This window comes from Colias eurytheme, chromosome 25 (genome assembly GCF_061535395.1).
Source record: "Colias eurytheme isolate Ceu_HAF_F1 chromosome 25, ilColEury1 Martin Lab GWU primary, whole genome shotgun sequence".
NCBI lineage: Eukaryota > Metazoa > Arthropoda > Insecta > Lepidoptera > Pieridae > Colias > Colias eurytheme.
In genome coordinates, this window is record NC_143004.1 from 225,217 (window position 1) to 297,305 (window position 72,089).

The window sequence follows — 72,089 nt, forward strand, 5'->3', positions numbered from 1 at the left end:
TCTTTTCCAACATTAATACACAGTTTTAAACCATTAAGCAATTGAATTTGTGTACTATGTCAATTTTACATTTATTTACAATGCAAAGAGTCTTTTATAATAGTCAGTCTGAAGGTCTGTTGTCACAAGCGCGAGAGAAACAAGGTAAAGGGAAAACAAGAAAGCAAAACAAAAGAAAATCTCTCAATAGAAACAAATAGGATTGTTCTGTAACACCCCTTGGCCCCATCATTAAAATAAGTCACTGACAAAAGAAAGAAAATACTGCAAAATATATTTAAATACTTTAACATGGCAATATAAGAAGCAATAATATTTGCACTAAAGTCTATAATTACATACTTACATAATAATATTATATACGAAGGCTATATGTCAGTATTAATTATAGACTTTAGTGTAAAATATTAAGTATCTATGGAGAAGATCCGGCAAGAAACTCCATAGAGTACTTTCATACGAATGTAGAGGCATTGCCCTTAATCCAGCCCAATACTAAAATCTGTACTTAATCTACATCTAAGTTACGTAGTTTGTAGTTCCTAGTACTATAAATGTAGGACTTTCACATAAATTTGCGAGAGCCCTTAGACTTAATCCGAACCTAATGCTAATCCGTTGTTGGTAGACTTCTACTAACTATAAACTTTATTTTGAGTTTGTAGAACTATAATATATGCAGGATTATTATTATTATAGGAATCTGTGAGAGTCCTCACGCAGGCGTCTACTTACTATAAATTACTAATTTTCTACCAAACTTCTCTTTTATACCTTCAGCAGTTTTTGAAATCTCGTTTTCTGTACATATACAGGGTGTCTCACTGTTGATATACTAAGCTCAAAGGAGGTTATAGTCTTGCATACGCTGAGTACGTAAAAGATACTTATAAAATTCCAGACACATTTTTTTTTCAAATAGATGAATTCTTAAAACTCCATGTGTACACCCATAACAAGCAAAACTTTGCCACCAGCACGTGAGCTATCGTTTAAGATTATGTTTTCATAGACAAAATCCTCACATTAGAGAAGCTGTATATGCCGGCTACACGAAGCTAGAGAAGAAAACATGGATTTTCAGGAAAAATTTAGCAAAAAATTTTTGACGCAATTTTGTTGTTTAAGTATTTTTTACGTGATCAGTGTAAGCAAACCTACAAGTCCCTTCGCGCTTAGTATACCAATAGTGGGACACTCTGTATATTTTATTTCTAAAATTGATTCTTGATTTCAGTTTTTATAATATAGATAAACGTTGCATTTAATATTTAGTAAATAGGCGAAGTTTAAAAGATATCACGATAAGATTGCTTTGAATAAGGCTTTAATAAGAAGGTGACGGGCCACCTAAGCAATGTAGGTCTTAGCGGACGAACCCACGGGCGAAAGCTAGTATAGCAAATATATCAACTAAGTAATAAGGCAGTTATGATAATGTATACTGAATTACCGATACAGGCGCGCCTACGGCCGCTCCCGTTCCATTACTCGCTGATTACAACATCGCGATACCTAACTGTATTATAGCGAGCAATGTATATCGTATATGGGATTCAATTACGAAGTAATTAGATGGAATTTTACTCAGTAAGTGTGTCTAGAGGTAAGGAAAATTGTTGATAATGGCTTATAGATGTATAAGTACATAATGTTATTGATGATATGTTATGGGAAATAGAGTCGTAAGTATAGATATTATACCGAGTATTTTTCTTATGACGCTACAGAGTCACAATTTATTTGAATAATTGTTTAAGTTAAATCTAAAGGATTAATAATTGTTAAAGTTTATTTTAAACCTTTTTTGTCTCAACCTATAAAAAGTACAAAGCTCCTTTAAATTCTTAAATCCCTTGAATAAAGCGTTCTTATTTTCCATAACAAGCGTATAAATTTAGTCCTGTGATTAGAACCTAACAAATTACTGTCTACAAGTCGCTATGTCTCAGGCGGCCATTTTGTGTAACTTTCAATAGACTTGGGATTAACTATTTCGAAAGTTAAGATACGGTTAATTTCTTTTGTAGGTCGATTTATTTTTTCAAATACTTAAAGATATAGTTTTATGTATAGATATTATCGAAACGCATTTATAATAAGAAATGAGATAAACTAAACATAATCTAAACTTTAGTTTTAATATTCAATGTTTTGTTAGTTTTCAATAATTTATTAGTTAAATATTATCTTTTAATATCTATACAATGGTAGAGTATTTAAAAATACATCTGAACAAAAACTCAAAGTCAATGTTATTGCTATAGATCAATAATGTTATTTAACTCATCCTGTAAACTTTTACAAGTGCTTATAAATTTTGTTTTTCACTAACACCTATATTGTTAACTTTTGATCTCCCACTTAAGACCTAAAATACCTTTCTACTTATTAATTAAAATATCGTTTTAAAAATAAGTATTACATAATAAGGATTCCTACTTTTTATATGATTGAATATAACGAAATTAGATATTCCCATACAAAAACAACATTGTCTGTCGTTCTGTTTGTCTAATCGATTGTACGCAGCTGTTCTTCGCTTACATTCGCAGACAATATTTGCGTCTCCCAAATATTATCGTACGTGGGTCGGGCACTATACTTGATGGTAAATATGTCTTAGAGATCTTGATGACATATACAAATCTGTGGATTAAGGATAGCAGTATTAATACATTATATATTTATGTCTATACATTACTTTAATTTAGAGGAGAATCTGTTAGATACACTTCTTATCACTTAAGAAAGGTCGAATTACTGAGAGCAGAGGTGAGCTGACCAATGTCTTAAACAAATAATTCAGTAAGATGTTATTGTGAAGGATTTAATTCTTTTAACAATATTATTTCACATTCAACATATTATTAATCACAACCAAAATAATACCTACTCAGATATAAATTTTCAACGTCTAACACGTATTCTAAGGTAATATTATTATGTATAACTATACTGTATGTAAAGAGATCAGTGTTCATGTCACTAAGCAATGACTTATCAGTATCAAGCATATTGACCACGAGCTAGTACAGATAAACAAGACTATTCACCTGAGTTTAACTTGACCACACTGTAAACACGATATGGGAAAACTGTCCTGGAAAATGTTCAGTGCATGTTTAGAATATTAGTTAGTTTTAGGATACAATTTTAAAGCTTACGACTGTTTCCGCAAATATTCTGTGGGTTCGCGTAAATATTTTGGGTATTCCTTCTAAATAATAATCCAAATATTTGTGTATTACAATATGGATTGTAAAATATGTAATATCTGTTCATTAAGATTACGATGTACGCAGGTGAGAATCATTAAAATTAGAGTGAGTGATTGCTCACAGTCGCCAGACATACCTATAAATTATTTTCTCAAGGACAAAATGTGTGAATGAACGGTGGACAGAATGTATCAGGTGAGAGATAACTAAACATAATCTAATGTTGAATGTTTCGTACTTAAGTAATCTATAAAAAAAAATGCAAAAAAAGACACTCGGGGACTGCGTGAGCGTGAGGTTTTTTCGTTGAGGAATTTCTGGATTCGGGCCCCGCGCTCAAGGCCCGCGATAGAAGCTATCCAATAGCTTAAAAAGTACGAGAATCGTAATTTAGCAATGTTTGAAGTCACATTGAATTCCATAGCTCTATAACGATAAAACATTCTAAAAATATCAACTAAACTCAAAAACTTGTAAACTTTCTGTTAAACACAAAGTTGTACAATTAAAATAAGACGAGTTTTCAGACCGATTCGTTTGTTCCAAAGTATAAAGGCACCTCAAGTGAATGCTCGTAACTTTACAATCTGACAATTGTAATAAAATACAATCGAAAACTTATACAATTACTAAATTGTATTTTATAAGCGTTTGATTTACCTCTTATTAGTATTAGAATTGTTAATAATTGTAGTAACATAGAGCCTGTTACTTTTATGATTATATAAAAGCAAATTCTTTCATAGAGGTTCTAGTTCTTATAAAAAATATGTAACGAGCAGTATATAAGTTAAATAAACAATACTGGCTAAGTCTGGAGCGGAAGGCGTCGATCGTCTCTATCACAGGTATGTTCCTAGTTGAGGCGATCGTCGCGTCTAATTTGTCTATATGTATTGTTTCCAAATAAACTGAACAACCTTAATCGCTTTAGTTAGGATTTAAAAATTGGTAAAAATATGAAATTTATATTTGTAGTTGAGTAAATCATCTGATAATGTGTCACAGTGCATTCCAACACTGAATGCGAGTTTTCGTTTATACAAGAAGATCACGAAATAATGAGCATTAGAGCATTGCTCTAGCGCTAGCTCTATGTTCGTTTGATGTAAATGCACCGTTAGAGTTTACATTACACCTTAGCATTACACATTATTTATTTATTATTTATTTATTTATTTTATTTAAACAATTAGATGACAGGGATCCATTAATGTTAGTACGTGACTTAAAAGCTAATGTTAGTAGGTAAATATTAGAGTACTATCATCAGTTGACGGGGCACCCTATGCGTAAACCTGTCGCTTTGAATGGACAAGTTTACGCACAAAGTGTCCCATGAAAGATGACATATATCTCTCCGAAATTACCATCAAGAGACTGTTGCGACTGCGCCGCACTCTATCAAATGTAGACGCTGTTTTTTTGCGTATTATCGCCCAGAAATCGTCAGTATGCGCATTAGCGAACATTCCAGACGCACTGCAGTAGCGAGGCAGTCCCAACAGCATTCTAAACGCATTATTGTACATGACACGTAAGGCATTAAGCGATCTATCAGTATAGTCAAACCATAGACTACCCGTGTAGAGATTCTGGCAGTAGGCTTTAAAAAGCGTGATTTTCACTGGATTACTACAACGGGCAAATCTACGGGCCAACATATTACTTCGGATCGCCAATGCCCTACGCTCACGTTCGATATCTACATTATCTTTGAGGTCATCAGTAAGCATGTGTCCGAGGTACTTAAACTCTTTAACTCTTTCAACTGTTATCGCGTTAAGAGATATCTCAGACGTACATTTCCTATGCTTACCAACGTCCCCAAAAACAATGCATTTACATTTAGCCACATTATAACGCAAACCGTGAGCAGCTACACTGACAGATGATCCAGGTTTCTAAAACATCTGTTTATTTGCAATCTAAAAATCAACCTTCAATATAATTTCTTCGAAAAACCTTTGCTTGTCTTTTTGTTTGATTAAGGTTTATTTATTTATTAGGTTATAAAAATGATATTCCAAATTTTTTTCAAAATTCATGCAATAAATTAATTTGAATTTAGAAATTTATGTTCGTATATAGATAAAGTCCGAGTGGTTTGAATTATTACAAACACTCTTCATCTATTCTATTGGGAATATATCTAGTTTCAATGTTAATACGACGAAATATTGGAACATTAAATGGTTATAAATCATAATAAAATGTGTGTAAAATATTATTTATTTTCTTAACAACACTTAAGCCTTACTTGCGCGAGGATTTCAGTTACATGAAAATATTTTAAAAGATTATATTATTTTGTATGACTATGGTAGTTTATACGACCCAAATAACGAACGGATAGATTTTTACAATATTTCCATAGACATGAAAATAACTAGAGGTCCGCCACAGCTTCGCTCGTGGTACATATTTGGTCCAGTAGTAATTTAGATAAGCAGGACCAAACTGTCAAACTAAGTCATAAGATGTTAGTGAACTTAGCAGATCATTTGTGCAGATCAAAAAAAAAATGTGAGTTCTTATCGCGTGCAGTTGAGTTCTACAGTTCCTGATACTTTTTAGAAATAGTTCTGGCGTTTTTACCTTAAAAAACGACATTTGAAAAAATGATCTGCCAACTTCCCGTAGCAGATCATTTTTAGCAGATCAAAAAAAAAATGTGAGTTCTTATCGCGTGCAGTTTAGTTCTACAGTTCCTGATACTTTTTAGAAATAGTTCTGGCGTTTTTACCTTAACAAACGACATTTGAAAAAACCCGACCTGGACCCGGCTTAACGTGATGCTAAGACGTAATGCTACGACGTGATGCTACGACGTGATGCTACGGCGTGATGCTACGCTGTGATGCTACGGCGTAATGCTACGGCATGTGTTACGGCGTGATGCTACGGCGTGATGCTACGGTGTGATGCTACGGCGTGATGCTACGGCATGATGCTACGGCATGATGCTACTGCGTGATGCTACGGCATGATGCTACAGCATGATGCTACGGCGTGATGCTACGGCATGATGCTACGACGTGATGCTACGGCGTGATGCTACGGCGTGATGCTACGGCGTAATGCTACGGCGCGATGCTACGGCATGATGCTACGGCATGATGCTATGGCATGATGCTACGGCATGATACTACGGCGTGATGCTACGGCGTGATGCTACGGCATGGTGCTACGGCGTGATGAAATATGACATAAATAAATTTTCTAGTGTTTCATTTTACGCGAGTATTTCTAAAAAGTATCAGGAACTGTAGAACTCAACTGCACGCGATAAGAACTCACATTTTTTTTGATCTGCTAAAAAATTAAGTTGGCAGATTATTTTTTCAAATGTCGTTTTTAGGGTTCCGTACCTCAAAAGGAAAAAACGGAACCCTTATAGGATCACTTTGTTGTCCGTCTGTCCGTCCGTCCGTCCGTCCGTCTGTCAAGACCCTTTTTCTCAGGAACGCGTGGAGGTATAAAGCTGAAATTTATATCAATTACTCAGGTCTACTGTCCCTTAAAGCTGTGAAAAAATCAAACTTCTAAGCCAACGCAATCAAAAGATACAGCCGTTTATGCCGCAAATTTTCGACATTTGCAAGGGAATCAAAACCTACAGGGTGCTTCCCGTGAACTCAGAATCTTGAAATTTGGTACGAAGCAACGTTTTATAGCATAAATAAAGGAAAAATTACGAAAACCATAAATTTTTAGTTACATCACATACGGAACCCTCGGTGCGCGAGTCCGACTCGCACTTGGCCGGTTTTTTTAAGGTAAAAACGCCAGAACTATTTCTAAAAAGTATCAGGAACTGTAGAACTCAACTGCACGCGATAAGAACTCACATTTTTTTTGATCTGCTCAAAATTATCTACTACGGGAAGTTGGCAGATCATTTTTTCAAATGTCTTTTTTTATGGTAAAAACGCCAGAACTATTTCTAAAAAGTATCAGGAACTGTAGAACTCAACTGCACGCGATAAGAACTCACATTTTTTTTTGATCTGCTAAAAATGATCTGCTAAGTTCACTAACATAGTCATAAGCTGTATATTATAAAACCACTAGCTTTCCGCCCGCGGCTTCACCCGCGTTTTCAGATAAAACCCCGCATAGTTCCCTTTCCCGTGGGATTTCCGGGATAAAACCTATCCTATCTCTCAAGTTGGATTGAACTGCACATGGTGTGCGAATTTTATTATAATCGATTAAGTGGTTTAGGAGACCATTGAGGACAAACATTGTGACACGAGATTTATATAATATAATATACTAGTGGGCCGCCCCGGCTTCGCCCGTGGTACCTACATGTTTAAACTATCCTATCTCTCAAGATGGATCGAACTGCACATGGTGTGCGAATTTTATTATAATCGGTTAAGTGGTTTAGGAGTCCATTGAGGACAAACATTGTGACACGAGATTTATATATATTATTAAGATTAAGATAAGATAGATGTTACAGCAATAATAAATACGTATACTAAACGTTCAATCTTGTAATTTTTAATTTATTTTTGTTTTTATTTAAATTGTCACTGATTTCTTCGTGCCGTATATAGTTAACTATAAATGGAAGACACAGGCTTCTGAAAAACAGTTCTTACTATCTAAGGAGCCTGGGTCACTTTAATTAGTAAATTTTTTATGTGAAATAAATGATTTATTTATTTAATCTCTGTGCAAACATACTTTCCTACTGGAATCGCATTCAATTCTGAATGAAATGCAGAATTTAATAACGTTAACAATCCCGAGAAGTTTGTACAGAAAGTTTGCACGACTCAGTACTCAGTATTTGCTGTAATTCAAAACGGAAGTTTGTGTCTCAGTAAATAACTGGATTTAATTGTTTAAAATATGCAATGTCACTTTGGATTTCCGAAATGTTACAATAGAGCAATAGTAATTCCTATGGCCAACTTAAATGAAATAGTCAAAGTTTTTAAGTACACTAGCTGTGCCCCGCGGGTTTACCCATATTGCTCCGCTCCTGTTGGTTTTAGCGTGTAGAAATATAGCCTATAGCCTTCCTCAATAAATGGGCTATCTAACACCGAAAGAATTATTCAAATCGGACCAGTATTTCCTGAGATTGGCGCGTTGAAACAAACAAACTATTCAGCTTTATAATATCAAGTATAGATAAATATACAAGAATATTAAATTAATTTTTCAGTTTGTATGAAACCTTTATTTTCATGTTCATGTTCATTTTAATTTTCATTGTCATATATGAAGATATCATTATGCATTAGTTGTAACTCACAACTAATGAAGGATCATCGGACATCGTTAGGAAATCGACAGTTCCAAATAATAAAAAAAATGCAGATCATATTGAATTTTGTAAGTACTCTATTACTTCTCTACATTTTTTTATTTTATTTGAAGAAAAAAAAACGTGGAATCTTCCCTTCAAATTATATATTCGTTATATATTGTAAAAATACATTGTTTTTCTCTGTTTCTATTTAAAACACCGTGAAATGGGAATGGCGTGCCCTTAATAGAGTACATTATTCTGTTGGCCTATTGTTCTTGGCTTTAAAACATAACAATGTTAGCTTCTAAAGCCTTTTATTTCCATTCTTAGTTGTTTTTCTGTGTTTATAAGTGTATGTAGTCGTATATGATTACTCTGTGTTTTTATGTAGCATGTTTTTTAAATATTACTGTTATAAATACGAATATTTTTGTATATTTATAACATAACACACTCACGCCAAAACCACTCGACGGATTTTTTTAAAAACAACAGAAAAACAATACAATAATCATTATTACAACAACCGAGCAAAGCCGGGCGAGTGGCTAGTTAAGCTTCGTAGTACTTAAATTTAGTCTTTATCTGTAAATAAACTTCGTTCAGTTTTATTTATTGCCCATTAAATTGAATCCATTATGAACACAGTTTGCATAAATAAAACTTTAAAACGATAGCATTAAGGTTAAAAATTGAATGAAAAGAAATATCTTAGGTCGTTGTACGGAAATCTGACCCCTTACAATGATATAGATCTGCCAGGAATATTAGACAAAAGGCTTGTAATTCTCGGTTTTAATAGAATTAATATTTAATATTGTTGATGTAGAGTTACTACTTCTGAGTAGAGCTGACTAGTTAGGACCTCAAAATTCTATTTAAAGTATAGGAGGTTTGGTTAATAAATTTAATTGATTTTTCAATTAATTTGCATCTTATTTTCATTGCTGCTGCGAGAATCAGGAATCGAAAATATCATGATGAAACCGAGGTATTAAGGACTCGGCAAGAAAATATTAAAAAGTGCAAGATATACAGAAGATATTATAATAATATGACAGCATTCTCTCAGTTTAGTTTTGTGTTACATTTGGTTAAATTGATGTTCATTTTTGCACGCCTCATAAGCGAAGCGTTTAGGTGGGTACTACTGTCACTTCGCGCAAAACATCTGATTTTTCAAACTTAAAATGTCTTTATGTATCATACATTGCACTTGTAAGATAATACATACACACACATATTAAGAAAAAACACTATTTTTAACGTTCATGATATTTTTGATGTCATTTTTGTTATTTAAACTAGTTAAAAAACAGTTTAAAAAAGTTCTGTCTTGGACGTCCGTGTGTCTGTATGTACGGATCCTTTTTCTTGTTAACACGATAGCGACCGAAATACTTTACTAATCGAGTCTTTTTTTTTCTCTTACGCTTGAGTATGCTCAGGAATAGAACCCTTTCATTTTTCAGGGTCTGATTCGATGTGGTTTAATTGTTATTAAATAAACAAAAATAATAATTAATAAATATTTATTAAAAAAAAATTATGAGGCGTGCACTTTTGGATTTTCCAAACTATTTCTTAATTATATTACGAAAACAGCTTTGTTTTTACTATAATATTAAATTATTAAACAGAGCGTCGCAAAAAGAACGTCCATTTTGAAATTCCACCACACTATTGTTTCAGCTTTTAACAATATATTCTAATTTCAGGTAAGTAAGCCGCATCAAACATGCAGCAGCACTTAAGGTAACTTAGCTTAACTTGGAGCTTAAAAAATAACTTAGATTTAGCAACTTGTAAGTTTAATTTTAATGTACTGAAGAGTTGAAGAGAACTCAGAAGTTGTGAGATAAGATCTCGCAATTTTAAGGTCAGGAATATAATTATCTGCCCGTTATACCTAGTTAATATTAAGTATTAATCCAAGATTTATTTTAATTAGGTAGTATTTGTGTAAAATTTTGGCTTTTATAAATCTGGAAATGATAATTTTATTTATAGGACACTAAATATTGAAGCCATAGATATATTGAAGTTTTATTTGAAATCTAAAGTAACTATACCTACCTACTAAAAATAATGAAAAAACTTCTAAAGTTGTATACTTTATATATATATATATATATATATTACTAGCGGTCCGCCCCGGCTTCGCCCGTGGTACATATTTCGCAATAAAAGTTAGCCTATGTTCTTTCTCAGGGTCTAAAGATTATCTCTGCCAAATTTCATCAAAATCGGTCCAGTAGTTTATGCGTGAAAACCATACATACATACATACAAACCTTTCCTCTTTATAATATTAGTATAGATGTACTAGATTTCCGCCCGCGGCTTCTCCTGGGTTTTCAAAGAAAAAACCGCATAGTTCCCTTTCCCGTGAGATTTCCGGGAAAAAACCTATCCTATGTGTTAATCCAAGTAACCCTCTATATGTGTGCTAAATTTCATTGTAATCGGTTCAGTAGTATTTGCGTAAAAGAGTAACAAATATACACACCTACACATACACATACATCTATCCTCACAAACATTCGCATTTATATTTTAGTAGGATACTTTATTGTAAAACTTGATATACCCACTACCTAGGAACCCTATTTGTGCTATAAAGTGATAGGAAGCTAATTTCCAACTTATGTCCTCACTTACCAAATACCAATACCAAAATCACTTACCAGCTACTTTGTTTGATATTGAGCTTTAAGCGTAAGTTATAAAGTTGAAATTCAATTAAATCCCATGATCACAGATTAGAGAATAGTTACTTCGTATGATGATAGAATTTACAGATTGCAATATATAGAGATTTTTCGTTTAATTTACACATGTGAATCTACACACATGTGTATACACAGTTAGAAAATTTTAAATTTTCCCATGGTGTAAGTGAACAAACTACTTAGTAATAAAAAAATATTTTAAATTTGAACAATTAAAGACTAATATTAATGCATTTATCTTTGTCACCTAGTTACATTACAGTTTTTACCTACATAATATTATATTATGCCCCATTATGTAGGTAATCCTGTTGACATGTTGAATGTATATTCTCTCTTGCAATGTAAATATGAAGCTAAAATTATACACTAGATAGATAGGTAAATTTAAAATGTGGTGGCACATTTCTTCAGGTAAGTTTTATTAAAAAATAATAATAATTCACCCTTCAGACCTCCGAAATTTAAAATTCGCTACTACTACATCTTATCAACAAAAAGAGACACGTATCCAAGATAATATATTCACTACATTTGTAAGGTCTTTCCCCTTGCAGGTCTCGTCAACACCCCAGAGACCGCTAAAACCTGATTGGGCAAAAAGCGCTGGCGTCAGCGATTTTGTTTTACGATTCCAAATCAAATGACAGGACGTTGACCCGAAGGGATAATTTTAAAGGACGTTTTCGTATAATGTAGTCTAGACTAGGAAGATGGAATTCAATTATTGCTATACAATAAAAGATCTATCAAGAATCTAATATGCCTTTCTAGAGTTCTATACTTAATACTGTATTACACTGTTAAATTTTCATCATTCTTTTCGATCTACAAAACCACTTGGATATCAACCAATCTGCTGATGATATTATAAATACCTATAGGTTTGTATTTTAAGCAATCAACCTGTATTTTAATCAATTCATTACACCATTTATTGCATGTAATAATCTATTAAATCATTGTCTAATTAATTTATTTTAAAACAAGCGGTCTGTTTTAATAACATTGCTTAAAATAACATTGCTTATTGCATAAACTCACCTCAATGTTTTGAGCATTCGCTAAACCCTTTAAAGAAAACAACAATATTATAACAACAGGTATTTCAAAATCATATAAAATAAATAACAAGAAACATGAGTTCATATAAAGGAATAATGCTATGTTTATAGTGACCATACATCCCGATTTATAAGGAAACGTCCCGCTCTCAACATAATATAATATGTACAACGGTTTCTTGACTACAAAAGTTATTCGCCATCAAGTATTCTTATATTATGTTTTAAACAAGTACAAAATATTATCGCACTGTCCCGTTTTGACACAAAATAATGGTCACTTTACAGGTATACTGCACGTAACTGCAGCGAGCTCAGCGGGCTACCATGATAGCAGCATTATTTCAAGTGTGTGAAAGTAATAGCGCTATACGACCTATATAGCGCTGTCACTTTTCCACCCTGGAAAGACATGTACGGGGGCAGGATACCTCGCTGATAATTTTAAAACTACGACGCTCGATTTGTTCTGCGCTTTTCGTTTTATTTTAAGAAACCGTTTATTGTTCGCGATACACATTGTATTCTCTATTAAATTTCTCCTATAGTAGTCTATTGCACGCCTCATAAGCGAAGCGTTGAGGTGGGTACTACTGTCACTTCGCGCAAAACATCTGATTTTTCAAACTTAAAATGTCTTTATGTATCATACATTGCACTTGTAAGATAATACATACACACACATATTAAGAAAAAACACTATTTTTAACGTTCATGATATTTTTGATGTCATTTTTGTTATTTAAACTAGGTAAAAAACAGTTTAAAAAAGTTCTGTCTTGGACGTCCGTGTGTCTGTATGTGCGGATCCTTTTTAGGGTTCCGTAGCCAAAATGGCAAAAACGGAACCCTTATAGTTTCGTCATGTCCGTCTGTCCGTCTGTCCGTCTGTCCGTCTGTCACAGCCGATTTACTCGGAAACTATAAGTACTACAGTGATGAAATTTGATGGGAATATGTGTTGTATGAACCGCTACAAAAATATGACACTAAATAGTAAAAAAAAGAATTGGGGGTGGGGCCCCCCATACATGTAACTGAGGGATGAAATTTTTTTTTTCGATGTACATACCCGTGTGGGGTATCAATGGAAAGGTCTTTTAAAATGATATAAAGTTTTCTAAAAAACATTTTTCTTAAAGTGAACGGTTTTTGAGATATCAGCTCTCAAAGTCGTAAAAAGTATGTCCCCCCCCCTCTATTTTTATAACTACGGGGTATAAAATTCTAAAAAAAATAGAGGTGATGCATGCTAATTAACTCTTTCAACGATTTTTGGTTTGATCAAAGTATCTCTTATAGTTTTTGAGATAGGTTGATTTAACTGTAATTTATTATATTTGCTGCTACGGAACCCTTTGTGCGCGAGCCCGACTCGCACTTGGCCGGTTTTATTCTTGTTAACACGATAGCGACCGAAATACTTTACTAATCGAGTCTTTTTTTTTCTCTTACGCTTGAGTATGCTCAGGAATAGAACCCTTTCATTTTTCAGGGTCTGATTCGATGTGGTTTAATTGTTATTAAATAAACAAAAATAATAATTAATAAATATTTATTTAAAAAAAATTATGAGGCGTGCACTTTTGGATTTTCCAAATTATTTTTAGCTCGGAAAATGTGAATATCGAGTTTGCTTTTACATCTTCCTATACATCTATACCTACTATTTAATTAAAGAGGAAGGATAATACTAAGAAAAAAAAATAGCATTTCTTTTTACATAATATTAGGTATACATTTTTTTGGTTTTGTTGTTTTGTTATTTTTAATATTCTGTTTAATTGTTTGTCTTTAATCTGGAAATATATGTATTTTCTTTGTTTATTCTTTCAATAGTGTATAAGTTTTTGTATAATATGTTATTCTCCTGTTAAAGTAAATATTTAAGTTTCAGCATTTACTTATTGCAATCTTACGGTACACGTACAGCCTGTAACAGTGTAACATGTGGTAAATTTCTTAGGTTTTAAGAACTTTTCCAATATCTTATTTTCATCGAATAAATATTTTTTTTCTTTTGTATCATTGTTTTTATTTAATATCTACCTACCAACCCAACAAGGTCTAGTCAAGGATTATAAATTAGTGAAATATCCAGAAATATTTTTTACTTTCAATTTTACTGTGACGCCTATAATAGCGTGGAAGTAAATTTTATGTAGCAAATTTAGTATATAGTCCAGCCCCATGATCTATTCTTTAATTCTTTCTTATATTTGTTAATCTTTCAATTTCAAGGATTTTTCAATCCTTGGTTAAAAACTTATTCGTCGAATAATGTATAAAACTACCATTTTAAAAACGTATTCTAATTGCTCGTATTTGACAGTTTACGTGACATTTTATTGAAATCGTGTAATACTTTATTGGACGATACAACACAACTATAAGTTATTTTTAAAAGTTCATAAATCCTTTTAGTTCTTGAAGCGTACATAATACACAAAGATTGAAAGATATTTTAGATATATTCCATCATATTTCATTCGCTACACAATACTAGGCGTTAGCTTCTATTAAGAATCCTTATCGATTTTAGAGTGATTTTGACTTGTTTCTGCAATTCTTTAGGAGCACGTTTAACGAAACTAAATTAGTAACAATGTGTTATAATATCTTAAATTAAAGATTCATTCAATATCTAAAATATGTTCCAGACAATTTATTGATATTCATTGTCCAGTTTGTTTAATAGCCAATAACCTGAGAGGTGTTTCAATTTTTTCCATGCGGGACGTTCGTGTCTTTGTAGTTTACACGGAATTTAAAAGAAGAAGTTTTCTTATAAAATATACGACAGTAAAGACACTGAGACATCCTAAAATATGCTCGAGGCAATTTAAGTACTTTTATTCAAAAATTCAAAGAAAATCTAAGTTAAAATAGCCTTACTTTGATGAAATTTTATACAGTGTATTTGGCGTCGAATTTTTATAACATACAACAGAGTAAAAAATAAATAAAAAATACACATTAAATGATAGATTTATGCTTAAAAATTTGCAATAAAAAAAATACATATTATATGATTTATGAAAGTAATGGAATATTTTAAAGTTCTCTAGAATTTTCGATTATATACGGGAGCGCAAACGCTGTTACGGCAGACCGCGCTCCGCGCTTTAGGGAGTAGGACGTGTTGCGCTGCTCCGTCAGACACAAAATTACAAAAGTACGTTTTTCCCGCGCGTAGTAGTCGGGACTCGGGAAGCCCACGATACTAGATTAGAATTGGTGGAGTAGACGATACCGAGATAATAAGGTCCTATAATGTTTCCACTTTGAGCGCTTTCAGCCTTTGCTACTCGACACACGATGATCGCGTTCAAACGTAAAAGAGTATGGCCGCCAAATATTGTACAATAACAGTCGTGAAATCGTAACACACCGTAACATACGTGACTGATAGTAACATACGTGATTTTGTTAAGCCTAGTGTACATTACAACTAATAATGCAGGAGATTTTTTTTACATTTCTGTTTTATATTGTTAATTAAATTATTTGATTAAATTACTTTAAAACTCAATAAAACAAATTTAAATATTAAAGAAAAAGTTTTATTTCTCAAATTTTGTATTTCTATAATACTTACAAATGCAAGAATCATTCACAACTTATGATATTAATTACGAATACGAATTATTATAGTAAAAAAGTTACTAACTTCCGAAACATGATAGTTTTTGAAGTGGGTTCTCTTTATATAAAAAAGTAAATTTTTAACTTTAGATTCTCTAGTGAGTACTACCCCTAAGAGCCGCTCACGGATGTTACGTAACACAATAGTAACACATGGTATCATTCGTGAATAAAAATATGGTTGGACATAACCTAAAAAGCCTTTATTCGCCAAAGTATTGTAGTAATAAGACGCCGCATAGTTTGATTTGTTACTAGAACACTAAAGCTACACACATAATTTAAATAATATAGTAAATTTGTATTCTTACCTTGCATAATTGTCACTCAAAATTATTAAAATGTTCTGGGACAAAAATGCCGACTACCTTTCGATCAACTTTTACAGTAACAAAATGGCGATTTTTTTTTCTAAATGTAGGCCAACATGTAAATCGGTGTTGCCCCTACTTAAAAATATTTTTGTGGCTTGGATATCTAGTTATTTAGGGTGTTATTTTATGGTAACCGTGCGTGAAGTATCATTCGTGAAAAAAAGTGAGACATAGTTTTAAGTGAGTTTTATATTAATTTCTTTTATGTTATTTTTATTAGAACTTGTTAAAACTATCCACAAGTTTACAGAATAATTTAGAAATACCAAAATTTTACAGGTATCAATAGATTTTTGCATAAATTTGTGACTTCAAAGTGTGAGATGACTAAGTGGGACACATGATTTTAGTATGGAAAGGAAAATAAGCATTTCAAAAAAAAAAATATTGAGCTTGTTAAAGGCACTCAAAATTAATTTAAATTATTAATATAATGATAAATATAACATAGTGAAGCTGAAACTATTTAAAAACTACCATAATTACTATATAAAAAAATCTGGTGCTATATAAAATGACAAGGACATTTTTTTTTTCTTGAATGTACAATTTTTGGCGGCCATACTCAAAAATACTAGCTTTTGTCCAGCGCAATTTTGTATTAGGACTCTTAAGTATTCTGTGACAATACTGTCATTCCAGGAATCCAGAGCTTATGGGACAAGTCTAGAATTTTCCAGAATTTTCTACAATCGAGTTCAAAGCCTTCAGTCATAATCCCGTCTTGATGTTTATTTTCTCACTCATTTTATTCGGAAATTGCTTTTCGAAGTAATAAAACTCACGAGAAGTGTTGTATACGCTTTTACCGTTATTTTAGGGAGACAGATATTGTGAATATCGTCGTAAAATTTACATTATTGGTTTCAACACAAATAATAAATAAATAAAACACGCTTTATGAAGTTAAAGTCTTGTTAAAGTCATGAAATTGTTGAATTGTCACGTAGGTATACAAAGTTTCAATGAAATCTGTCCGTTCAAATTGGGTCAATTTCGAGTCGAGATCGTTACATACACACGTACAAATATACAGGTGAAGCTAATATAAGCGTGTTAAACACACATTTTATTGACCGTACAAATAATAAAATGCTAAAGGAACTGGGAAAATTAGGCATTTAATATATAGGTAGTGGGTATATAATATTTGTCTTCTTGTTCTGCCAAAAACCTTATTTAAACAACGATTGCAAGCGTATTGCAATATTACTAGCTGGTTGTTTCTTACACAAAATGTAAACTACAATAAACTAGCTCTGAAGTCCGAGCTGTTACCCTCAATGAAAAAGATTCCAGAAATTCCACGGACGTACTCCTTTTTGTTTTAGGAATATATGTAAAACGTTTTTGTTAATCCATCTTTGTTACAAAGTTAACCTCCTGAGACCCAGGATTTTTTTCTCTTTCTTTTTTAATAAAAATTAGCTGTATCTGTTCTAATGCAATTATAGATATTAACAAAAATGGTAAAAAAAATCTTTCGTGGAAAACTGGGATTTTCTTTATGTCATGTATATATTACAGGGGGTCCCAGTTCCAACTGTAATAAGTTTATGAAAATGAAGAAAAACTACATGTTTTTTTAGTTATTATATATTTTTAAACTTGAATCTAAATATTTATTATTCTATCCATTGTTCTGTGTCTATTTTTTGTACCTTGGTTCAAAGATAGGTATTTATAAGGGTGAGAAATGACCAGTTCAAGTATTTTGCGCCGGCGCGGCGGTGTATTTATATTGTCACGTCCACCCCTAGGTCTTATTTCTTATCCATCCTCTCGGTCAGCCTGCTCTTATGCTTGGTCCACGTCATGTGCGTCCCCGAGATGGTCTGCCAACAACTGAAGATGGCATACATAGTTACGATTCTGTTCTGAAATGACTCATACTCATTGGACGAATGGAAGAAGAATCATTTTCTGGTATTTGGGCGGCTTCATCTCTATCATTTGGGGGATTATCTTCATCTCAAACATTTATTTATTCAATGAGACTTCTTCTAAAAGCAATTTGGAATAGTCACAACAGTGTTAACATTTACCACCGATTCGGAAAGCAGTATCTATGGAGAAGAACCGGCAAGAAACTCCATAGGTCCATCATATATGACTCATCCAGGTGTTGGTAGATCTCAGTATCTTATAATCCTTGAAAATTATAATAAAATCTGTAACATAAACTAAAGAATGTCATATAGGTAATACATGGGGCCCTTGTAACAAATACCAATTTGGCAAGAATTGAGACCAAATGTCTTACCAGTATGACATAGAAGAAAACATTCATATTTTTCACAAGTTTTAGATTTATCTTACAAAATAACTATTGCGGTTGCAGAAATAATATCTATTATCATTAGATATACAAAGATATACTGCAATATACGAATGGTTCCACTAGAAATGTAAGATTACTGACCACGTGTTTGCCGTCGCACAGCCACCGTCAACTTCGAAATGAGAATACTTCAAATCACTGTCACTTAAAAAACCAAAAACCGTTTAGTATAGTTGATGACATACCACTACATCCATTTGAGGTATTATTCCCGCATATACGCAAAAGATGGCGTTGAAATATTTTTTTATTGCTTATGTAATATATACAGGGTGTAATCGTTAAGTGTGCACAGGCGATTATTCCGTAACTATTACAGATATCAAAAAACTTTAAACTGATATCGAAAGTACTTAACCTAATGAGTAAAATGGCCATAATAAATTTTTAAAAATAATACGAGAAATATCTAAAAAATTAACTTTAAACCCTCCCATACATTTAGTATGAGATATGAATATCCCATGTACATGGGTTGATCCAAAAGTAATGATAATCAATATTAAACAAGGTCATTACAGTTAAAATAATTATGTATTTCTCTAGATAGTCTTCTAACTAGATAATATACTTCGATATTTTTTTTCCTTTGAAAAACTTTGACTTCATCTACAAAAACCCCTCAAAATCGGCCATCACTTCGCTGTCGTCTTAAAATTTCTTGTATCGACGGTGTTTCTTGTGCCGAGGTAAGAGATAGAATTAACTAGGAGCTAGATCTTACAAACAGGGTGGGTGTTCAAGCATTTTCAATGCCGATTTTTGATTGGCAGCCATCGCAACTGACGCTTTGTGATCTGGTGCGTTGTCTTGGTGAACCAACATTCAAGACCGAAGTTTGCCATGTCTCTTTTTCTTACTAACCTACCCGCAATCTTTTAATTTGGTCTGTGTAGTAAGAGCCCTGTGTAGTAGTGGCTACCTTCTTAAAATATTCCACATTTCTTCAGCGTCCCAAAAAACTACGGCTTTAATCTATCCCACTAATTTTCACTTTGAAAATCTTCACCGTCACTTTGGAAGCTCGCATGAGTCCAGGCCATTGATTGTTTCTTGGTTTCAGCATAAACATGGTGAACCCAGGTAACGCCCATGGTCACAAATCGTGACAAAAAATTATCCTGATCTCATTAAAAATTTAGAAATTCACCCTCTAAATGTCGAATCGTTGTTTCTTCTTTTCGTCGGGAAACATTCTGGCTCGCACTGTTCACATTAAAATTAATGTTAATACTTGGAAACGTGGCCTGTAGATATAATTTTTTTGTGATAACTTAGTGATTACATGAGCATAAAACATTTATTTTATATTTTTATGTGCACAGGAAATACCCAATTATCATTACTTTTGGATCAACCTATACATTTAATATGAAAGATTTTAGCTTTTTTTTTTTTTGTTTTTTTGGTTTTCTGCTTTAATTACTTCGCAAATTTGGAGGGAAGTTCATTTAGAAACTGTAAATAGACCTCCTCATTGTATTGCACAATAAGGACGTCACTTCGAAAATCTACTATGAATACAAAATGTATGGGAAATAAATTGTATGGGAGCGTTTAATGTAACATTTTTGGTTATTTCTCGTTTTATTTTTAAAAATTTATTATGGCCATTTTACTCATTAGGTTAAGTACTTTTGATATCAGTTTAAAGTTTTTTGATATCTGCAATAGTTACGGAATAATCGCTTGTGCACACTTAACGATTACACCCTGTATATGACCGCAGGCCCCAGGAGGTTAAGGTAAGTCCGTTCAATCCTTTATCCTGGAAAGTTTTACAAACATTTCTCATTCATACGAACTTGATCCATTATAAGTGTAATATTCAAAATGTATTATTTATTAAGTTAGAGTCAATACTAACTAAAAATCTTGGATATAAGAAATGGTGGAAGGCTTACAAGATTGATTGCTTTATTACCCTAAAAGACCTTCACTCTACATGTCTCTGTTAAAATAAATTGCACAGTATAAGAATATAATTATTATAATGTAATATTGTACTAAAAATACTGAGCTTGATTCCTTGGTGTTGACAAAAATATCTCCTATGTTGCAGAGCACAGAACAACTTTTGTGTTACATAATTCAAATTTTAATATACTAGTTTATTTCATTCACAAAATAATAGTTTGTGATTGCAATAGTTAAGAAAACACACTTATGACGAGAGGTTTCGCTTCAGTTATAGCTATTTTTAGCCCTGCCCACATGCAAAATAATTTATTATACCTCTAAATATAATAATTCAAGCGTCAATTCTATTTACTCGATTTCCAATTTAAATAAACAACAAAATATTCCAATCTATTAAATTCCACTTTGACCGTGTTTTCATATCACTGACAATCAAATTCGACCAATCATTCACGAAGTGTCATTTATCAAAAGTACAACAAATTAACGCGGTAAAGTTGAAATTTATAAACAGGTTTTATTCTTTTTATTGTATACCTTGTGTTTAATCATTATTCATCCATACTAATATTATAAATGCGAAAGTAACTCTGTCTGTCTGTCTGTTACTCAATCACGCCATATCTACTGAACCAATTTGCATGAAATTTGGTATAGAGATATTTTGATACCCGAGAAAGGACATAGACCACTTTTTATTGCGAAATATGTACAATAATATTATGTAGTAGTTAATAATATCAAATTTTTTTTATTTCTTACTTTTCCGTTTTTGAAGTCGGTTGTTTGTAACGCAGTTATTTTTATTTAATACTTTTTAGTGTATTTTTCAACACGAATCAAACGAGCCCAAACTCGATAAAGTTGAGTCAATATATTATTATTATTACTGAGTTCCTATGGCCACCTTCCGATTCCATCATCAAATCAGCTTCATGTTATGATAATGTTTCATCGCTATCAAATTTACATACGTATTCAAAATTTCAGCTCAATCGGTTACCGGGAAGTGAATCACAGTTACTTGCTACATATCAACTTAGTCATCGAGTGCAGACAAAAATGCTCATAAAATAAAAACTACTGGGCCTATCCGAAAAAAAAAATTTAGGGGACCAATTCGACACCATCCCGCATCGAAAAAAAAAAGAATCACGTAAATCAGTTCAGAAACCTCGGAGTAATCGGTGTACATACATAAAAAAAAACAATATACCGGCCGAATTGATAACCGCATAAAATCGCATGGAGAGCTTAATTTTCACAAAAAGCTGTATTCGCACGGAAAGCTAAATTTTCACAAAAAAGCTCTAATCGCACGGAGAGCTTAATTTTCACAAAAAAACTCTAATCGCATGGAGAGCTTAATTTTTACAAAAAGCTCTTATCGCACGGAAAGCTTAATTTTCACAAAAAAAGCTCTAATCGCACGGAGAGCTTAATTTTCACAAAAAGCTCTATTCGCACGGAAAGCTACATTTTCACAAAAAGCTCTAATCGCATGGAAAGCTTAATTTTCATAAAAAGCTCTAATCGCACGGAAAGCTTTATATTCACAAAAAGCTCTATTCGCACGGAAAGCTTAATTTTCACAAAAAGCTCTAATCGCATGGAGAGCTTAATTTTCACAAAAAGCTCTAATCACACGGAAAGCTTAATTTTCACAAGAAGCTCTAATCACGCAGAGAGCTAAATTTTCACAAGCTCTAATCACACGGAAAGCTAAATTTTCACAAAAAGCTCTTATCGCACGGAGAGCTTAATTTTCACAAAAAAACTCTAATCGCATGGAGAGCTTAATTTTCACAAAAAGCTCTAATCGCACGGAGGCTTAATTTTCAAAAAAGCTATAATCTCACGGAGAGCTTAATTTTCATTGATGTAATTACACTTATTTCGATGACATTTTAATGATTTTGAAATAAAAAATTGCGTATGGCACCTATTTAACAACGAAAAAAACGTCTTGCCATAACAAATTTATTTCTGATGGATCTATCTAAAGGCAAAAGATTAAAAATTACGCGTTAATAAATGACTTTAAATTACGGATATTTTCCTGTGCGCACTAATAAACGCAACCACTACCGCCAGCCAGACAGCGCGGACTCTAACCGAAATAGCAAGAGAAACAGTATATCAAAAACCCAACTATACTAAAATGACTTTTTTTTAAAACGTTAATAGCTCCCGTACCATAAAAAAGATTTGACATTATTATTTACTACATATTATTTATATGTGCTATTTATTAAAAAGGTTTGATGTCGGTGCACGGGCTTAATACTAAGTGCTTAATGTTCGGCACCAACTTCAAACCTATTTAATAAATAGCACATCCATACTAATATTATAAATGCGAAAGTAACTCTGGCTGTCTGTCTGTTACTCAATCATGCCTTAACTACTGAACCAATTTGCATGAAATTTGATATAGAGATATTTTGATACCCGAGAAAGGACATAGGCCACTTTTTATTGCGAAATATGTACCACGGGCGAAGCCAGGGCGGACCGCTAGTTAACTATATTTATATATATAATAAAACTATATATATAATAAATAAGAAGTATTATTCAAATTTAATTTTGTTTTTGTCAATAATAACTTTTCAATGCAAGAACAATAATTAGTTTATCATACAGTTTACTTTACTTCAAGAGGAAGGTTTGAGTATATAATATTATATGTTTGATAAACCGAGCGATGCCGAAAGCTCTACTTATATCATTGTTATTTGCGTGTGGCTTGAAAACAACAAAACTAAATACGAAAAAATCATTTAATCCATATCCAAACTCCATCCTTCATCAGCCTCCACGACTCGTTTCCTCAGACGCTCTGCCGGTGTCGTGGTGGTCGGGAGTACCGTGGTCTCATCAGCTGTGAACTTGCTGAACTTCATCTTACTGTAGTTGAGGTCTTCGAACAGAGTGAAGGGATCCGGCGTTGTTGTTCGCTTCTTGCCTTTGTAGTAATCTGGCATCTGATGAAATAAGATTAATGTTGTTTTTATATTGGAGATTTTGTAATAAATCACTCAGTTATCTAGCTCTACTTTTATTACAATTTTTATTTAAAACTATAAAATGCAGTTCCGTTATGGCTGTTTCACTATTTAGGCGAATCTTAATCTTAATACTATTATAAAGGCGAAAATTTGTATGGATGTATGGATGTATGGATGTTTGTTACTCTTTCACGTAAAAACTACTGAACCGATTACAATGAAATTTAGCACACATATAGAGGGTAACTTGGATTAACACATAGGATAGGTTTTATCCCGGAAATCCCACGGGAACGGGAACTATGCGGGTTTTCCTTTGAAAACGCGGGCGAAGCCGCGGGCGGAAATCTAGTAATTAATAAAACATACACACCTAGATATATGTATTCATAGTTATTTACAAATATGAAAGTGATTCCTATATTAACTTTTTTGACACATACATATTATATTCATTTAAGTTCAAATAGTGAAAATTTAAAAACAACCAAATCAGCATTACTTACAGTTTCATTAACACTCTCGATCCAGTCCATATAAGCTCCAACCAGGGTGAACACAGTAGGCGCGTTGGGGTACCCACAGATCGCGGGTCCAAAGGAGATGAGACCAACCAGCTTGCCTGCTAGCACTGCTGGCCCGCCGGCGTCGTGCTGAAGTAATCAAATCGTAAAGATGTAGTAATGCTAATGCTAAAACTCATCCCCATCCTCATTCTCATCCCCATCCTCATTCTCATCGTCATCCTCATTCTCATCACCATCCTCATTTTAATCTTCATGCTCATCTTTACACCAACACAAAGTTTAAAATATGTAACTAATTGTAATTTTACTCATCGCTATCATATTATAAGCTGCTGCTCTTTATCACGCGAGCTTCATGAATAAATCAAGTTTAAAATCCGTTAAAATATCTATACAACGTAGATAATTCAAGTAAATTCAAACACAAGAAGCACTGTATTTCAATATTTGATGTTTACAAAACGAAGCGTGTGCACACACACAAACATATGTTGTTTGTTAGTTCTTTGTGTAAAGGATTGTCATGATTTCAGTATTTTAATGTTAACGTTGAAATACCTTTTTGTTGGTATTTTATAATCATGAAAGTTCTAAGTATTTATTATACTTTTTAATATCTTATTTCTTTTGTAAGTCTTTCTTCGTAATTCAATTAATTTTCGGCACATTTATCAAAACGTAAAAATGTCGTCTGTCATAAGTTTGTTCATGTTGTTGTTATTACCAAAAATCGTAAGCAGATTTTGATAGAACTTACACATTTTCTGTAAGTAAATACCGCAAAGCATAGCAAACGCTCAAAGTCATAGGTGTTAGCTAGATTTAATAAAATAGCAACCATTTTCCATTGTGCAAAAAAGAGTAGAGCGTTGAAGAGTTTAAATTAATTTCCCAGCATCCTTAGCGCTGAGATTGTTTAGAAAATAAAGCAAATAAAGCCGGCAGTTTGTATTTCTTCACTCGCTAGTTTTAATTTTGCTAAAACGACAGAACTCTCTAACTCGCTGTTAAGAACTTGGAAACTTTTCTAATTCCTTCCGTCTTTGAGGTAAGGTAAGGACTTGTAAATGTGCAAGTAAAAAATTAAAGATTACGACATTCATAATTTTAAGGTAAGATGATCATAAATTCTAATTTGGGAACAAATTGAGATTTATGATAATGGCAGTGCTTGGAATTTAGAATAATGATGTATAAAATTCATGCTACAAGCTTGGGACCATAGTAATTATATTACTTTAAATTATTCTTCGAAAGACGGAATAGCCTTAACCAGTCATGTAACAATAGAGACATGAATTCATAGAAGTAGTCAAACTACAAAATAGTATGATTGATTAAACTCTGTTATTAAACAACAATGCTAATAGCAATTATGACAATACATATCAGTATTATAGGTACATAACAATGTTCTTACATCACAAGCACCTTCCCCTGTTGTCATCGTCCCAGCGCAAAACATAGTAGACGAAATAAATTTACTGAAAAAAAAAGTAGAATTATAGTTTGGAGAATTAATTTTTGTAGAGTAGATAATGTAAGAGACGATACTATATTCTTGTACACTTTAGATAATGTATGTGACTGTAGACGTTGGTAATATACTCGATTAAGCAACAGCCTGATAAGATTTATGAATAAATTTAGATTTAAGCAATTTGGAGCTCATCGCTACAAATCTTGTTTCATTTTTATGGAAGTGGAAAATTATCTTATTTCTACGCAAGCGTAGAGCTGGAGAAAATCTGGTGACCATTAAATATGTATGTGAAGTTTAAAATAGACATTGCAGGTAATTTTTTGTAAGGATTATAACATTTTGATGCCAGCTGTAGTTCTATGCAGTCAATCAAGTCAAAGTGGACTAAAACTTTTTTATTAGTTATTAATTACCTACGAGATGGTGTGATATCAATCAAATTTCCTAAAGATAGTTAGACATTTTATATAATATAGCATACAAGATTGGAGTTCAGAACCTAAATGTGTTATCTAGAAAAAACCCCTAAAATTATTATAATTTTAAGGCAACTCATTCTACTCACTCGCCATATATCTCTTTGCAGAAAACGTTCGGATAGATGGGCAAGAACTTCCTATTCAGAAAAACAGGCTCGTACGCCAGCCTTTGTGACATCTAGAATAATGTACCCAATTAATAAAGTAAACTATTGTCCAGGAATGTTTTATAAGTGAACTTGAACTGAAGAATGAACGAATAAAGACCACTTATCTGGCCATTATGTCCAGCGATTTTATGTTGGACTAGTGGAATAAGAACTGACCATAAAACTGTCTGACACATGATGAACGGTCATATCCTGCCTTCCCATTGATTTTTCTCTTGCTATTTACCAAATATTTGGACATACTATAAGCTCAACAGTTCTATTTAATCTTAAAATAATAAAATTAATATTAAATTTCTTATCCGATAATCTGATTTCAATAATCAGTTTGCTATAAATAAAACTGAAATTAAAGTGAATTTCAACATTAGCATATTGTCAGATCGCTTTGGCGGCTTGTAAATGAACCAATTCCTGGTAAACCGCTTTGTTAATTACTCGGCTCGGTAGATCTTGAATAATCGAAAACATTTATACTCTTGGGAACAAATAACCGAGCTAATACGTAACTAGGTGTTAACCGCAAATTAGGTCAATTTTTTCGTACTCAAATTATAATTCCTTTTTTTTCTGATATTTCATTATTCAGTCATTATTTCAGTCAAAGTCATAGAAAATTTTTCTTCCATCATCATACACAAATTATTCCTTACCTTAGTAACACCCCATCCCAAAACCAGTACTTCAGAAGTAGGCGCAAGACCCTCAGAACTGGGCGAAAGGTTGATGATCTTGGGCACTCGGTGGTAGCCAAAGAAGAGATGCCGTCGTAATCTTATTATTGCAATGTTGTGCTTCAAGCTGCGAGGGTTGTAGCCGGGGTGGAAGAAGACCTATTTAAGACGTGATGTACTAGCTTTGCATGTGATCTTGCTCTTTTGCAAATCATGTTATTGACAGATTGTTCCTTAGCCTGTACCTGTTATACTCTCTATGTCCTATCTATTCACTAATGTGAATCAACTATTAATTCATTCTCCTTAAATTTGGTTTCAGCTTAAATATACAAGAAATAATAAAAGCTACTGCTTTCCTTAACAGACCATAGTAACTAATCATTAATCAAAATTTAGTGATTCAGACTTCATAATAATTACAAATATTATGTTTTCTGGTTTGTTTGTGATGAATTCCGTTAACTGGCTCAATGAATATGGATAAAATCTATATATTCTCTGTACTCCGCTAAATTTAAACAAATAAATAGTGTATGGATAATGTTTAAACCATTTTCCGCGAACAGCTACTAAAAATGATTTGTATAAATTTAAAATTGAACTTTATTTTACAAAATGTTCTTGGAATATGCTTTCCAAATAAAACAGTTTTAATCTATAAAGGCTCTGGTTTCAATAAAATTGGTATTTTACCAATTTCAACGGAAGGATTAAAAATGCAATATTTTACTGCGGCGGTAATAAAATGAAATTTCTTACTTCTAGTGCGTGTATTGATTCTCCTCCTATCCTGCTATGGTTGCTTCCAATTCTCACATACAGGGCTTTTGGATTCTCTCTGAAGAATCGGTTATTGTGCATCCTAATAAATTATAACAATAAATATAACCAAGTTATTAATTTTCGAATAAAATTATCAAAATGACGTTTACAAGGAATAAGAAAAACTTTAGGATCTTCATAATATTATGTTGAGGTATATTTTGAAAAAATAATTTAATCTTACTACTATTTATTAATCACAAGTTAATTACATGATCCACAACTAGTAAAAAATTTTCAAGGAAACATTTTTGATTTACACGTATTTTAAAATTATCTCAACATAGCATCATCAAAAGTGCCTATCACAAGACCACCTATAAGAAAATAAATAAAAATTCGATATTTCAAAAATCAAATTGTATCATTACTAAAACACTCACAATTGCAAACAAGACGCTGACGTCAGAACCAGATCATGCCAGTACAACACTCCCCCACACCAGAACCTCCCCATCACATGGATGGAAGCCATGAAGGGGTAGTGCTTGATTGTGGTCCGCTCACCCTTGAAGATCCTCCGACCGTCGTGTTGGTGGTACTGCTTTAGGTCTTCTAACTCGCCTTGAGGATCTGTAGGAATTTCTACTTTATTACCATCATCATCATTATCATCATCACCATATATGCTATCATTGTTAGGTACTATTATCATCATTAACATTTACAACATTAAAAAAATGTTGATGGAAAATTTAAGGTAGCATCTTGGTAATTTAATAGTTGCAGAAGTGCATAAGGTGTTTGCAATATTATTACTGTTATTGTAGAAGTTCTTATTGCGAGAACAAAACCTATTGAAATTAAGAGAAGGAAAATATTGTAATAATAAAAATATTCCAGCCAGACTTCTTATAATTCTATTGAAATGATATTATTATTTATTTCTATAAAAGTTAAACACGAAGCATGCAAAGCAGTGACATACTTCCACCATACACAAAATGTCTTCTTTCTCGAAGCATGAAAGTAAATCGCAAATGAAAGGGCGAAAGTACGCCCTTTCATTTGCGATTTACTTTGCGATTTGCGATTTGCGTAGATAGTAACTGCGATTTTCAAGGCTTCTCGCCTTTCAATTATTCAACACCGTATTTTTACACTACATGTGTGTGCCTTGGCCATATAAGTTTATTAAAGTACTAAGACGTATTTGTCAAACACAAAAAAGTATTTGGTAGATAAAAATAATAAAAGTTTTAATTTTAAATCGATAAAATTTGCAAACCTCCGATTCAAATTACGCACTATATAATGTCTACATTAATTAATTACAGAACTGAAGCAAACTTAAAATTAGTTTCGAAATACCAATGAAACTTTAAGCGTATAGTAAAACACACAAATCAATCAAAGAGATCCCTCTAATAATAAATTCGCATACAAAGTAATAACAAAACATCTGCCACAAAAACTTAATTAGAGTTAACAAAATGCATTATGAAAATAAATGCAATGCAACGTTGTATAAACTGAGAATCCAATTAGTGTATCTACATGAGCTGTTACTGTGAACAATACGTAATGTGATGTGTTGATATTGTCTCATGATTTAATTCCTATAATCATCATAGCATCTATACTAATATTATAGAAGTGTTTGTGTTTGGTTAATTCGCGCAAAAAAATGAACGCGCTTATTCCAGAAACTAGCGGTTCAAATTGATGTTTTTTTTTGTTGTATTGGATAGTCAATTCATAGAGATAGGCCTACGTAGTGGAACATGTATTATTATAATGTATTTTGACAAGCCAAAAGCGCTTCTATAAGAAGGCTGTTTGAATGAATAAATGGTTGAGTTTGAGTGTACATTATAGCATCATATAGAAGTCAATAGGAATGTATCAGCAATGCAAAATCTTGCGAGGATTTTCCTTTTGAGAATACACGAAGTTGCATGAATCAGCAACTGATTTTTAAGTTTATACCAGGAGGAGTTATCTTAAAAACAGCTTTGGGATTTGGTTCTCGAAGCTTATAAGTAGTTCGTAAATACTTGTCATGTAAAGCTTGTTTGTCAAAATTAGCATGAAACATGAAATAATATTATCTTGTACCTAATATAATATGAACATTTTGAAGGAGCCATTGGGAATACCGAATGCCTAATTAAACAACAAATAACTAATAAATACGGAATTTTTAATTTACGATGCCCAGGGGACATGTTTCATTTTCTCGAATGTACGCATTACTTTTTTCAGGGCTATCCTTAATTTGTTTATTTTTAACTAGCGTTCCGCCCCGGATTCGCTCGTGGTACATATATAGCCTGTAGTCTTGCTCAATAAATTGGCTATCTAACATTGAAAGAATTTTTCAAATCGGACCAGTAGTTCCTGAGATTAGTGCGTTCAAACAAATAAACCCTTCAGCTTTATAATATTAGTACAGATTTAATCTACTTACCCCAATACTTATTATCATCCTTATTAAATTCAAATGTATGATCATCTCTTGGTTTCTCAGCTATCATCTTATCCACTATGATATCAACAACATCGTTATCAATAAATGATTTAGCTCCATGATCGTTTTCTATCATTCGTCTTGCTGCTTTCACTAATTTCACACTTTCAGCTTTTTCAGACAATATTTTCATTATATCATCTCTGTTCATTTTTTCTTTCAGTTTTAGGTATAAGTTCTTTGGTTCACTTGCGTAGAATAAATTAATATTGTCAGATTCATTGAGAGATTTATAGAAATTGGTTTCATTTAAATCTGTAGCTTTAGTTTCTGCTAACAGTAGGTCTTCAATTTTATCTTTATCCACCACATATTTGGCTATTTCATTCAATTTATCTTTCAGTTCTTTAATTCTAGAACTTTCTTCATTATTGAGAACAGATACCAGAGTATTGGCAATATCGTTCACAGACAAATCGTTGTTATTTAGAACTTCACATTTTACTGAAGGAAATAATATTAAATATAGTAAAAACATTTTCACGTTCGTTTTATAAATAACACACTTCAATATATTTTATGGCGTGAGAATTTACGACTCTTTTATTATTTATAGCAATAAAAATTCGAGAGAATATATTATATTTGTGGCTTTTCGATTGAATAGAAGAGCTCTTTGCTACCAATCTTGAGAGAAAGATATTTATTTTATTATTTCTAAATCTGAATTACCTTTTTATTCGTTTAGAATATTTTTGTACAAAAGATGTCGTTACTCTATTAATAAATATTATCCGAAATTGATAATATATCTAATTGTTTTTAATTTAACTAAAGAATGTAGCTACACTTTTCTTTTATTTGTAATCAGTAATGCAAGCTTTCTAAATATGTGCAATGTGCATTTTAATATACCAACAAACTTTTTTATATGTATACGTATTTATTGTCGAGTAATGTTTTATGATCCAATTTCTACCTCTCCCTCACGCTCGCATACAGCGCGGCTCTAAAAAGTGGTATAATAAATGATACATTAATATAATATGAGCTCTATAAATTTTATTAATATTTCTTCATGCTGTAAATTACAGGAAGTAAGTACATCCTGTATCGATTATTACGTATTACATTTTAAACCGTGTAATGTAAAAAAAACTTCAACAAAGTTACAAAACCTTAAATCTAAGTTATTCTTCACTTAACAAGATCTAGTTTGATCCTAGCGGAAGATAGTTAAGCGTTACCAAGTAGGTCAGAGTATTTATTAGCGTATTTAACCTCAAATGTATTTTTCATCCATCTATCTGTGAGTGATGGATGGGAAGGTTTTTTCTGGCTATTAGGTACTTCTAAATCGAAATGTTTGATGTAAACGGTTTCAAAATGTTATATGTCCAATGTATTTTTTAACACGCTTTTAATAGCTTTGTATGTGTGTATGACTCCTTTGGAGTCGATTTTAACCCACTTTAAACAGACAGATTTAATTCAAATTGACACTTATCAATGAAAGATGGCAATACAATAATTTCATGAGTTAAGGCTGCAGTCTAGCAAAATTGCGTTTTCAACAAGTTATTTGACAATTTTTTCCCGGCTAATGAAATGATAAACTGAATTTTTTTTCTTGTTTATCAATTAGTGTTATATACGCAATGCGCGTGAATTTTTTCACATTTATAAAGTTACTTTATGTTACCTTAATCAGGCCTTAAAGATAAGTCTCTTTCCCCCAAAGACATTTCGAGCTAACTTTGTGCACTCACTACGTTGCAACCGATTACAATTTACACAATCTGATCAGCGCATTATTATCCTTATATAGTCGTTATTAAAAACTGCTGAATACAATTGCCGAAAAACTTATGATTTTCCTAATTAGAACGTTATAAATTCATTAAATTTCCCATTTTTTGCCTTACAAAATCTATTGATAAATACTGCTAAAAGTTATTTTTTCCATTAATTTATTCGAGTTGGTTGAAGACCAATGAGTATTAATCCTTTAAAAAAAAATTTTTTGGAATTTTGATAATTCTTTAAATATTAAAAAAATATTTTAAATAATTAGGAAAAATCCTAGCGAATTTCTTTAGTCGCGCTCCTTGGGCCGGAGCGTTCTGACGTGTGCTCTACGGTCGATTTTCCTTCATACCGAAGTGAAAGTTGCTCTACTTCATTAAATTTAATATTTTTGTTAATTGATTATTTTTATCTTAGTTTTGTGCAAATATTCGTATTTTTAAACATTTGATTTCGATATGGAAAATAAACGAAAAAAATACGCGTGTAACTACTAGAAAAAAAAATTATCTTCGAACATAAAGTTAATGAAACCAAATAGATTGCAAAGGTGATTGGCAACAATTTCTTTATTTTACGGAGTGTCAGTAAAGGGACATCCCTTTACTGACACTCCGTAAAACCATATACCCATACCACCATATTTCTTTAAAACTAAAGTAAACTCATAAATTTTCTTATTATTTATAATTTTTAAAGTGAAACTTTTATTACATCGTCTCAAACTTTTTGGTCTGTGTAACGCATGTCGCGTGTATCGCGGCTGCCGAGTAGGTAGGTATACCTACTCGGCAGCCGACCGACACGCGACATGCGCTACACAAAGCAGTGTTCGGAACCGTTCGAACAGTTTCACTTTTACCGTGGTTTCATAAAACCACACAACATTTTTTTTTGAAGTTCCAAAAATGTTTATTTTTCGTTTGTGAAATACGAAATATAATATAAACTTGTATTGAGAACTTGAACTTCCCAAGTTCATCCGGGGAAATCCCCAAGGAAAATGATTTGTTTACTCCAAAATTATATGCCGAGGTGTTTTAATTTTTTCTTCTAGTCATTTTCAACGTAGCGGCATGTTGTTTGATTATTAATTTTGTAACTTAAATACAGGATGTTGGTTTTATATTCTGATCTTACAGACGCGCTGACAAATTTAGTCCGCCATTTCTAGTTTAGTCCACCAACTCTAAGTACCAATATTAAAACGAATGGATTATCATCACATCATCAAAACTCAGATGTAATGGAAGATCACAATAACATAGAAAATTCAGTGGGTGTTGAGAACTAAACAAACACAAGTAACAGAGACGCGAAGAATAAAAAAAGAGGACGAAAACGATAATTCGTTGATGCTTTCCCTTTTCGACGTATTGTTAGGGTACATCACCAATCTGCAAAAAACAAAACTGATGATTCCCAATTGCTGATTAAAAATGAAAAACAAATAATCGACAACAGTGGTGAAAATTTGCTGATCACAATGAAACATCCTTCAGTGGTAGCAGATTTACTCATTTAAAATGTATCGGTGAACAGCGTAAAGGAGAGGAGGACAGGAAAACATTATGAATGTGGATGGTGGATTGTATACAGGGTGTAATCGATAAGTATGTGCAGGCGATTATGACGTTATTATTGCAGGTATCAAAAAACTTAAAACTGATATCGAAATTACTTTACCTAATGAGCAAAATGACAATAATAACTTTTTAAAAGTATAACGAGAAATATCTAAAAAATTTACTTTATACACTCCCGTATCAAAAAGGGAAAATGGAACTAGTAGAAGTTAAATTTCTAATTCCGGCAAAAGACATGAATGCGGTAGATGCAGTTAAAAATAAAAAATTTAATATTTGAAATACAATGCAAAAAATAACACTTTTGTCATAGATAAGAATCATGACTATTTTTTCCAAATTCAGGGACAACTAAACGTTGCAGAAGCAGAAGTCTGCTTATTTGCTGTTTGGACTGGAGTGAATCATTCGTTAAAAATAGAATATATAAAAAAGTATGTAACGTTTAGGCAAAATAAAATGATGGACCATTATCAAGATTTTACACTAATTGCCTACTGTCAGAATTGATTGATTCGAGACTTCAGCATTCGATGCCATCAAGGACCCATCCTATATCATTCAAGCGATTGAAAAAAAAGAGATAAATCCAGTGCATAATATAATAAATCTGTAGAAGACGCGAAGACTGACATCCGCGCGGACGGAGTCGCGGGCGGAAGCTAGTCAGAAATAAATATCTTTTATTTTCATTTGCGTATTTTTCTATTTTATAATTTTTTAACACAAACATTACATTTTTTTATTATATACAAAATTTGTTTATCCGTTTTATTAGTTAAACTGAACAACTTTCACTAAGAAACTTAGGTCGAAAAAAATGTATAGAGTTATGCATTTTGTATGGAAAGCTTATTTTTTTTTATATTTCGTCCAAATTTCTGTGTAAAAGTTGATCAGTTATATAAACATGAAGTTGAAGATATCAATAGAAAGTATTCGCAAATTTTGTGTACTGATAAAAAAAAAATCACCCGGGCCCGTAGACAAAGTAACAATTAAAAAACGATAACGAAGTTAGAAAAGGAAAAATGTATGGGATTGACATTAGATAGACCACGTGATCTAACGCGGCGTATGTCAATCCCATACATTTTTGCCTTTTCTAACTTCGTTATCGTTTTTTAATTGTTACTTTGTCTAAGGCCCCCGGTGTAATTTTCACGAAAATTGTTTCAAATTGTCATTTTTGGTACTTATTACGAATATTAAATTATGCATACGAATGATTTAATTTTTAAAAATTAAGTGGAGCAACTTTCCCTTAGTACATTTGTATTATTTACATATAGGATGACAGGATGCATTTGTTTGCACTACTAGACCAAGCCCTTAAGCGTGTTTTTTTTTAAACTATACTTAAGATTATTAAATATGTATGTGATATTAGCGCGTTCAAACAAACAAAGAAACTTTCAGATTTATTATAATAGTATCTATAGATTGTAGCTCTATCGTGACGGCACTTTTTTACATTGCAGATATTTTAGGCAGATGGCTTCTTTTAATATTTAACATTTCAGAACTTGAATTAAAGTCTCAGAGAGTTCGATAATTCCTAAAACCCACAAAAAAATTTAACGTCCTAATTGTCACGGTATAATTCCTAATCTCTTTACTTTTGTATGATTGTACTGTCCAGTCATTTGTTCCCGTCGTCTAAGCCAAGGATAAATAGCGACAGCCAGCCGGAGATGTTTGCTTGCTTTGAAGGAGAAATATAGCTCGCTCTTTGCTCTCTGTCTTACAGTAAGATTCACGAAAGATGACCACGGCGCAGAAGGCATATTTTAGGACCCTATGGAGGTGCGAGGTGAGGTGGATTTAATTTTAAATAAATAAAAAATACATTATTTAACCAAAATTAAAATATTATTTTGTCTTATGTCTTTTCTTCATGAGTGAACGTGCGCAGACGGCCGCCATTTGTGGTCATCTTTCGTGAATCGTACTGTACAAGAGCCTATGTTTGTTTTGTGTATTTGGTTATTGGCGAGTTGTCTATGAAACTTGTGAGATGATTCACTGTTACCGAAAATTAATGGCAATACCTTCTACAATTCGAAGGCACTAAGTATTAAGATGTTTCTCTTGCAATTTGAAACATAAATGGTGTAATCTTTTCGCCTGAAAAAAACAGTTCAGTTAATCACGCTTCTGGCTATATTGTTTGTTAAAGTTACTGTAAAGGCGTTATGAATATTGTTTTATTTTTAACTTGGTTTTAAATGATAATAATATTATCTTATCTTACTATATATAAAATTCTCGTGTCACAATGTTAGTCTGCATACTCCTCCGAAACGGGTGGACCGATTCTCATGAAATTTTCTGTGCATATCGGGTAAGTCTGAGAATCGGCCAACATCTATTTTTCATATGTACCACGGGCGAAGCCGGGGCGGATCGCTAGTATTTTTATAAATATTCATAAAGAAATAACATAATCTAATTTCCATCTAGAATTGCAGTGTTACAAAGGATAATTAGTGCTGGAAATACGTACTAATTTGCGGTAATGAAGTAAATTGAAAGCTTTACCATCGAAATTAAATGGTAAATGAAAACCTCTCTCGGCACTTAATTATATGCAATAATATTGTATTTAGTTATCAAAATGTAGTTTCAACGTGAGTGTTATTTTTTAAATAATTACTTACTTTAACTAAACTATTAATTTAACTAAAAAATTGTGTCAAAAAATTATATCGCTGTTTAATAAAAGCAGTAAAGTAGAAATAGGCTGATCAATCTAGTCAAAAACGTAATTCAGTTATCTGGCCCATAGGTACACACATACCTACTTAATCCATAAATCTCTTTTACATATTAATACATAACATAATGTTATATCAATAACCTACGCTATTATTGTTCGTGTGTTTAGGTACACGAATCTATTAGTTGGCAAGTTGTTCCAATAATGTATTCGTAGGTAAATATTAATTATTATGCGTATGTTTACTTAAGTGGAATAACCTTCAAGATGTGTACATAGAGATTTCATCTAAAATTATAAAAGTACCGAATGTCTTCATTTAATATGTGTGTCTTTATGATCTACGTGTCATATCTTTGGATAAGAAAATAAGAAGCAATTTCGATTGTAATAATAAAACTACTAAAACGAGTTGCTTGCCTCGTTATCTCTAGAGTACATTAATGTGTTGACATGTTTTTTTAGAACCTAATTCATTTATGTACAACTAGCTTTCCGCCCGCGGCTTCGCCCGCTTTGTCTAGAACGTAATAAATTATATACTAAAACCTTCCTCTTGAATTACTCTATCTATTAAAAAAAACCGCATCAAAATCCGTTGCGTAGTTTTAAAGATTTAAAGCATACATGGGGACATAGGGACAGAGAAAGCGACTTTGTTTTATACTATGTAGTGATAAAAGTATAATAATAAATATCCGAAAACTATCATACATGTTTTGAAATGTATAAATATGCTGCAAATGCAAAGATAGACTATAGTGAATAGTATGGATTAGAACTGTAATTTTTTTACAATAAAAATAATTTTAACAAGATAGAAAACTTTGTAATCTACACCTTTCTCTCTAGTTACCTTTAATATTTCTTCATTAAGCTTTCAAAACACTCAATTCCTCGCGCAGAAAAGAAACCATAACCACATAACTAAGAGGAACCACATATTGTGACATAACTAAGAAGTAATATGTGTATAATAAGATGAAGTACTATATACTATGTAGCGGTGGCAGGCAGAGGCTTGAAGTCGTAAATCAGTAAGCTTTTAATCCAATTACTCGTGAACTTCACGCTTTGCCGCTTCACAAACATATTCCTAATAGGATAATCTTAAATATAAACACTATATACAGACAAGCCACATGCCCTGGCTTCGTCCGTTATTTACAAAAAATGCTGCATACTATTGATAAAGTAATTTTCAAAATCATCTCAGTAAAAAAAAATCACAATATTATTTTGTTGCGTGTATCACAGTTTAAAAAGTAATCACATAGTATTATATTTTTTATAAATCACACATCATTAAAATTAAACTATGAAATAAGAATCACACTATATTTTTTATTTATGTATAAAAGTTTTTTTTATTATTTTTAAGTAAAATGCCATCTACCGCTATTTTTGTACAACTGAAACAAACCACCCCAATGTGGAGTTAACTTAGAAATTCTGCCTTATGAAAGAGCATTTTAGTTGGTGAAAATGTCGCTAGATGGCAGGCTTTTAAACTGAGAAAATAAATGAATTTCAGAAGTCCGACCAGTATTTTTATATTACTAGATTTCGTTAAAATTAATATATTATTTGCGAAGGACAAAGGCATGTTTATTTTATTTATACTTGTCTTTATAATTATTGTTGTACGACTTTTGAGAAAAAAAAATTCTAAGGTAAATCTAAATAATATGGCTACTTTTCACAAAATTGACTAGATATTTCAAGAAGGGTTTGAAATTTGAATAATAAGACGTATTTTATGTAGTTCACCTTATAGCAAAGTTAACTTATAATCCTTGAAAAAATCTTCCATTTGTAGAGATGGACGATCGACACTAGTTTCCACGTGTCCGATTCTTCAAGTGTGAATCCTGTAAGATAAATGTAGGTACCATAGCAGGACATTTATTTTCTACGTGACTGAATTTCTAGATTTCAGACTCCGAGAAACTATTTAACACATATCTAAATTCTAAGGTAGCAATTCTATCTATTACATATAAGGAAATACTTGATAGGTAGTTTGTTATTTGGTGTTTAAAAGTTAAAGGGGCTATCTGATCTATAAATTCTTTCGTCAGGGGAAAACTTCACAATTTTTAAGTGACAAATTGGTATGGTTTTTTCTGATTTTATCCAGTAAGTAATGTAGATGTGACCATGTGACATACAAAATATTCACAACTAACAACTGCGTGTAAAGGCGTCTATCATCTAAAAACTATAAAAGAAATCAAACATCGTAATCAGTACAAAGCTTTAAAAAATAAATTGGACAAACTAAAAATCGACTACTAACTACCCCTCCCCCCTCCACCCCCGCGGCCCGCCCCCTCCCGCGGTAACCGTGTCGTAAAACAAAAGGCATTGTTTCAAATGAAATCGTCTAGAAATCCATTTTGCGGAATTAATAGATGGGTGTTCGGATCTGTTTTTTAGTTTTATTAAAATTCTATTTTGTGGTCGGTTTGGTTTAATTGTTTTATAGTAATCGGTTTGTGTTTACTTGGGAATGGAGCGTTGATTGGTTATTATATTTCTTGGGAAATGATGTAATTACTTAGATGTCTTATTTTATATAGGTATCTAAAAATTAGATTAATTTCATTTAAAAACTAAATAAGTGTTAACGTATTGTATGAATAATGTATGTATGTTTTTTATAGTGTTATCTAGTTTTTTATTTTATTTTATATATGTATGTATTATAAATATTGTATGTACTTTGTGCATATGAGTATGTATTTATATGGATTAGTAATATGTATGCATATATAAGTGTATGTATTTATTATTTATGTAGTTGTGTACTTCTGACCTACCTCCTCCTTTATCACTTCACACAGTGGGTTGCCTGGAAGAGATCACTCTTTAGTGATAAGGCCGCCCTCTGTGCTAGTTTAGCTATAAGTTTTAGTTTTAAGTAATTTGTATAACTAGCATAGTAAAGTGTAAATAAAATAAAATAAAAAGTGTTTAACAAATAAAGTGATCGAGAACCAAACCTAATACCTACTATTCTACTCCTTAGCGAACAAATCACATATTATTAATTGTAAATAATTGTCAAATTACATACCTATTACTCTGTCTTGTTGAAACGATTATATCAGTAGGTACTTAATCTGTCCGTGTATTGTGCTTTGTAAACATTATTTCCAAGTCAACCTACCAAAAAAGCTCGAGAACAGTCATAAAAATGAAGCTTCCTGTTGAAGCTTTTACTGATTGCGCTTGTTTTAGCTGTACCTTTTTTATATTAAGTACGGTGGGTCTTTTCGTACAAAACCGGGGCAACAGCTAGTTAATTTAAAGGACAATAAAAAGCAAAAGATATTAAACTCTTCCGTTATGAAGCCCGCACCCAAATGAACGTAGACATTAAAATCCGAGCGTCACGCCTCACGATAAATGGCCTTGAATTGTAATTTACATTTATATTAATTTCCATGTTTTAGTTTAAAACAACGAAATTGGAAAATCCCTTTAACAATCCCTTTGTTAGAACAAAGCTTGTATTGAGAAATTAAGCTATCTATATTAGACTATAATACTATCTATAACTAATATTATAAAGCTGAAGAGATTGTTTGTTTGTTTGAACACGCTAATCTCAGGAACTACTTTACCTATTGCACGCCTCATAAGCGAAGCGTTGAGGTGGGTACTACTGTCACTTCGCGCAAAACATCTGATTTTTCAAACTTAATTTGAAAAATACTTTCAGTGTTAGATAGCCCATTTATCGAGGAAGGCTAGAGGTTTTATATCATCACGCTGAGACCAACAGGAGCGGAGCCACGCGGGTGAAACCGCGGGGCGCAGTTAGCGGTTCTATATGATGAAATCTTAATGAAATACAAATGCTATAGGTACTAGAGTTAATTACGCAGACATTTTACGCGTCAGTTTGATGGAATAGCAAACGAAGGCTTCAATAGGCTATTTATTTATGATAATTTTAGTCAAATGTTAAATCTTTGGTATTGTAACAGTTATTTTGTAGAAAGGACTTGTTGCTAAATAGAAATGAAAATTCAAGTATTTTAACCAAATCGTAGGTAGGTATATCATAGAGACAGAAATAAATTTTATAATATCACTTATATTTGCAAGAACATTTTATTATTTGGTTGGTTCATCATTATGTCAGATTAAAAAGTAACGTAACTTGAATTATATGTATAAGACATTATTACGAATATTTCGCTCAAAAAATATTTTTATTAGAAAAAATAAGGGGCGTGAGCTATAGGTATATACATTCCTTTCATTCATTATGATAAAAAAATGTATTCTGTACAAAAGAACTAACATATGTTGCTCTCTCTAAAGTTCAGCTTAGCATAGAAATGTAAGGTCATCTTACACTAGTTATATAATAATAAATACCATAATTTTTCATGCAAATACTCACTAATTTTGAAAATATTCACAAAATTAATAACATTAGGTATGTTAATCATATTTATGAGGTTCCGACGAACAAGCCTTGAATCTTTATGAAAATGTTTGGGACGGAAGTTAATTTTAATTCGTTTAAGGGAATTTAATGAATTGATATAAGTATGAATTTTTATGTAATTTATCAAGAATATCATATTCCATATTATGTCCCATCGTCCCATCATCTGCCCCAGCGTTACATAGATGAATAATAATAGTTTAAAAAAACTAAAAAACACACTTTTTATAGAAAACCGAACTAAAAAATAGAAAATTTTTATCAAATTAGTGTATTGTCATCGGTCCTCAATAAATCTACAAAGTTTGAACGAAATCTGGCCGTTTAAAGTGGGTCAAAATCGCGCCCAAAGAAGTCGGTTACAAACATACAGGTGAAGCTAATATAAAGCGTGTAATAAAAATGTAAGTAGCTTTATTATCGTGTAGGAATTAAAATCTGTCAAATTTTTTACTAAAATTGATGAGTTAATACTTAAGTCCAAATTGCATCTAGGTACTAGCTATATAATCACTAATGATACTAATATATAACAGAAAATACCTATTAGAATCACTAAATACTAATCTGAGGTTAATTTAAAACTGACCAGTTCTTCAGCAAAGCAATCAACTAATGGTTTCTAATCACTACACACACATACACACTTGCGAATTAGCAAAACTATTAAGAGTTGTGTTTCACTAATAACCGACTCGTAAAATATAGGAACTTTCTTCGTTTATTTTATTTAGTTTTATGCTATTTATCACTAACTAGCTTGCGTAAAACTTAACAAATTATATACTAAAAGATCCTCGAAAACCATGATAGGTATATATTGGTGAAAACTGAATGAAAATAGGTTAAGTAGTTTGAGTTTATCGCGAAGAGGCAGACAGACAGGACAGGACTGGGTTGTGATTCCTGGTTACTGGGTAAAGAGGAGCTTATGGTGCTTATCTAGATTAATATGAATCGCATTATCTCTACCAAGCTAGATGTTATTATTTTTATAGTGATCTCTACCAAACAACCTGAACAACCTGAACAGAAACAGACTACAAATAAGGCTGCCCACTCTATAATATCATAGCTATACTTATGATATTTTTTTCTCGTTATGTATTTTATTTTCATTTGCAATTAAATGTTAAATAAATAATACCACCTAATATAAAATCAATTTGCAGCAAGCAAAATTATATGATGAAAATAAAAGCAGACGCCCACAGAGTTATCGTTTTATTTCTATTGGAAAATTCGCATTCCGCATAAATTAGAACTTTAATGAAAAAATCTATCGCGGTTCTTGATTAATCTTCTGCCCTTGATGATACGAGAGTGATAAGAATATTGATGAAAAATGGGGAGTTTTAATTGACTTGATAAGGGATTAGTTACAAGTACCTACTGTTTTTTTCTTCTTATTTACTGATTTTGAAATGAAATGTATAATAACTTTATTTCTACAGTAAATAACTTTATTTCTGCAGTAAGTGGTTACATAATACATTAGTAATATACAGTGCTTATGCTACGGAGAATTGTATAATTGATCACAATTACTAATTTTAATTAATCGAAATAAGGTTTTTTTTTATTTCATTTAATTACCCCCGATTGTAGTTTCCTGTGAAATAAAATATTAAATAACGTTAATCATCATTATAATCCAACTTATGACAAACTAGATTTCCGCCCGCGGCTTCGCCCGCGTTTGCAAAGGAAAACCCGCATAGTTCCCGTTCCCGTGGGATTTCCGGGATAAAAACTATCCTATGTGTTAATCCAAGTTACCCTCTATATGTGTGCTAAATTTCATTGTAACCGATTCAGTAGTTTTTACGTGAAAGAGTAACAAACATCCATACATCCATACATCCATACATCCATTAGATAGATTAGATTAGATATTAGATATTATATTAGATAGCAACAAATACAAAGTAGGTAGGTAAATGTTTTTCTAACAATTTTTAATAGTAGGTACTTGAAATTAATAAAACTACAACCTTTTATCCTCACCAATAAGGATTTAGCAAAGTTAGTAAAAGTTAATCCAAATGCTTAAAGCGATTGTACTCTTGAAATTCTTTTAGAGTACATAGAGGCTTTAATGTTCGCTGCAAAGCTTCGTAATATGATTTTAAAAGCTTCTGTGTTTCGCATTTAGCCATTTTTTGAGCAGTTTCTAGTACATTCTTTCTGTTGTTACTATATTTGGTTATTTGTGATATGTGTTTGATAATTGTACATTATTGGGATATTAATTGTACATAGGGAATGAGATTTCTCAATCTTTGAATAAAAGAAACGCTGAAATCTCTACATGAACAATTTGCCAATATGAAATTTTCAGGTGTATTTTTTTCGGCTTCTATTTTTATGTGTGTATATTATTGAGAACCACATATTTATATACAAGACAATAAATATAGATATTAACATTTGAAATAAACCGGGATGTGCGCGGTTCATACATAAAAAAAAGTTTAAAATTAAATCTATCATATCATCCAATTAAAACTGTGTGACTGTAACCTGTAAATGTGTCGGTTACATACAAACATATTATAAAGTGAAGCTAATAATATAAGCGTGTTTAAAATAGTGACAAAGCCACACAATTAAAATATTACGTAGTAAAAAGCGTTGTGCTTCGTACCTCAACTTACAGAGCTTTACATCTAAATATTAATTCCGGTTATGAAATTACATACATACTATACTATGTACGCTAAATCAACACAATACAGCAAATGGTTCAGACAGTTATAGATAGCGGAAGTGCGGCAGCCATTACGGTTCTAATGACGTACTTCCGGTTCCAACCAACTAAATATACCTTCGCATTTCCATGCTCTGTATGTTAGGTTGGGAATCTCGTATCACTTGGCTTTTAACAATTTAGCAACCTTTTTACATTTTCACAGAATGTGTATTGTTTTGGGCATTTGATATTGTGCAATTTTTTCGTATTTGAATAATAGGAAAAATATTTTAATGTCGAATTTTCTTTGTAGATCCTGTTTTTCTTTCAAATTTTGATTTTAAATTAAAGTTAAGCAGCATAACATAATATGTGTCGAAATGTTCATAATATTTGAGCAAGCGTTATTTTGTAAATTTTCGAATACTGGCAATTAAAATTAATGTAGCATTATCGAAATCTAAATATTTAATAAACAAACCATATGCAAGTCGTAAATTTTTTAAATCTGATTATTGTTTGATTAACTCCAAGCTGTCAAAGATAAACTGGGAACAGGAATTGGTTTCGTGTAAAGATGTCAATGTCATGGTTTCAAAGTTTTATAGTTTGATCAATGATGTAATTAATCTTCACGTTCCCAGCCACAAAACAAAAAGCCGAAAATATCCTATTTGGTATAGAAAGGATCTAATAAAGCTAATCTCTGAAAAAGAAAAACTCCGTAAAAGGTTTAAAATCTATAAAAATCCTAGGGACAATCTAGAAGTCAGCATACTGAGTAAAAGAATTAATAAATTAATTAAATCTCAATATAAGGATTATATAACTAGTATAGAAGCTTCAATAAAACATCATCCTAAAAAATTCTGGACGTTCATTAAAAGTCGTAGAGGTTGTTCGTCGACTTTTCCCTCAAGAATGAAATTAGGTAATTTGTCTTCCGATACTGGACCTGGCATTTCCGAGCTTTTTGCTTCTCATTTTAATTCAATATTTTCATGTAGTGACCAGCAGGTATTAACCGCGGATAATGATATATATTCACAATTCTCCATATACGATATCGAGGTAATTGAGAGCCATATTCTAAAATTGCTCCGTTCCCTCGATCCTAGTAAGGGCGCAGGACCAGATGGAATCCCGCCATTTTTTATTATTAAAACCAGCAATAATCTTTCCTTTCCGCTCAAAATCATATTTCAGAAATCCCTAGAGTCTTCTATTTTTCCAACCGCGTGGAAGACAGCAAATATCGTCCCTATTTACAAGAAAGGCGATAAAGATGATGTCAAGAATTACCGTCCGGTTTCTCTACTAAACACTTTCTCAAAAATATTTGAACGCGTGGTACTATCCGCCGTTACTCCATACTTTAGCAACATTATCAATGATTTTCAGCATGGATTTTGCAAAAATCGGTCGACAGTGTCAAATTTACTGCACTATTCAACATATATCAGCGAATGCTTAGACAGAGGCTCTGAAACGGATGCCATATACACAGACTTCAGCAGTGCATTTGACAAAGTCGACCATACAACACTGTTGGTAAAATTGAAGAATTATGGCTTCCACGGAACTCTTATCCAATGGTTTCATTCTTATCTTCGCCATAGGGTTCAAAGGGTGACCATGGGTGGATTCAGGTCTCGTGAATATATTGCGACGTCAGGGGTTCCCCAAGGGTCACACCTAGGCCCGACTCTTTTCTTAATCTTTATCAACGACATTTCTAACTGCATTAGTTATAGTAATTGCTCAATCTTTGCCGATGACCTTAAACTTTATCGTAGTGTGAACAATTCTGATGACGCATATCTTCTGCAGCATGATATAAATGCTATTCAAGTCTGGTGTAAGAATAATAAAATGGAGATAAACGCTGACAAGTGCCTTCACATAAAATTTTCTAGAAAAAAGAATTCTTTTAAATCAGCTTACACGATTAATCATAAACCTGTTAAGGAAGTGTCAGTAGTTCGTGATCTAGGTGTATTATTTGACAAAAAACTAAACTTTTCAAACCATATTGATCATATATGTTCTAAAGCTTGGCAGATGTTAGGTTTTATAAAACGGAATACAAAAGATTTCAGAAAAGCAAGTACGATAATTTGCCTATTTAGTGCCCTAGTTCGTAGTCTATTAGAATATGCTAGTACGATTTGGAATCCGCATTATCAAATTCATATAGGCCGCATTGAACGCCTACAGAAAGCTTTCACAAAGTACTTAGCTTTTAAGGATCACCGTATCTCGTATAGGGCAGCTTATAAAGATAGACTGGATCACTTTAAATTAAACTCTTTGGAAAATCGCCGTCGTTTACTCGATTTATATACATTGCATAAAATTATTCATGGGAACCTTAGCTCTAACCTAATTATGTATTTGAATTTGTCAGTTCCACGCTCTATTCCACGTTACGGTGTTTCTAGTACTTTTTGCCCAAGTTTATCCCGTACTAATTTAAAAAAGAATAGTCCATTTAATAGGTTAATGAAAACGTACAATAGTGTTACCAATAAAAGAAATAGCTTACAACAACATAGTAATAACGTTGACATTGACATCTTTCACGATAATTTTTATAGTTTTAAAAATAAAATAGTAAATTTTATTCAGTGACTGTGTTGTATTTTTGATGTATTTGATGTATTTGACATATTTTATTTTATGTGTTTTATGTGTTTTTATTAATTTGTATTGTATTTTATGTGTTAATTGAATTGCCATGTTTTAATTGAATTTTATATATTTTTTATTTCATGGATATTTAAAATTACAAAATTTTAATCATGTTATCATTGTAGTATTAATTTGATGTATTCTTGATAAATTTTTAATTATGTGATGAATTTTATGTTTTATATTTATTTTTTTTTTTCGTCAATGGATGATAAATTTGATTATGTATTTTTAGACTTTTAAAACTGAAAAATTTTAAGACATTTTTTTTATAATTGTTGTATACGCCTGCTTTATGGCCAATTCAGTTTATGAAATAATTATTAATGTATTTCTGTAAATTGTATTAATTGAGTCATTATTGGTGTGTCTAATAAATAAATAAATAAATAAATAAATAAATAAATACTTTTAACTTTTGGTCTTCTTATAGTTTCCCCATTATAATTTTGTATAATCAATACATTATATTTAATTTTGAGTTTTATTATATTATTCTTCTTGCCATATAGGTATTCCCATAGTTTTCGTTTGAATAGCCAACTAGAACCTACAACGTACCTCCTGAAACAACAAAGAGAACCATTTTATGTTCCTCATAAATAACTAAAGCTTCCTGTATAAGCTTTAGATTTAAACGAAATGTTGTAGAAACAGTAAAACGCGAGATAAATCTTGTAGATAAAGGCAATAGGATGCTTCAAATATATAGTGTGAGTAATAAATCGATCGAATATGATATATGTATTTTGATGAACTTTACTTGTTAGATAGGGAAGTTTGCGGATACAAGCGCCTGATATGTAAGGTAAGTTTCATACTTCTATTGTTCCAAAATAAATAAATGGTAATTATTTATACTTAATTACTTACAGTATAAACTATTTTTATGAAATAAGGAAACTATAAATTAAAGTATGTTTTAAACACAAATTAATTTTGTCGCAGTTAGGATGCCTACCTTTGTTGTTGATTTAAATTTGTTGATTTAAAGGTATTAATTTCTAAAAAATGTGAAATCAAATAGCAGTTCATTTCAAAATGTATAAATTGTAATAAAAATACTTCAATAAATTTCACGCAAAATTTATGATTCATGTTTTTGGGGAATATTCGTTATAAAACATTTCTAAGTGTAACGAAGAATTAAGGTATTTCATAATTTTGTACTAAATTAAAAGATTGTATTTTTTCTTTTCTCTGAAACTGTTTTACGAATCGTTGGTGTGAATAAACAAACACACAAAATAGATTTATATAAAATAACTAGCTTTCCGCCCGCGGCTTCGCCTGCTTTACCAGAAACATAATAAATTATATATTAAAACCTTCCTCGTGTATCACTCTATCTATTAAAAAAAAACCGCATCAAAATCTGTTGTGTATGTTGAAAGATTTGAGCATACAAAGGGACATAGGGACAGAGAAAGTGACTTTGTTTTATACTATGTAGTGATAATAATACAATTTCTATGTTGATTGTAGCAATATTCGGTCGCATTTGTATTATAAAATGTCATTTATAAACTGTTTTAAACTTTATTACAACTTGCATACAAAATAAAACTCAATATCTGTTCCGAATGGTCCATAGAAAATCAGGAAACCTACAACTTAGTTCCAACAAAGTTTGGTTTCCATTGGTGTGAACCAGAAAGTTTGATAATATCGTATTTGACTATATTTCTAAAAATATATTTCGGAAAACATCTACATCCTACAATGAAATGACCCTTGGTTTTTTTTCGTAAGGGAAGGTTGTGGATTCGATGTTCAGTATAGTTTATAAACATAATTATTAACAGGATAGAGATGATACCTGCCTGTACTCAATTCATAATAAACAATCATAATTTGTTTTCTGTTGTTATCTAAACAAATATGCAGTTACTTATTTAATAAGCCTCATGTTATACTTTCAGTAAAACATAGAGGACATGTCTTAATATAGATATATCTTTGTAAAATTTCAGACCTTCAAAGATATAAATTTAACCCGTTTATTAACTGAGATTTACATTTAATTTCGCCGTGCAAATAATTCGTAACAATTCAGTAAATACGCAGTTTCGCATAACGTTCTCTGTTAAATGGAATAAAACACTAATTAAAGTATTTTCAAACCTTTCCTAATTTATTACTGTTTTATTCGACACTGCCAGAATAACTGTTTTTATCAAGGTTTTTTTTTACATTCTACGACATAATTATGTAAATAAATAATTTGGAAATAAATAAAGTTTCCGTAGAATGTGCGTTTCGAAAGTTTTTTCTATGGAAATAAAGTTTTATTTTTTGTTTAAAGATACTAAAAATAGAGTGGCCTACGAGAAAGATTTTATTCATTGTTAAGTTAGATTAAAAAACTAATCTAATTATTTCAGAATGACAAAGGTTTCATCATAGCGGTATTTCATATTAAAAAAAATATATTTTAAAACCTGTTTGTATGTTCATCATTATATTATGATATATAACTGATAGAAAAAAATAATAAGATAGCTTCACAAGGTAAGGGGAAACAAATTTATCTGTATTATTATTAAGGCTGCAGTCTAGCAAAATTGCGTTTTCAACAAGTTATTTGACAATTTTTTCCCGGCTAATGAAATGATAAACTGAATTTTTTTTTCTTGTTTATCAATTAGTGTTATATACGCAATGCGCGTGAATTTTTTCACATTTGTAAAGTTACTTTATGTTACCTTAATCAGGCCTTCAAGATAAGTCTCTTTCCCCCAAAGACATTTCGAGCTAAGTTTGTGCACTCACTACGTTGCAACCGATTACAATTTACACAATCTGATCAGCGCATTATTATCCTTATATAGTCGTTATTAAAAACTGCTGAATACAATTGCCGAAAAACTTATGATTTTCTTAATTAGAACGTTATAAATTCAATAAATTTCCCATTTTTTGCCTTACAAAATCTATTGATAAATACTGCTAAAAGTTATTTTTTCCATTAATTTATTCGAGTTGGTTGAAGACCAATGAGTATTAATCCTTTAAAAAATTTTTTTTTTGAATTTTGATAATTCTTTAAATATTAAAAAAATATTTAAAATAATTAGGAAAAATCCTAGCGAATTTCTTTAGTCGCGCTCCTTGGGCCGGAGCGTTCTGACGTGTGCTCTACGCTCGATTTTCCTTCATACCGAAGTGAAAGTTGCTCTACTTCATTAAATTTAATATTTTTGTTAATTGATTATTTTTATCTTAGTTTTGTGCAAATATTCGTATGTATTTTTAAACATTTGATTTCGATATGGAAAATAAACGAAAAAAATACGCGTGTAACTGTACTACTAGAAAAAAAATTATCTTCGAACATAAAGTTAATGAAACTAAATAGATTGCAAAGGTGATTGGCAACAATTTCTTTATTTTACGGGGTGTCAGTAAAGGGATGTATATTTCTTTAAAACTAAAGTAAGCTCATAAATTTTCTTATAATATAATTTTTTTGAAGTTCCAAAAATGTTTATTTTTCGTTTGAGAAATACGAAATATAATATAAACTTGTATTGAGAACTTGAACTTCCCAAGTTCATCCGGGGAAATCCCCATACGGGGAAAATGATTTGTTTACTCCAAAATTGATCCGAGGTGTTTTAACCCATTGACCACCGAGCGCCCCGATCGGGGTGCGACACAATAGATTATCTATTGTGTCTGTGATTCCGGGGACTGATGGATTAATTTTTTCTTCTAGTCATTTTCAACGTAGCGGCATGTTGTTTGATTATTAATTTTGTTACTTAAATACAGGATGTTGGTTTTATATTCTGATCTTACAGACGCGCTGACAAATTTAGTCCGCCATTTCTAGTTTAGTCTACCAACTCTAAGTACCAATATTAAAACGAATGGATTATCATCACATCATCAAAACTCAGATGTAATGGAAGATCACAATAACATAGAAAATTCAGTGGGTGTTGAGAACTAAACAAACAGAAGTAACAGAGACGCGAAGAATAAAAAAAAGAGGACGAAAACGATAATTCGTTGATGCTTTCCCTTTTCGACGTATTGTTAGGGTACATCACCAATCTGCAAAAAACAAAACTGATGATTCCCAATTGCTGATTAAAAATGAAAAACAAATAATCGACAACAGTGGTGAAAATTTGCTGATCACAATGAAACATCTTTCAGTGGTAGCAGATTTACTCATTTAAAATGTATCGGTGAACAGCGTAAAGGAGAGGAGGACAGGAAAACATTATGAATGTGGATGGTGGATTGTATACAGGGTGTAATCGATAAGTATGTGCAGGCGATTATGACGTTATTATTGCAGGTATCAAAAAACTTAAAACTGATATCGAAATTACTTTAACTAATGAGCAAAATGACAATAATAACTTTTTAAAAGTATAACGAGAAATATCTAAAAAATTTACTTTATACACTCCCATATCAAAAAGGGAAAATGGGACTAGTAGAAGTTAAATGTCTAATTCCGGCAAAAGACATGAATGCGGAAGATGCGGTTAAAAAAAATTTAATATTTGAAATACAATGCAAAAAATAACACTTTTGTCATAGATAAGAATCATGACTATTTTTTCTAAATTCAGGGACAACTAAACGTTGCAGAAGCAGAAGTCTGCTTATTTGCTGTTTGGACTGGAGTGAATCATTCGTTAAAAATAGAATATATAAAAAAGTATGTAACGTTTAGGCAAAATAAAATGATGGACCATTATCAAGATTTTACATAAATTGCCTACTGTCAGAATTGATTGATTCGAGACTTCAGCATTCGATGCCCATCAAGGACCCATCCTGTATATCATTCAAGCGATTGAAAAAAAAGAGATAAATCCAGTGCAACCGATAAAGCATCAGAATGCTAGCAAAAGATTTATTAGGTTTATCAATATAAATCTATATATCATACATAATATAATAAATCTGTAGAAGACGCGAAGACTGACATCCGCGCGGACGGAGTCGCGGGCGGAAGCTAGTCAGAAATAAATATCTTTTGTTTTCATTTGCGTATTTTTCTATTTTATAATTTTTTAACACAAACATTACATTTTTTTATTATATAGGTACAAAATTTGTTTATCCGTTTTATTACCTAGTTAAACTGAACAATTTTCACTAAGAAACTTAGGTCGAAAAAAATGTATAGAGTTATGCATTTTGTATGGAAAGCTTATTTTTTTTTATATTTCGTCCAAATTCGGGGTGTAATGGCCGTATACCATCTAACGGCCAAAGCCAACCTCACCTGCTCGTGGTGCACCCTGCCGATCAACGGACGAGGCTCTGGCGAAAATTTTCTAGAGTGGTAGGACTACAGCTACATATAATAGTCCTCTTTTGTATGTAGCACGAATGGGCTGTAGTCCGTCCGGCGCGATACCACTATCTCACAGAAAACCGGCGTAAAGCGTCTAGCGTTTCGCATTGGTGAGTGAGACATACCGGAAGCCCACTTCCCCCCATCCCCTTTTCTAATATGGCAGCGGAATTACAAATATTACTACCCCAGGAGGGTACCAACACTTTTAGTGCTGGAGAATCCCTCCCTGAGCACTCACGTTCAGGCTGCCCTGCGTATTCTGGGGAGGGCAAAATCCCGCTCGTTACTCATACCCGGGGCAACAAGAGAAAAAAGACCGCTGCACCCCTTTACACGCACTGCGTGAATTTCTGTAATGTAAGGGGCTTACACTCTAACATCAACGCCGTCCATCACCATCTTGAGACGGCGAAGCCGGCCTTGCTCTTTTTAACCGAAACGCAGATATCTTCCCCTTCTAATACATCATATCTCAATTACCCAGGATACAACCTGGAGCACAATTTTATACCCCGCGCTGGTGTTTGCGCATTCATCCGGAACGATATCTGCTTTCGGCGCCTCGGTTATCTTGAAGGTAGGGATCTATCCATCCTTTGGTTACGCGTAGATTGCGATGACCACCCCCGCGTCTATGCGTGCCTCTACAGATCCCACAGCGGTAACGATGAAACCGACCGACTCTTTGAACATATACAATACGCTGCTGATACCATGCTCCTACAGATTCCTTCCGCTGAAATTGTGGTCCTTGGCGATTTCAACGCTCATCATGTTGAATGGCTCCAGTCTCGTACCACTGATCATGCGGGTAAGTCTGTCCACGACTTTGCTCTTGCATATGGTCTTACTCAACTGGTAGCATCGCCCACGCGAATTCCAGATGTAGAGGATCATACGCCTTCACTGTTGGACCTTCTGCTGACTTCTCATCCGGATGGCTATCAGGTCAATGTTGACGCTCCTTTAGGTTCATCTGACCACTGCCTAATACGGAGTGTGGTGCCAATCCTGCGATATCCACGACCTCAGTGTAATGGCCGCCGTCGCGTTTGGCACTACAAGTCAGCAGACTGGGATGGGATGCGTACATTATTTTCATCCTATCCCTGGGGCCGTGTTTGCTTCTCGGCAGATGATCCTAGCACTTGTGCAGACTCTGTTGCTGATGTGATACTTCAGGGGATGGAGCTTTTTATTCCAAACTCTGTTGTGCCCGTCGGTGGCAAGTCCCAGCCTTGGTTTGGTAGCTCTTGTAAAAAGGCGTCGCGCCGAAAACAAGACTGTTACCAGGCCTGGGCCAATGCGCTCGTGTCTAGTGATCCAAACGCCTGTACACTCAAAAGAGAACTAAACTCAGCCTCTAGGTCTCTCAAAAGAGCCATAGCGAAAGCAAAGTCAGAGCATATTGCTAAGCTTGGTGAGAAACTTGCCCGACTTCCTTCGGGAACACGAGCTTTTTGGGCACTCGCCAAAGCTGTGCAAGGGAACTTCTGTCAGCCGTCCCTACCATCTCTGCGCATGGAGAATGACCAGTTGGCCCACACGGCAAAAGAGAAAGCTGATCTCCTTAGCTCCCTCTTCGCCGCAAACTCGACTTTAGATGACATGGGGAACTCACCACCTATCATCCCACGGCTTGAGGGCTCTATGCCGGACATCCGATTTACCCAGAGTGCTGTGCGTAAGGCACTGTTCGCTCTAGATGTCCACAAGTCGAGTGGCCCCGACGGTATTCCTCCAATTGTGCTGAAGATGTGTGCACCAGAGTTGGCACCGGTCCTCGTGCGCCTTTTCCGGCACTCCTACTCCACATGCGTTTTCCCGAATTCATGGAAGAAAGCATTAGTGCATCCCATCCCGAAAAAGGGCGATCGCTCGGATCCGTCCAACTATCGACCCATAGCCATCACTTCCTTGCTCTCCAAGATAATGGAAACCGTTATCAATCGCCAGCTGTTGAATTATCTGGAGGAGCACCAGCTGATCAGTGACCGACAGTACGGTTTCCGTCGCGGTCGCTCAGCTGGTGATCTTCTCGTATATTTAACTCATCGATGGGCAACGGCGATCGAGAGCAAGGGTGAAGGCTTAGCAGTCAGCTTGGACATAGCGAAAGCCTTTGACCGGGTATGGCACAAAGCGCTTCTTGCGAAGCTTCATTCCTATGGGCTTCCTGAGAAACTTTGCCAGTGGGTCGCCAGTTTCCTCACAGAGCGTAGCATGAGTGTCGTAGTCGACGGTTCCTGCTCTGATCCTAAGCTTGTGAATGCTGGTGTCCCACAAGGCTGTGTCTTGTCTCCCACTCTGTTCCTTCTGCATATCAATGATATGCTGCTCAACGGCAGCATTCATTGCTATGCAGATGACAGTACTGGTGATGCAGTATACACCGGCCGCAGCAATATTTCTCAGGAGCGCATCATCGAGTGCCGGAACAACCTCGTGTCTGAGATTGAAACTTCTTTACAAGAGGTTTCAGAATGGGGCCGACTAAACCTAGTCCAATTTAACCCCAAAAAGACACAGGTGTGCGCCTTTACCGCTAAAAAGCTCCCCTTCGTCATAGCTCCTACTTTTCAGGGTACTCCTCTCTCAGCCGCAGCCAGTATCGGAATCCTTGGTCTCGAAATCTCGAGTAACGTACAGTTTTCTTGTCACTTGGAAGGAAAAGCCAAGTTGGCTTCACAAAAACTTGGTGTGCTCTGTAGAGCGGGGCAGTATTTCACGTCGCACCATCGCCTCAAGTTATATAAGGCGCAAGTCAGGCCGCACATGGAATACTGCTCCCACATCTGGGCCGGGGCACCCCAACAATACCTCCTTCCATTTGACCGTATTCAAAGGAGAGCTGTACGACTTGTTAACGAGCCAAGTCTCACCGATCGGCTTGATACTTTGGCGCTGCGAAGAGATGTCGCTTCCTTATGCGTTCTCTATCGCATTTACTATGGGGAGTGCTCTGAAGAGTTGTTTGGAACATTACCCGCCGCCGAGTTCCATCACCGTACAGCACGACATCGTCAACAATACCACCCTCACCACCTTGACTGTTGGCAATCTACAACTGTGCGCTTTAAAAGATCTTTCTTCCCGCGCACTACAGACATCTGGAACAAACTCCCTCATGCGGCTTTTCCAAACGGCTATGAACTGGGGACCTTCAAGAAAAGAGCATATTCCTACTTGAAAGGCCGGCAACATACTCACAATGTCTCTGACACTGTGCGTACATATGGGCGACGTGGAGCACTTACCACCAGGTGACGCGTCTGCTCTGTTGCCTCCTATTGCATAAAAAAAAAAAAAAAAAAAATTTCTTTGTAAAAGTTGATCAGTTATATAAACATGAAGTTGAAGATATCAATAGAAAGTATTCGCAAATTTTGTGTACTGATAAAAAAAAATCACCCGGTGTAATTTTCACGAAAATTATTTCAAATTGTCATTTTTGGTACTTATTACGAATATTAAATTATACGAATGATTTAATTTTTAAAAATTAAGTAGAGCAACTTTCCCTTAGTACATTTGTATTATTTACATATAGGATGACAGGATGCATTTGTTTGCACTACTAGACCAAGCCCTTAAGTGCTATTCTTTAAGTATGAAATATTGTACGTCATTAGATACATTAGCAAAAAGTGGATCTAATACTTATACGTGTAGCTCATTTATCAGAGAAAGTTCGTCGATCATCCATCTATATACATAAATTAAATGTTTGTCTGTATGTCCTTTATGGAATCGTAAACTATGTATTTGATCGTGTGATAACCTTCAGTAAAATGATGTGCATGAACCCACGAAGCCTTTTGAGTTGGTACGACGAATTTGTCGCAATGTAACACAGGCCAAGGTAGGTTGTACATCTAGTTCGAAATATACATATGTCGGCGAAAGGTGTAGAATGTGGATCTATTTTCAAGCTGTGGGCGTTGCGTTGGGTAATCGAGCAAAGAAACACCTCTAACTCAAACATTTCTTTATTTACCACCGATTCGGAATACAGTATCTACAGAGAAGAACCGGCAAGAAACTCCATAGTTGCTCTTTTAAATCATGTCAGTTTTACAATACAGTCATTTCTAATACAATCACTTGGTATTACAATTATGACCACTAATAAAATAAATATCACAAATAAGTTATAGTAAGCTACTACACGTAATAGATGTGCACTCGGCAACGGTCGGCGAACGAATGACCCGAGTCGTGCGCGCGCGCTGCTTTATATCGGTTCGCCGTTCGTTATTTTTTAAAGCTTCGACGGTGGCGCCGTCACGGCCATTCTGACATACGCTCGTCCTCGAGCGACTTCTGAGCACCTGGGAACAAGACAATTAAAACAATGTGCTGGTCCGGCAAGCCCTTCAGCAACCGTGCTAGTCCGGAAATCTCTCCAGATTTCCCTCTAGCGTGCTAGTCCGGAAATCTCTCCAGATTTCCCTCTAGCGTGCCAGTCCGGAAATCTCTTTAGCTTACTGTGCTAGACCAGATTTCCCTATAGCGTGCTAGACCGGATCTGCAATCCCTATAGCCGAGTTATTGGACTGGACTCCCTTCAATAACTCGCTCTCTCTTTTTTTTGCACCATTCTTTTGCTCTCCTTTTTTTTGCATCATTCTTTTTGCATCATTTTTTTGCATCATTCTTTTTGCATCATTCTTTTTGCATCATTCTTTTTGCATCATTCTTTTTGCATCATTTTTTTTTAAGGATTATTTTTTTTTTCCTTTTCTTTTTTTTTTACACAACAATATTAAATCCAAACTCACGACTCTCTCCACTCTCTCCACTCCTCGGCCATACTGACAATCGTACGTCCTCGTACGTCCCTTCTTGTTTTACAGCACTACGGTATTTCATCCCGGGATTAGACAACTATACCGCTCGGCCATACTGACCTTACTTACTTACTTAACACCAACAACATCCACATAACATAGACATGACGCTCGCTCACCACAAATGAAGGCTCAACTACCGTGGACTGCAACCCAGATAGCACGCACAATTCCTGCAATGAAATCATTACCGTTACAATAATCCACGTTACAAACTTTTACTTTACACAAGTTATCTCCGATACAGTCATACTTGCGTCCTCGTACGCCATAATATCTCACACTACATTACTACGATAATTCATTTTCATTTTTTTTTTGTCTAAATAACATCCATCCTGCCTCAGCCTACACTGACCTTACAGGGTTTCCACACTGCCCCGATCCTACTGACCGGTCAGAACACACATGTACTATCCTGGACCTCATGCCAGACAGCATATCACTTTCTTCTAATAAACGACATTACCGTAGTAATATTGGAATATTACGTAAATGTGTGTTGTGTGGACACAACACACATTTACTTCGTACAGCGTACGAGTAAACAGATGTCAGTATGCTACTGGTCAACTATGAAAACTGAAAACAGAGTGTTGCCGCAGCAAAACAGTAAAACGGTACGCGACCGTATCCTCAACGTTTGTGCTGCGTCATCCTGGCATCGCGTCATCGAGCCGTACCATTGGCCGCTGATGATGCTACGTTGCTCCATATGCTACGCAACCGCTGCGCCGTACTGTTAACTGCCTCGCTTCTAAACGCTGTGTCGTAAAACGCTCTCTGTAATTTAGCTAATTAAAATCAACCTGACATTACCTGTCGTTAATTATGATCATTGACTATAGCGCAAAAATTACAATATCTAAAAAGTTTAAAACGAATAATTCGTAACTTAACCGCAAAAAAAAACACAAAATTTCGACTAACTCGAAAAGTGGCAAAAGCTTGTTCTCAAACTTAATGATTTACCAACTTGAATTTAATGTAATCATGTGGTTAAAATTCCTTAACGGTATGTTAACTTTCGAAAACTCAACTTAAAACAATTGATAAGTGTAGGCTTAAACTCATCTGTGAATCTCATATCGAACGGTAAAAGGGCTGAGCTAAATTTTAGTTTCAACGTAAATAAGAATGTACTGCTCAACAACTACTGTACAACTACCTAATTGATGTATTCAGTTGATGTCAAACTGCAGCTAGTCACAAAAACTATTATCAAGGAATTACATTAAATGCACACAATGTAAATCGATTATACTATCGAATACTCCACGTTTAGGATTTGCGTTCTTATATTTTGAAGCTACAAAATAACCTTCAGAAAACCTGGATAGATTTTTTTTTCTTTTCTCTATTCAATTAAACAGACATTATATTCTGACGACAGTATGTAAACTGTAAATGCGCGATTAACCTTGAGATTATTTTCGGTTATTATCTTTTTTTTAAACTATCGTAATATAATATAACGGACCCTTACGTTGATGGGATAGTAAAGAGTTTTTTTTTTTTCGTTTTTTTTTTTTTTTTTTTAAAGCAATCAAATTACATACTAAAACCGAATCTAGACCCGTACTCCAATCATAACGTTTATCTTACGCCAGATGTTTATTTGAACACACGATAATTATCTGTGACATTGTATTATGAACTGCCTAAATAGGGCCTTAATAAATTTTCTAAGTAAAAATTCAAAACGAAATGCCTCGATTTATCTTTCATTCGATCAAACTAAGTCTGCCACATTTCATAAAACTGCATATTGTAAAAACTGTATACTGTGAATTGTTCACGACTTAATATTTTTTTTTAATTATTTTTTTTTTTATAAAGAAATGACCTCAAATATCACCCTAAATAAAACCTACGAAAAGTTTATTAAACCTCTAAGCACTAGTTAACGCATTGCTTTTCGTTTTTTTTAATCGAATGGCAATAAGGCTGTCTTTGTGTAGCAATTAATTGCTTTTTGTCAAGGGTATAGTCTAAATAAAAACTAACGCAGGTAGTTCAAGAAATGAATGCGGGTAGTCAAGAAACTAACGCGGGTAGTTAAGAAACTAATTTAAAAGTAATTCGCATACTGTTTTTTGTTCCGATACACGGACAAGTGAATGTTTATTGTTTACGTTCGATTGAAGTATCTGGATGCAGTGTACAAATTATTGCGCTTTCTTTCTTTAGTGTTAGCTCACAAACTAACCAACATTAAAGCAAGTCGTTACTTAATTCATCTTGAAGTCAGTGCTTACGCCGCGAAGTGTTTTTTTTTAAATAACGTGAATTACCTACTTAAGTAAACGTGTCCCTGAATAAGTGAAATACAAGTCACACGACCTAGGTACTGATAATAATTTATCACTGCGTAACTAAGATGGGCTAAATGTAATGGAATAAGATTTAACTAACTACAAAACCGTAAAGCAATATCGCACGGCCTAATAATAACATCACTGCGTGAATAAGTCGAGTTAAATGCAATAAGATTTAACTATACACTGGTCTTGTAGGTTACAACTTTTAACAAAATCTGTACGGCCTGTAAATCAGCGCTGTTTTTATGCAGCATTTAGCTGAGGCTGTGACGATTTTCCTCAATTAATTTTAAGATAAATTTTGTTTTTGGCAATAAATTTCTTTTTCTTTCAAATAAGTTACTACATTTTAAAAACCTTACTTTCTTTATCTAATTGCACACTCAAAGTGAAATGTTATCTACTGACCGATTTCTTACAAGAGAACATCAGAAACATAGTAATAAAAATAGTACGACTGACCAGATTCACCAGCACTTAGCCTCATACATGTGCCGAGTGGCAGCTGCCAACGCGTCGTTTCGTTACACCATAACCCTCCTCTGCCATGAACCACACGGCTTGTAGGCGCACCGCCCGCGCCACTGCTACTGCGATAACGCTGCGATGCCAGACTTGTGAAGTCATGATGAAGCGCTGCTCTCGATGATACGGGGTCCATACGAGCACATAACGAGCTCTCCCTTTGTCACCGGCTGCTCAGTGACACGTATGCTCGTAGAACTGTAGGATGCCTCTTCCCGTTGAAACTGGATCGAAGTGCCACGTGGTTGCGGCATTTAGTTTTTTTAATCAGCGCACGCATCAATTGTATCCAGGTTATTGCCACGTGTTTTCTCATTTGCTCGATTTCATCCCAATTCTGATGTCGGCGAAAGGTGTAGAATGTGGATCTATTTTCAAGCTGTGGGCGTTGCGTTGGGTAATCGAGCAAAGAAACACCTCTAACTCAAACATTTCTTTATTTACCACCGATTCGGAATACAGTATCTACAGAGAAGAACCGGCAAGAAACTCCATAGTTGCTCTTTTAAATCATGTCAGTTTTACAATACAGTCATTTCTAATACAATCACTTGGTATTACAATTATGACCACTAATAAAATAAATATCACAAATAAGTTATAGTAAGCTACTACACGTAATAGATGTGCACTCGGCAACGGTCGGCGAACGAATGACCCGAGTCGTGCGCGCGCGCTGCTTTATATCGGTTCGCCGTTCGTTATTTTTTAAAGCTTCGACGGTGGCGCCGTCACATATAAGTACACGAGAAAACATCGAAGCTATTCTTTTCAACTTTGACAATACCTTAAAATAAAACCTGAATCCGTGCCTTTTATCTTCGTTGTGATATTTGCAGTTTCAAACTCGTGATTTTTTCACAAAAAAAGCTTTCGGCGAAATGACAAAAAGCTAAAAGTTGGTGAAAGTTTTCAGAGTATGATTGTCGCTGCAATGTTCAAATAGGCGCGGAATTTTTAGAATGCAGTTCATACAAAAGTGGGTATAATTCTATTATATTCCCTTTGTTTGTCATACTCTGACGTTCTGGGTTTGTATTGTGTCCTCGTTTCGCTTGCGTTTTTACTGAATACTGAATTGTGAGTAGTTTTATATATGTTCCATATATAATTATTGTTTATGATGACAATCGGTTACTTCGTATATATTTTCGTGTAGTTTCTGACAATTATTATTAATAATAGAAAAAGTATTATTATTATTAATAATAAAACAAATGAAATTTGAAAGCATTTTTAAAAGCTTCAATGAAATATTTGTTATTGATGAATCTGTAAATAACAAACAGCAGCTAAATATGTTCGCATGAAAAATTGCTACAAATTGAAGAATAATATACTTAAAAGGTTCAATTCTTAAACGATAAATAGGTCACGTTGTTTAATTTTTGGCAAAGGAGAGCTTACAAAAAGCTCTGCCAAATACCTTCATAAACTGTAATTCATTTTAATGGCGATTTTTTATCAAATCATAGTTTCCTAACTTTGTTTTCTAGACACAATTTATTTGATTGCTTATCAACCAATTTTTCATAAAATTGTTACACTGTTAATGGAGAACTTTATTATTTATTTCTTTGTCTAAAATGTATTTGTATTATGTACTTATTCGTTAAATAACATGCATCGACTACAAGGTTATATGACGCACCTGATTCACGACATGAATTTTGCTGTAAAAATAGAGGTTATAAATATAGCTTACTATGTACTACTATAACAAAAAGAGGGTAAAAAAGGGGATGCAAATTTGTATGGGGAACGGCTGTCACGCGATTATATGAAGTGGACAGAACCACATACCAAAAATGTAATAACGCATTCATATGAAAAGTTAATTTGAATATTCAAGCGACAACAAAATACCTGTTTAAGTTAGCGTAAAGTCTATTGTTTTATTGTGTTTATGTGGCAGATGCATTTTAAGATATTGCACTTATTTTTTTTTGTTTAACACAATCTGACCAGCCTTGTGCATTTGCCAAACCAATATCCTATCAGGATTCGTATTTCGAACCCAGGTCCATTCACTGGTACGCTTACATTAACCATGTTAGTAAGAGGCAACATGTTTTAATTTCCTATCTTTCAGTAATATAATCTTCCGTTAGTAAGCAGAGCACGCGACGTTAGACCGTTTGTTAATTTAGTTTGCGCCAGAACGACGCTAGTAATTAGAGATCTTCAGATTAATCAGAGCCAAATTATAGACAGGAATGCGAACTGATCGGTCAACTGGTCCATCAACCAGTTGGTCAACTAGTTGTAGATTTTTTAATTTCTTGTTTGTACTGTGTAAGATCGTGAGATTTGAAGGTCAGGATATTAATTTAAACAACGAACAAAGTTTTGTTAAAGAAAAATAAGATTCTGTTAAAACTTTTTAAACTATTAACTAGTTTCTGAGTGCTAAGCGATATCAAAATTTGGTAAATAATTTTTTATCGCGGATTCTTAGAAATACCAACTTTTTAATTAGTTTTCTTTTATCGTTTCTCTTCAAAGATAGCTAAACACAATCGATATATACAATACCTTTACTTATAAAGCTATTGACTCAATAATGCACGTGCAAATAATTCTTGTTTTAATCAAACTTTCACAATACTCTCCACTCTAACAAGTTCGACAACTAGTCAACCAACCAGTCGCTCAACTGGTCCACAGCTCGTGTATATCACATATCCACAGGAACAAAGAACAGTGACATGCAGCGCATTAAATCTCGACTCTAGCTTGCACTGCTAAAGTATTCAAGTTATGTTGATTGGTGCGTTGCTATATAAACAATGGCGGGATCTAGAATATTCTATGCCAAGAATATTTGACGAATTGTTGTTGCTTCAATCACTGGTTGCATATCTAATGATTGCTTGCAAAGAGAATGTACAAGATTTTAAACGAAACTTCATTTCTAAGACGCTCAATCTATCTTTTCTTTATAATAAAAGTGTTAAAATTATATTCGCAATAACTGACTTATCAAGAAATTCAATAAAAGTAATATTTACAGCCCTTACTTAGGCGCCTGTTACACCTAAAGTATACATTCTTATGCGTCAGTTCAGGATTTTTAGATAGACGTTTGCATTTATAAATAGATTGGATTACATAAATCAGTACGCTAGTTACATATTCAATAAGTTACACGATACACTTTTATACGTCATATCCACGTTCTAATAAAATTAAATGGAAAAAAAATGAATTTCATTGCGGTTTCATCGCAGTCAAAGCCTCTCTTTGAACTCAAGTTCTAACATAATATACGTATGCGTCCCTATGAACAACCAGAAACACGCGGCTTCGTTCGCAAAAAAAAATTACTGAACGATTTTACAAATTAGGGTTGCTAATTTGTAAAATCGTTCAGGCCAAACCTCTTTTAAAATAAAATTAACCTCAATGATGTCTTATCTCATCAGCTATTTATCAATGATAGCCCCTTAATATCGGTTCAACCTATTTAGAGATTAACTGAATCAAATGGAGAAATAGTGATAATAATAAGTTATATTTATTTTTTCCTTAAAAGTCGTCGGTCGTCGGCGCGTTGAAAGTAAAATTTCAAGATTGTGTCAAATACCGTCACGTCATGGAGTACGGCGTCGATTTTGGTATCTTTGAATCTTGTCAAAGAAGTTCACTTCTGACACGTGTGTTATTATTAAATACTAGCGGTCCACCCCGGCTTCGCCCGTGGTACATATTTACGTTTTCTCTACATAAGAACCATCCTCTCGTACTTCAAGGAATATAATAAAAAAAGAATTATCAAAATCGGTTCAGCCGTTCTCAAGTTATGCGCTTACCAACACATTTTGGGATTCATTTTTATATTATAGATTTCACACCGCAAAATAGGCATAAAATGAATATGGCCACTTTTACAATATACTTAAAAAATAATGCACAAAAGTTATTAAAAGCCTAATGGCTTTTAGCCTTTAAAAATCCTCTTCATCGAGACTTAAAAAGACATATATGAATATGTCTTATGATGAGATGCTTCTCGCAAACTTCTTCACAAAACCGTAACTCAATTTTACACAAAACTGATAAAATTGTATGAAAGTCACATATAATAAATGGTCATATAATGAAAAAGTTGAAAAGAAACCTCTCTGGAAGTTGGTTCAACATTAATTCTTCCTCTGACGTGCAATATAGATTGCACTAGCAGATGCCCACGACTTCGTTCACGTGAATACGGTGTTTACCAAATATGGTTAAGTAATGTTATTCTTATAAAATACAAACTACATAACTTAAATTTCATCACAACACTCTCTATAATCTGCAGAAAAGTATAATAATTACGTGTATTAATTTTGGATTATAATTGTAAAAGTTCTCCTTTCCTTTTCACAATGGCAAGCAAACACCACACAATATATTATATCATGTGTACATTTCTTATTCCACGACTCTGATAGACCGAAAATATCATAACATAATAAAATATCGACACAAAATCAATATCCTGCTATCCTACTGCATTATAATGGAAAAAATCTTAGAATAGATGAATGTTGGTTACTCTTTTACTCGAAAACAGCTGAAAAATTGTATGAAATTTGGTGGAATATAATTCTCGACTAGCACATATTGTTTTTACATGGGTATCACACAAAGTACCGAGACAAACTAGATAAAAATACATTTTTTTACACAATAGTATTGAATCACAATAGTAGCAGCTAAATAGAACCTGACACTTTATGAATAACGATGTACTATCCTTTGATAATGCACTATCCTTATATGTCAGTTTCTTTTCCTATCTCTGTGATATATGATTACATTGTTATACAATCATTATACAATCATCTCATGTTGTAAAGGTGTTATAATTTCGTGACATAATCAGAGTATTTTGCCATATATATTTACAATTCAAATGCAAGTATAGTTCGCATACAGTTCCCATTTAAATTGGGTACAATATTCGTGAATATTCATTAATTTATGAGCATATTAATTTATGATATTATGTGTAATTTAAACTAGCTTTCCGCATATGACATCGCTCGCGTATTCAAAGAAAAAGCCACATACTTTCCGTTCCTTTTTTATTTTAGGGATACAAATTATTCTATGTGTTAATCTAAGTAGTGTCTTCTATATGTAGTTCTATCTTCTATGTATGCCAAATTTCATGAAAATCGGTTCAGCAGTTTTTGCGTGAAGGAGTAACAAACTATCAAACTTTCGCAATTATACTATTAGTAGGACTAGTAGGATTTACACAACATTTTTACAATCTCCATGACTTTCTAAAGTCCTTTTTTATTCTAACGCATAATAAAAGTGTCTATAAAAAGTTTAGCACAGAAAAGCTTTTCATTTTGAAGATATAAAAAGACACGTATATTAAAAGTTTTAATCCCGTATTAAGTGAAAACGAAGCCTCTCTGTCGTGTGGGTTAAAGCTTTTTCTTCGGATTCATAAACATTGTTGTTTGCTTGAAGAGACGGCGTACTAATGAATATTTCACGTATGAATAATTTATAAAAATAATGAAACGATGTTTTAATGTGAAAACGTAAAATTATAGCTTGGGATATTCTATAAGTTATCCTTATTAAATAGCATGCATGAATTTTGATAATATTGGTATTCCATAGTATAATTAATAAGCATCATAAATTAAACAAACAATATTAACGAAAAGTATTTATTTCATAGCGATACTATTGGTAACAAACACATTCCTCGCTACACATGCTTGCACATTATTGGTGGAAACACACCCTAAATCACCAAATTTGTCATAGTTTCAAGTTTCCCTAGAAAACTAATTACAAACATAACATTATAACTTCTCAGAAAAAGCTTCACCAAGCTATTAAAATTATTTATTTCCGCAAGCTATTAAATTTTAACTTGCCGTTAATCCGTAGCAGCAATAATCGTAGCCGTAGCTCCGTAGAGCACGTAGCGCGTAGCACGTAGCTCGTAGCTTGTATTATACCAACCCACTTAGTGGATTTATTAAGGATTTAGCAATACTACTCACTATTTCTCGTATTGGGTAAATGAAAAGTGTGTGTTATTTTTATTTTTGTCACGTACGACACATCTGCGCTTTGTTCTTATAGCTTTATCTTTTATAGCTGTCTTTCTCGCAAATCTTTCTTTGAATTTAGAATGAATTTCTCAATTCAAAGCTTTCCGATATCAAACATCGAATCGTTATAGCCAGCGACCTTATCTTATTTCTATTTTACCGTTTTAGAGAAACAGGTAGTGATGGAAATTTGCGGAAAGTTGGATATTTAGTTACTGTTTATTTGTATAATGCATATAATTATCCCTTACTAAGTGATTTGTAATTAGAACTAACATTCATTTCAAGCTCTTACATATTTTCTGGATAACATTTACAATAACAATAGACATAAACAACAAACAAATCCCGTTACCTTTCCCAATTGCAATCGGTTTATCCAAAGTGAAACAATTAAAAAACAAATACAATTTGAAACTGGGATTTCGACCAGATCCAATTTAATTTTATGGCTCTTAGCGTCTATTTGTGCCCCATAATGTTAAATGATGCGTTTTCTTACGAGTTATAGGATTTTAACGTTTATCACGTAGAAGGTAGGACAAAAAGTAATTGACTGTAAATAATAAAAGCATTTAAAAAAAGACGCTTTAAATTGATTTAATTGTACTGTCATCGATGCATGGCATGAACTTATGTTACTTAGTCTTATATCTGTTTTTATTTGTATTTGTTACTGACTGTAATGTGTGTTTAATAAATAAAATAAAATATACAGGTGAAGCTTACAAAAGAATGTTAAAAACGAATAATTTTATAATACGAACGTAAAGGCATAAAAGGGTCAATAAATATAGTATAATTTGTCATCATTTGTTCGCACTACAGGGACTCAGGCCTCCTGTGAGGGATCAGGCTATAATCCAACACATTTGCCAAACGCGGGTTGACAAATGTCACACGTTGTCAAATGTACAAGGATGTACTTTTTCATCACCAAAATATCCTTTGCCTACTTCTTTGCCGATAATATTTTATGGTAATTATTCAAATATGTAATTGATTATAGCCTGTTTTCCCATGAAAAATGGCACATCTATCTGTTTAGACTTCGCGACGGAAAGCTTATATTATTATATAAAACTAGCTTTCGGCCCGCGGCTTCGCCCGCTTTGTCTAAAACATAATAAATTATATACTAAAACCTTCCTCTTGAATCACTCTATCTATTAAAAAAAACATACATAGAGACATAGGGACAGAGAAAACGACTTTGTTTTATACTATGCAGTGATAAAATCATGAAATGATTCATGAAATTTTCAATAATTCTTTTAGATTCTGAATTAAGTTAAGCTTATGGAATTAACAAAGTTTTAAACATTCGATGCAATAGATAAATAATGTAAATTATACTTTATTTTTCAAGTAGGTACTCGAAACTGAACCTCGGGCACAATTATCAAGGTTGATATCCACTGTACCACCAAGTCATCAATATCATCTATATCAATGAAATAATCTAAAATAATATAAGCATTTTAGGTTTAATATAATATACAGAAGTTTATCTCCAAAACTGTGTTTATTTGTTTATTTACTTAATACCGAAAGATGATAAAATTGGATAGAAATTTGAGTTACAAAACCAATCAACAGTTTTACAATATAACGTAAATATAAGTGTGTATGCTGTTACGTAAAGATGTAATATGTACGTGTGAATTTAATCTGTATACTTTCGCAAACAGCTTACCATCCAGCTAGGATTTCAGGATAAACCCGTCGTTAGTACCGAACTAATTCCTTTGTTTCCACGCTATTCATTTGTAATTTTTTAACTCACTCCAGCGCTCGAATGACCACGTCTAAGCCGAAAGCTTTCAAAGCTCTAAGGCTCCCTAATGTTATGTTTTTGGGTCAAGTTGTCGGACCTTGTTAGACTTAATGTAGTTCTATGAACTATTTATAATTAATGAATGTGGGGTAAATGATTTGCAGGTTTTTTTGCACTTAATTTTTTTAAAGTACATACATGTACTATTTTTGCTAATAGGTATATATTACTAGCTTTCCACCCGCGGCTTCGCCCGCGTTTTGAAAGAAAAACCTGCGTATCTCCCGTTCTCGTAGGATTTCCGGGATAAAACTAGCCTATGTGTTAATCCAAGTTACCCTCTATATGTGTGCTAAATTTCATTGAAATCGGTCCAGTAGTTTATGCGTGAAAACCAAACATACATACATACATAATTACAAACCTTTCCTCTTTATTATATTAAGTATAGATAATACTTATGTATTCAACATTATTTAATTGAATAATTCAATAGCATAACAAAACTACTTGATTATTATACTTATAAGAGAAAATTAAGTTGTTGTAAAGATAAAAGGAACTTCATATATCAAAGAAATTGACGTTCGCATAATATGTATTCTCACAAAAAGATAAGAGATTAACTATATAACTTATCTATAAAAAGATATATGTTTCAATTAAAAACACTCCAATCAACCCAAACTATATTTATTAAATTCTTTCAAAATGAAAATTAAAAAATAAAGCGCTTTCCAAACAAGCGTGATTGGAATTTTTGATAAAATAATTACTTTTTAAACCGATTCACTATTTACTCTATTTTGTTTACTATTTTAATATTGGAATACTTTAGTGAAAAAAATAATTTTAAATATATTTAGGGTTATATGTGTTCAGTTTAAGTAAGTAATAACATGTTTAGAAGGAATGTACTTGACTAGTTCAATCCCTTTAAATGTAAAACTCCTGGGATACATTATGAATAATGTTTCTACGATTTATTTTGCTACATAATGAAAAAACGTAACATCATAAAAAAGAAAAAATGACATAAATTGCCACGTCATGATTTACGTGCTTACATAACGCCGTTAAAAATTAATTCGCCAAAAAAAGCTCCCATATTTCACTTGTAACTTGTTTGAACGAAAACCCATTAATATTTCAACGGTTATGACAGATCTTGACAATATGAGAAATCAGATTGTCCTCCATAGACCAGTCGGGCAATAAATCGGGCAACTAATCTAGCGATTTATCCAGATATCCTTAGCGGATTTTCGTTTGCCGGGCGGCTGGCCTCAGTCGCCTCCGAACCGTCGTAGGGGTTGCACGCTACCTCACCCCCTAAAAAAATCCTCCTCCACAATACCTTACAATATCTCACTTAAAACTAATACTAAATCATCCCAACAAACGCATGCTAGAAGCTCTTAAATTTAATTAGTAAAAAACTTTTGACTCTACAGGTGGGCGTCGCGTATACGCCTCTATATTTTTATTTAATTTAGACTGTTCTTCAAAAACATCGTGGCCTGTTGTTTTGTGTGCTGTGATTCGTAGTTTGTTGTTTAATTGTTGTTGTTAGGTGTAAGTGGATGTTGCATTCATTTCAAGGTAACTTTAGAGTAAACAAAGGCAATTAAAAATTTTCGAAATTATGAATTACGCTATGAGGTATTAAAAAATGTATAAGATACCTCACAAAAATTATAATATTATGACAGTAATTATTACGAATATTTAATAGAAATTTTAACATAATTTAATCTGAAATTCCAACATTTTTTACTTCCAGATTCGATTATCTTTCACTATTCATTATTTACTTACATCTCAGTATCATACATCGATTCTTTACATATTTTCAGTAATGTATTGTTATTTTTTATATTTCTAATAATGCTTCTTAGTTTTATACCTTATTGAAGTTTTATTATAAAAATTACTTCAACTTAAGGAACCCGTCTGTTTATCTGTTTATCTTTAAGTATTCTAAAGTGATTCGATATAATTAAGCTTTATTCAACTTCAATTAATATTATTTCAATTTCAAAATAAAAGAATAACATTTATTTAACAACATTATTTGTCGACTACGACCCAATGATTCTAATTTGATTACTGATATCTTTTTGTACTTTGTGTATCGTTTGATTTCGCTTTTGTTCTGTCCGAAAATGCTAGTTTTTATAATTGAATTCAGGCAAGTATATTGTAAACAGTAGTACTTCGCATACAAGTAACCTTATTTCTCTTTGAGAGTATCTAAGGTAATTTACCAGTAATTTAAATGCAGCTTGTGTCACAGTAGCTCTTTGCAAAACAAATGAAATAAAATATATTTCATTTTATTCAAGCGAAAAATGAAAGCAAATTTTACAATTTATTTACTTCTCTTTGTCTTTTACTCTGGAACGGCGGACTTTTATTTAAAGTCAATATAATTATTATAAGAAAAGCTTTTAAAATCGTTGTCTTTTGGATTGGAAAATTGCTTTTGTATAACGTCAAAGTTAAACTGTTTGTTAGAAAGTGAGTTTTAAAACTGTATTATATTAAAGTTCTAAATTGAATAGTCTCTACATTTTTATAACTTTTATATATTCTGTTTAATATTATTTTACTAAAATATTATTTATTATATTATGCATCATATGCAAACAAAAGAATTTGCAGCCTTCGCACAAGAAAATATCATACAATACTGAAAAGTAAGTTAGTACGAAATAAATATTTACAATTTTCATCTCACATGTTTGATCATAATATATAATTATATTTTGCCTTTATATTATACTAGCTTTAGACACAGTTGAGAAAAACCCGTTCCCGTAGGATTTCCGGGATACAACCTATCTTATGTCCTTTCTCGGGTATCAAAATATCGCTATACCAAATCTCATGCAAATTGGTTCAGTAGACAGAGTTACTTTCGCATTTATAATATTAGTATGGATAACAAAGGGAACAGGAGCTTAGAACTCTATAGAAGAATATGCCATATTATAACCATTTAGGTTTAGTTAGATTACTGATAGATTATGGTCAAAAAACCATAACATAATTTTTTGTTGCCACATATTTTTTCTTATAAAATACTAGCGGTCCGCCCCGGCTTCACCCGTGGTACATATTTACTTTTTCTCTACATAAAAACCATCCTCGTACTCCAAGAAATATAATAAAAAAAGAATTATCGAAATCGGTTCAGCCGTTCTCGAGTTATGCGCTTACCAACACATTTTACGGTTCATTTTTATATATAAAGATGCGTTAAATTAATTAATATACCTACATTCTCAACGGGATTATTTCTGCCTTATGATGAACGTTAAATTACAGTCTTAAATATTATATAACCATGTTTATTTAAATGTCGGTTTAATTTAAAATTATATCCACTTCACTACATAATATAAAACAAAGTCGCTTTCTCTGTCCCTATGTTCCTTTGTATGCTTAAATCTTTAAAACTACGCAACGGATTTTGATGCGTTTTTTTTTAATAGATAGAGTGATTCAAGTTTTAGTATATAATTTATTAGGTTTTAGACAAAGCGGGCGAAGCCGCGCGTGGTAAGCCAGTTATAATACAAAAGCTTAAAATATAATTCTCACTTTACAAAACAATTCAAGTTACTAAAACAATAAATATTACTTCAACTATTAATATAAACGAATCACTTTACATCATTCTTCCTTATTTTAAATAAATAAAAATATTAATAAAATATTACAGTAAAATGAACGTTGATTAAAAGATCCAACGTCCTTTCAACTCTTTGGAATGTGATAAAAAAATAAATCATAATACATTCGGACCTTTTTAGTAACATAAAATATATAACGTACCCGACCGACCTCGGTGTCCCCTAACTATCTTATTTAGAAGATTACATTAGAGCATTTTATTTGAGAGGTCAGTAAGGTCGCAAAATAGTGCTATCTATATTATATTATCCAGTCTATGTTAAAGCTAATTTGTGTGTTAGGAGTTAAATACTAGATAGTAGAAGATATTAGAGATATAAGGCCGAAATAAAATGGTTAATTTTGTGTATATTGGTCTGGTTTTAAGAGAAAATAAAAATATAAATAACAGAAAATGAACCTGAGTTAAGAGTGAGCGATGTATTTCAGCGGATAATATCAGAATTCATTAAAGTTAAAAATAGAGTAAAAATGTTATTTATTGAAGACGTTATAATTTGGTATTTTAACATATTAATTGTGGAAGTAATATAGAATATACTAGCTTTCCACCCGCGGCTTCGCCCGCGTTTTCAAGAAAAACGCGCATAGTTCCCGTTCCCTTGGATCTTCCGGGATAAAACCTAGCCTACCTTTGTGTAACCTACCTTTGTGTTAATTCAAGTTACTATACAGTAACTTGAATTAATGAATGAAAAAAAAAATAATGTGTGCTAAATTTCATTGTAATCGGGTCAGTAATATTTGAGTGAAAGGGTAACAAACGTACATACATACCACACACATCCATCCTCACAAACTTTCGCATTTATAATATTAGGGGGAGTAGGATAGTAGGATAGGATAAATTATAGCGAAGTAATAAACTATCTACAATAGAATACAACCATATTCCTCATTTTTGTATATTTATTTTTCAATATATTATCGAATTGGGATATATTTGAAACAAAATTGAATCGACAATCTTGTTCGCATAACGTAATAAATTTATTGAAACCCCATTTTATTTCGTAACAATTTTCTAGGTTAAATACATGATTGATGATAGAACGGCCAAGTAGGATTCCAACTTATATAATTATATGAATAACCCTTTATTTTGTATTTGCATTTTATTGTATACTAGTTTCCGCCCGCGGCTTCGCCCGCGTGGTGTTTTGATAAAAGGTAGCCTTTGTTCTTTCTCAGGGTCTAAAGATTGTCTGTGCCAAATTTCATCAAAATCGGTTGAGAGGTTTAAGCGGGAAAGCGTAACAGACAGACAGAGTTACTTTCGCATTTATAATATTAGTAGGGATTAGCAGGGATTTTTTGCTAAAAATCTCGTTTTAAATAATCCTTAATGAAATTCATTTTAATAATTATGAGACAATATAGTTGTTAAATAAAATAATATGCAACTAACCTTAT

At 32.9% G+C, this 72,089-nt stretch overlaps 1 protein-coding gene across 1 annotated transcript; it reads right to left on the minus strand.

Annotated features, from left to right (window-relative positions):
* Positions 1 to 23,352: 23,352 nt before the first annotated feature.
* On the minus strand, positions 23,353 to 30,686 carry LOC149897384 (uncharacterized). The gene is made up of 8 exons (XM_090116085.1): positions 30,149 to 30,686; positions 28,122 to 28,311; positions 27,676 to 27,778; positions 26,893 to 27,072; positions 26,156 to 26,247; positions 25,528 to 25,591; positions 24,087 to 24,233; positions 23,353 to 23,556 (listed from the first exon to the last, which is right to left on the minus strand). The coding sequence occupies exons 1-8, from the start codon at positions 30,684 to 30,686 to the stop codon at positions 23,353 to 23,355; spliced, it is 1,518 nt and encodes a 505-aa protein (XP_089972211.1).
* Positions 30,687 to 72,089: the final 41,403 nt, after the last annotated feature.

Bases quoted from the DNA above. Each gene is read 5' to 3' on its own strand.
- LOC149897384 (XM_090116085.1), bottom strand. From the start codon at position 30,686: ATGTTTTTACTATATTTAATATTATTTCCTTCAGTAAAATGTGAAGTT. The intron at 27,779-28,121 runs GTGAGTGTTTTA...ATAATTTATTAG, and splicing joins TCAGCGTCTTGTTTGCAATT to GATGCACAATAACCGATTCT. The intron at 24,234-25,527 runs GTAAGAACATTG...TGATTACTTCAG, and splicing joins CAGGGGAAGGTGCTTGTGAT to CACGACGCCGGCGGGCCAGC.